The sequence below is a fragment of the Scatophagus argus genome, chromosome 23 (genome assembly GCF_020382885.2).
Source record: "Scatophagus argus isolate fScaArg1 chromosome 23, fScaArg1.pri, whole genome shotgun sequence".
NCBI lineage: Eukaryota > Metazoa > Chordata > Actinopteri > Scatophagidae > Scatophagus > Scatophagus argus.
This window is the reverse complement of record NC_058515.1, coordinates 533-72,621: the sequence shown is the minus strand read 5'-3', so window position 1 is coordinate 72,621 and position 72,089 is coordinate 533. Positions and strand designations below refer to the sequence as shown.

The following is a 72,089-nucleotide window of genomic DNA, read 5'->3' as shown; positions in this document are numbered from 1 at the left end:
GATACAGACATTAGGTTGTTTGATTATTTAATCTTATTCCACTTAATGTTACAGATATGAGATGTAATTGAAAGCTCCAAAAATGTAGTAATTGTACCTTTAAATCTGTTATGTTATGTATAGTGTTTTCAAGGTCTAGAATGAATGTCCTTACTGAACAACATACTTCTATTTTGTCAGCCATATGGGAATATTTTTTAAAATGTTCAACACTACGATCTTAGGTTGCATAATGCATTCTGAAGTCCACTTACTGTAATGAACTCATTTTGTTAGGCTGTGTAACAAAATTCCAGCAAAAAAGAGGAAAAACTTGCGTCCACGCTGGAAATGAGAAAAATCTCAGCCCATCGTTTTTTTTACTGAAGCGATCATGTGAACGATTGTGGCCGTTAAAGACACAACACGTTTGCACCATGTTTTAAACAAAACAACAGAACACAAGAGCAGCGTCACGCATGCAGCTGGCTTAAACACACTTTTCAGTTGCCCGCAAAGCCCACAATGCATTGCGGCTTTCCCACTCCGCTATGTCACACTTTCTAGCCCTACAGCCTTCTAAGCTAGGGGCCTGTTTCATGAAGCAGGTTATGTGGAAACTCTGAGTATGTTAAGCCTGAGTTAAACTCTGAGTTAACCGTATCAATAAGGGAGGTAAATTAAGCTCATTTCAGAAAGCGAGGTAACTCATACTCAGTCTGTTATTGCAGTAACTTAGTCTGTGAACATAACCTGTGAACATAACCTGGTTGTTTTATTCCAGAAACCCCAAGTTTGTCTCTGATTCCTCCCCTTTACAGAGCACATAAACCTGAACTGTTTCCTTATTTATTGAGTCTTTGTCGAATCTGCAAACTTCATGATGTAATGTGCATATATGGGTTTTCCGAGCACATTTGGATAATCTTTCATACTCTCTCAACTTTTTATTTGAGTGTTAGCGTTTTTCGTTACAGTCACTGCAATACATTCACAACCTCATCCGTCCTCTCATCACTCACATCACCCACCGTGGCTGCGCACTCACCAGTGAACAAATACTTTGCGTTGCTCTACGTTTCTTTGCAAATGGGTGTGTTTTATACAACATTGGAGATGCAGAGCACATAAGTAAAGTAACTGTTTGCAGAGCTGTCAGAAAAGTGTGCCTCGCTCTGAAACGGTTTCTCTCAGTTTTGTTGTTTTTCCTGGCCACAAGCCTGTGAGAGCCATCAAATAAGAGTTCCATGGGATTGCGGGTAAATAATTTCAAATGAATAATAACTTTTCTCTTAATAACATATTGCTGTGACCTCTGGGAGCAAAAATTTGAATGACTTTTAGGATTTCCAAATGTGAGTGGCTGCATTGATGGCACTCACATTCCTATCACTGCTCCTTCAGAAAATGAATGTTATGTGAATAGGAAGTCCTTCCACAACATTAATGTGCAGGTACATACATTGACTACTACCTTTCAATGTCAGAGCACAAACATTTCAACTAACCTGTCTCATTTTCTGTACTGTTAAGATCATTTGTGATGCAGCTCACATAATCACAAATGTGAAAGCCAAGTGGCCTGGGTCTGTGCATGACTCCCATGTATATCAAGAGTCTACTCTGAGCAACAGACTGGACTGTGGCAAGGTGCCTGAAACATTGCACTGGTGGCTGTTTGTCACTGTAAAGATCTTTGTCTAGTTTGTCTGTGAAAAATATCAGTACTAAATACATGTGACTTTACTTGCAGGAGAGATTGAAGGCTTCCTTCTGGGTGACAGGGGTTACCCCTGCCAACCGACTCTCATAACCCCTTACTCAGACCCTCAACCAGGTCCCCAGTAGCACTTCAATGTGGCACACTGCAGGACAAGAGCCAGGGCAGAGATGACTATAGGCCTATTGAAAGCCTGTTTCCGGTGCTTACGTCATCTCAGAGTAACCCCCTGACAGAGCCTGTGACATAATTGTGGCATGTGTTATTCTCCATAATATTGTGACTATTAGATGAGAGCAACAGTTGGCTGTTGTTCTGTTGGCTAGGCAGGAGTAAAATGTTAACTTCATCACATTAATTAATGAAACATTACAGAGAACAGAATGTGTGAAAATGCGGGGATGAAAGAGTTGTACAGTATTAAATGATTTAAATACATTTAAATAGTTTGACATGTCAAATGTTACCAAAGTGAGATACAACCAGACATGTTATGTTTCCACCTCACCTAATTGAATCATATTTTTATATTTAATTTTCAACTGCCTTCAAGTCTTTCACCCACTTGGTTGCACCTACATGAACAGAGGGTCAGTACCATTTTTACATGCAATATTTTATGAGTGATTAAACACAAAAAGTACACATTGACTCAAGCAGTGATTTTTTCCCATGCGTTTTCTTTCTTTTGCCGCTGCTGCTGTGTTGCTTTTTTTCCCGAAATATATGCTCATATTCACTGTATGCCTCCATCAAAATTTCCAGCTCCAGAGGTGAAAAATATGTTGAGCGCTTTCTTTCCCCTCCGGCCTCCATGGTGATTCAGGTAATCAGGGCTCCATTGATGATGGCTTTCTTTATAGCCGTGGTCCATGCGCTTGAGTCAGGATACTCAGAGTCAACATACTCAGAGTTGACAAAACTAATGCAAATCATCTTTGTTGAAACAGGAAACCCGGAGTTTTTCATCTCAGGGTTTGTCAACTCAGAGTTAACATTCATACTCAGAGTTTGTTGAACCTGCTTCATGAAACAGGCCCCAGGTGTCTCGGTTCAGCTTTATGAGTCAGTAGTTTGCCCGTCGCCACAATATGGATCGAGTTGATGATACAGTGTGAGGCCACTTTAAAAATTGCTGCATGCAATAAATCAATCAAAAGCTATTGTCTTATACATTGAATTTTCTTCTGCAAACCTCAGTCTGCATTTAATTAAAATAAGTACAATCATAAATACATTTTGTTTCAACATATATGCACATTACATCATTTGCCAATAAAGTGAGATATAGTTATTATATAATTATAATTATATACATATAATTATGTATGGCATAGATGCAAGAAAAAACACTGCTGTGTTTGTCCTGTTAACGTGCAGTGACCAGGACAGGTCCCGTGTGATGTTCACACCGAGGTATTTAAAACTGTCCACCCTCTCCACCTCAGACCCGCTGATGCAGAGTGGACGGATGTCCTTCTGCTGCTTCTTCCTGTAGTCCACAATCAGCTCCTTAGTTTTGCTGATGTTCAAGAATTCATAATAGATTTTAAAATTCTTCTACTTACATATAAGGCCCTAAATGGACTAGCCCCATCATACCTGCAGGATCTAATAGTCCCATATATTCCCAATAGAACATTCAGAGTGCAGGCTTACTTGAAGTTCCCAGAATTCATAAAAGTAGAATGGGAGGACGAGCCTTTAGCTATCAGGCACCCCTGCTGTGGAACCAGTTGACAATCTGGGTTCGACAGGCAGACACCATCTCCACTTTTAAGACTAGACTTAAAACCTCTCTGTTTAGAAAAGTGTATAGTTAGCCTCAAACAAAGTGTGGAGGGCTGGTAGGTGTAGTTACAGTCACTTCTTGACAGACAGCCAAAGGTAGAATAGGTCTGACTAACTGTTAATCCTTTAATCTAATTGACTTCCTGTTGCGGTAAGCGTCCTACATCATTTCCTGTTGTTGTGTGTTAGTGGTGGTACGAGCAGCTCCATCTGCGCTTTAATTAAAGATCGCTTAAGTTGTTCTAATATTAATATAATATAATATTAATAATAGAGTGGGCGACATTGAATCTTATCTAAAACTGCTGACTAAGGATAAGCGTAAATACAGTAAAATAGTAATACATGTCGGCGGTAATGACACTCGACTGCGCCAGTCGGAGGTCACTAAAATTAATGTAGAATCAGTTTGTACATTCGCAAAAACTATGTCGGACTCCGTAGTTTTCTCTGGACCCCTACCCAATCTGACCAGTGATGATATGTATAGCCGCATGTCATCATTCAATCGCTGGTTGACGAGGTGGTGTCCAGCAAACAATGTGGGCTTTGTAGATAATTGGCAGACCTTTTGGGGAAGACCTGGTCTCATTAGGAGAGACGGCATTCATCCCACTTTGGATGGAGCAGCTCTCATATCTAGAAATCTGACTGACTTTCTTATTAAACCAAAACCCTGACAACCCAAAGTTGAGACCAGGAGGCAGAGTTGCAGTCCTACACGCCTCTCTGCGCTTCCATTACAGTTACCCACCCAATATCCCATAGAGACTGTGTCTGTCCCCCGACCACTTAAATTAATTGAACCAAATTCAAAAGGAGTTATACATAAAAATCTAATAAAGATCAACACCAACACCTCCACAGCTACAACAAATAGAAGAATTAAATGTGGACTGTTAAATATTAGATCTCTCTCTCTTTGAGTTTATACTATTTGACTTCATACCACCAAGAAAAAACTCCTAGACTAGGCACCTGTCTGATAGTGCTGTGGCTAAATTTAAAGAAACAGTTCCATTGTCATTAACATCAGTATCATGTCCCCATATCAGTGAACAATACAATAATCCCTCTCAAATCGACCATTTCGTGGACAGTGCTGCAAGTTTACTAAGGACGACTTTAGACTCTGTTGCTCCGCTAAAAAAGAAACTCATAAAGCAAAAGAAACTTGCACCCTGGTATAATACAGAGGTTCGCAAATTAAAGCAAAATGTGCAAAAACTTGAGAGGAAATTGCGTTCCTCCAAACTTATTGAATTTCGCTCAATCTGGCAAGACAGTCTTAGATAATATAGGAAGGCCCTACGGACTGCCAGAGCAGCCTATTACTCAAAATTAATTGAGGATAACAAGCATAATCCCAGGTTTCTCTTCAGCACTGTAGCCAGGCTGACAGAGAGCCATAGTGCTATCAAGCCTTGTATCCCTGTGACCCTTAGCAGCAATGACTTTATAACCTTTTTTAATGACAAGATCTTAAACATTAGAGACAAAATTCAGCACCTACTGACCTCAGCTGATACTGATGTAACATCAAACACTAGTGTCTTAGAACCAACAGTAGAAACAAATAATCATCTTGACTGCTTTTCACCTATTGATCCCCATCAGCTATACTCACTCATATATTCATCCAAGCCAACAACATGCCTCTTAGACCCCATCCCTACCAACCTTCTCAAAGAAGCTTTACCCTTACTTAGCACCTGTCTGTTAGACATGATCAATCTGTCCCTGATAACAGGCTATGTACCCCAGTCCTTTAAAATAGCTGTAGTCAAACCTCTCCTTAAAAAACACACACTTGATCCAGAGGTTTTAAGCAACTATAGACCAATATCTAACCTTCCATTTCTTTCCAAGATCCTTGAAAGAACAGTCGCCAATCAGCTATATGACTTTCTTCAAAATAATAAACTTATTTGAAAATTTTCAATCTGGCTTTAGAGCTCATCATAGCACAGAAACAGCATTGGTCAAAGTCACAAATGACCTCCTCCTGGCATCAGACAAGGGATTTATCTCTGTCCTTGTACTGTTAGACCTTAGTGCTGCATTTGACACCATTGACCACTCTATATTACTGCACAGATTGGAACACCTAATTGGCATCAAAGGAACTGCATTAAGCTGGTTTCAGTCTTATTTATCAGATCGATTTCAATTTGTTCATGTTAATGATACATCGTCCACACTCACAAAGGTTAGTCATGGAGATCCCCAAGGTTCTGTCCTTGGGCCAATATTATTCAGCCTGTATATGCTCCCCATTGGTGATATTATTAGGAAACACCCCATACATTTTCATTGTTATGCGGATGACACACAATTGTACTTATCAATGAAACCAGATGAAACAAATCAGCTAGTCAAGCTTAAGGCATGTCTTATAGACATAAAAACCTGGATGACCAGCAACTTCTTACTTCTAAATTCAGACAAAACTGAAGTTATTGTTCTCAGCTCCGAACACCTTAGAAACAAATTATGCAGTGATATTGCATTGCCAGATGGCTTAGCCGTGGCCTCAAGCTCCACTGTAAGAAATTTAGGAGTTATCTTTGACCAGGACATGTCCTTTAACTCGCACATAGCAAATATTTCAAAGACTGCATTCTTTCACCTCCGCAATATCGCAAAGATTAGGCACATCCTGAGTCAGAAAGATGCAGAAAAATTAGTCCATGCATTCATTACCACTGGACTGGATTACTGTAAGTCCCTTCTATCAGGCTCCCCCAATAAATCCATAAATACTCTCCAGCTAATCCAGAACACTGCAGCACGACTACTGACAAGAACCAGCATGAGAGATCATATTTCTCCTGTTCTGGCTTCTCTACATTGGCTACCTGTAAAATTCAGGATAGATTTTAAAATTCTCCTCCTCACTTATAAAGCCCTGAACGGTCAGGCACCATCCTATCTTAAAGAGTTAATAGTACCCTATTATCCCACCAGAACTTTGTGTTCCCAAAATGCAGGGCTACTTGCGGTTCCTAGAGTCCTCAATAGTAGATTGGGAACTTTATCAAGCTCCTCTACTATGGAACCATCTTCCAGTTTCGGTCCGGGAGGCGGACACCCTCTCTATATTTAAGAGTAGACTAAAAACGTTCCTCTTTGATGAAGCTTATAGTTATAGCTGGCCTAGGCCGGCCCCTAGTTATGCTGCTATAGGCTTAGACTACCGGGGGCCCTCCCATGACGCACTGAGCTCTTTCTTCAACTCCCTCTCCTTCGGCACACATTCATGTCCCATTAATGCATATTACTAACTCAACTTCTTCCCTGGAGTCCCTGTGCTTTCTTGTCCCGCAGATTCCTATCGATCATGACTGGACCTCCTGCTGCGGTCCTGCTGTCGTCCTGCTCAAAACCTACTGCGATTACTACTGTTTAGTCATAATCTGATTTAAATCTGTTACGACTCAGTACAGCTACTACCATTATTGTTACTACTATTGTTATCAAAATCACCATAATACCTTCTGTATACTTCATTATCATTATCATTATCTACATTTCCGATACTTCTGGTATTATTACTGCTGCTATGCATCTCTGCTTGTGTGCTCCTTCTCTCACACCCCACCCCCTCTCCCTCTCTCCCTTGCTCTCTCTCTCGCTCTCCTGCTCTCTCTCTCTCAACCCAACTGGTCAAGGCAGATGGCCGCCCATTTTGAGCTGGGGTCTGCTTCGAGGTTTCTGCCTTCTAAAAGGCAGTTTTTCCTCGCCACTGTCGCCAAGTGCTTGCTCAAGGGGGAATGTTGGGCTCTCTCTATTTACAATTTAATTAAAGAGTTTGGTCTAGACCTGCTCAAATTGGAAAGTGTCATGAGATAACTTTTGTTGTGAATTGGCGCTATATAAATAAACTGAATTGAATTGAATTGAATTGAATTGAATTGAATTAATCTCTATCATAGCTATGCTGCTATAGGCCTATGCTGCCGGGGGACGCAAACATGATCCACCGAGCAGTTCCCCCACCTCCCCAATACCACTACCATCTCTACTCCCCCACCTCCGCTCCTCTTCATCCTCTCCCCTCATCATATCAATATATAATTCATTGTTTTATGTCACTAACTGTGTGTCCAGTTCTCCTCGTAATTTTGTGTCTCTCCCTCCCTTTCTTTCTCTTTCTGTATCTCTCTGCAGGTCTCTCTCCATCCAGATCTACATGTTGAACTGCATCCGGCTCTCTGACAAACCCAATGTCTACTATCAAAATCTGCCTATGTTGTTCTTCTATGTAGTGCTATTATAACTAACTTAAACAACATATCAGCTAAAAAAACAAATACATACAATATATAGTCTTCAGAATTCCATTTATAACAACCTGTCATGTGTGTCCTTGTAATTTATGATGTTTACTGCATGTATGTTTCTCTCTCTCTCTCTTTTATCCTCTCTGTCCTGTCTACCTCTCCCCCCCCATTTTGGATTCCCTCACTCCATATTCCCCTCACCGGTGGTAAGCCTCAGCCACGGGAGAAGTCTTTTTATTTCTAGGTCTTATGCTTTTTATAACCTGACCTTTGCCTCATGACACAGCAGTGAAATAAACTTCTATGTTGCTACGTTGAACCACATCTCTTGCCCTTCTTTGCCTTACAATTATAATGTTATTTCCCTGAAATTCCCAGGGTGAAATTCTCCGGGTGGCGTTGTCGGTTTTCCTTCTAGGTTTCACAAGTATAGATTGCTACAATAAATTGTCATCCCCCTCGTACCACCACATGAGGGTATCTCCTCCTGAGATGAGTTTTGCTACAGTGGTGTCATCCACAAATTTAATGATGGCTTTGTTCGGGTGGGTGGGGGTGTAGAGTAGGGGGCTCAGCACACAACCCTGTGGACAGCTGGTGCTGAGAGATGTGGTCCTACTTTCACCCTCTGGGAACGATCTGGCAGGAAGTTGTAAATCCAGGTGTAGGTGTGAAAACCCCCACATTCTGGACCAGTCTGTTTGGTATGATGGTACTGAAAGCAGAGCTAAAGTCTATGAAGAGCAGCCTGGCATAGCTCCCTTGCTGTTCCACATGAGTGAGTGTGGTGGAGAGAGCTGTGGCAATGCCGTCTACCACTGAATATGGTGCCGAATATCTCAGCCAGTGTAGTTATAATTTCAAATCTTGTGTGTTTGGCTACTAGAGATGCCCCACACCCAGCTTTCTCACAAAGAGACCAGGGCCTTTTGTGTTTTAAATTATCATGTCTAGACCTCTTAAACTTCCTGCCTGCATGCAAAATCCTGCAGGACACTCTGGGTGCGTGTCACACTCCAGCGAGTCGATGCCCATACCGGTAGCAGACGGAAAAGTGTAAGAACGCTCTGAGTAGAGGCACCGACTCCTGTGGCACACAGAAGAAACATACATTACAGGGGCGTTCCTCAGGTAGGTCTCCCCATGTTTGGGGTCTTTCAATCATTCTGACCGCTCCTTCGCAAAGAAAATAAAAACCTTGTCGGCCGGCAGAAGTCTCTATTTCATTCTTCACCAGCAGCAGAGAATTTCCACAACACCAGCAGGTCAGCACAGGCTCTCAGCACCCTCCCAGTCACACTGTCTCGTTCATCACCTTTCCTGGGATTCACTTCCCACAGAGTGCGCCTTACCTCCTGTGCCTGCACTGTGAGGATGTGACTGCTGGGGGCTGGTGGATGTGGCCTTTCTGCAGCTGGTGTTCCAGCTTCAAAGCGGGCAAAGAAGCAGTTTAGCTCCTTGGCTAATGAGGCATCACTGTCAACTGCAGTAAGACCTGTAATTGCTGATGTTTTGGACCTCTTGCCACACTTGCCATATGTTGTTGCTGCTAAAGCGGTCCTCAATCTTAATCTTATATGTCCTCTTGGTCTCCATGATGCCTCTCCTCAAGTTTGCTCTGGCAGCCCTGTACTGCGTTTCATCCCCGAACCTGAAGGCACTTTTCCTCTCTTTTAACAGCACTCCGACCTCATTTGACATCCATGGCTTCTGGTTTGAATACATCCAGATTTGTCTGTCCACTGTGATGGTGTCAACACAGTGTTTGATGCAAGCAAGTTGAGGTGTACACCTTCAGGTCATGGTGTTTGAAAATGTCCCTGCTAAAGGGACCTAGTTAAAGTCGGCTGCTATGATGTGAACTGCTTCTGGGTGGGTGTTCTGTTTAAGGTCCATGGCCTTGTATAAGTGGCTGAGGGCTAAGTTAGCATTAACATCCCGTGGGATATACACAGCAGTCACCATGACAAAAGTAAACTCTCATGGAAGATACAAGGGTCTGATTGGACAATCATATACTCCAGGTGCACCAGTTGTCATTCACGAAGATGCATAACCCCCTTCCCTTGCTCTTAGTGGAGTTGCTGTCTCTGTCAAGTTGGTGGGCTGTGTGGCCTGCTAACTCGTTGGCCGTGTCTAGAATGGATGAGTGGAGCCAGGTCTCCGTGATCAGCAGAAGAATGCAACAGTCCTGTACGAGTCTGTTTTTAGCAATCGGTAGCTTCAGCTCATCTATTTTGCAATGAATCTGACATTTGAGAGGAAGATGCCGGGAAGTGCAAATTTGTGTGGCCATTGTCTCATCCGATCAAGGACGGCAGCATGGCAGCTCGGCAGCTTTTGTGTTCTCTCCTTCCACTGCTTCCTCTTCCTGCCTGCAGGGATGATGATCCATGGAGAGCCCCGTGCTTGACTATATCCTGCGAGATGCCATGTGATTGGATAAAGTCTGTGTTTTTAAGTTGTTCGCTCCATAATTGAATGCTAAGGAGTGTGGATTAATAAATATTTACCATGCTTTATTCTGTTATATGCTTTAGTCTAATTCACAATCTTATAATCTGGTATAAACTGGTTGTTTGTCTCAGTACTGCACACTAGATGCGTCATACATAGCAGGAGAAGGATACCATATCTCAGTCACTCTGACCGACAGGCGACGACACTGATACACCACCCCTCCCCTCTGGTTTGAGTGGAAAGGTGCTGAGACGAACAACCAGTGTTATCTTAAGGCATATGTGTCAAACTCAAGGCCCGCGGGCCACATCCGGCCCGGCGTATAATTATATCCGGCCCGCGAGCTCATTTCATATAGATCTATTATTATTGTGACCAATGGCCCGCCAATATGAAGCGCTGATAACACACGAACTACAGGTCCCATAATGCAGCGCAACTGCCGCCTTACTTTACTATTGGCTACCTGGGAACATTCCTGTGTCAATCAAGTCGAGCTCTGTTGCCTTATACAACCGAGACTGTTGATTTTGTTGGCCTAGCTTGCTCTTTTACAATTACTTTCAGCACAACAACAACGTCTCTACTTGCGCAATTAGCGCACTGCTCCCTCCTGTCGGAAAACGGTCACGACACGCTCATCTGTGCCGCCCCGGGCTCGAAAGAGTGATGTATCGGAGTGGGAAAACCGCAGTGCATTGTGGGCTTTTCAGGCAACTGAAAAGTGTGTTTACGTCTGCTGCTTGCATGATGCTGCTTTTGTGTTCTGTTGTTTTGTTTCAACAAGTTAAAACATGGTGCCGACATGCTGTGTCGTTAACTGCCACAGTCGTTCACATGATCGCTTCGGTAAAATAAACGATCGGGTGAGTTTTTTTCTCATTTCCTACGTGCACGCAAACCCGAGGACCTCGGATCTGTGAGCTAACAAGGAGACACCGAATGGCCTGGGTAGCAGCCGTGAGACGACCAAACATCACTTTCAGTACAATCACCCGACACATGTTGGTGTGTTCACGGCATTTTCAGACTGATGTTGGTGGTGTTTTTCTGAAAATAAAATGAATGGCTGGCTTTCTTCCTCTGCTTATTTCTGTTTATCCGTAACATGTCATTGATATGTCAGGCACAAAATCTCCTGATCTGCTACTTGCTCATATGGTGACAAACACCAGGCCTGCGTTTTACAAAGAAAGTTAATGAAACTATGCCTGATGGTGATAATAAATATTGTAGTTCACTAGCAATATATAAAACTATATTCCAACTACTTTAATTGAGCCATAATAAGTCCTCTGTGAGATCATGCCATTTACTCAAGCAATAATGTCTTGCAAGTCTTTTCAGCTTATTACAAACATTCTTGTGAGAAAGTTTTTTTTTTGTAGCATGTTCGTATTTTTACTTGTTTTGACAGGAGATTTTAATTTATTTTATTTATTTTGGAATGATATTCCTGTCAGTTTTTATTCTGTATGTTTAAAAATGTGTTCAAAGTGTTAACTTTAGATCGGCCCGCGATCTAAGGTGTGCTTTGAGTTTTGGCCCCCTGTGCAACTGAGTTTGACACCCCTGTCTTAAGGTATATATAATGATGTACTTCCTAAAGTGCTTCAGATCCCACTTGGCGTTTGGCTGAAACAGACTTGTACTCTGTGGTGGGATCTCCAAAGATCTTTGTTTCTAAATAAATAACTCTATTTTAAGGCTATTCAACGACTCTGTTTTAACTCTCTCACATCAACCCACTCGGGGAGGCAAGTGTGCTTCGCCACTGGGTCAGTTCTTGGCTCTGAGGAATGGGGGGCAAAAAATAAAAGACCCAGAGACCGCAGCTTTAAATACAAAAGGGCCCGTAATTTACTGAATGTAAAATAAACACATAAAACACAGTACACAAACAAAAAACAGAATACCCTGCAGGTTCAAGAAGGAATTTCAGTCCAATTCAGTCCGAAAATAATAGGTTAATCAGTCCTTTTTCCTGTTCAAAAAGAGATCCCAACACTCCTAACACTGGCAGCGAATCACCATACGCAGAGGATTTCCTCACTGATGCAATGGAGAAGATGAGATGAAGGTCTGGATCTGGCTCGCCATCTTGTTTCCCGCCTGTGAATGTGCGCAGGCCCACATACTGCAGACCAATCTTCGCTCCGACCGAGCTTCCAACCAAGCAATAAAACCTGACCTGTGTAACAGGCCATAAACAAAACAAATCTTTTTAACTCATCAAATTACACAAATAAATGTTTCACAATATCTGTCGTAACATTACTGCTATGGTGCTTTCCCATCTCAAGATGGCGGCGGAGCGGTCCCTTTTCACTAACGGCTCCGTCTCCCACACAAACTACTGAACACATCTTCCATCTAGACAGTATATATACATTTTATAACATTCACAACAATCATAAACCAAAAATATTGACTGGTAAACGGTTTCTGACAAAGGTTTTCATTGTAAACAGCTACGTTGTCAGTGTTAGCTCTTTGCCAGGGCAAAAAAAGATAATGCGACGAAAACGTAATAAAATGAACATAAAACTCACCAAAACTGGTGTGGCTTAGTTTCCATATAATCCCTAATTAACTAACTAATAATTAATAACTAACTAATTAGCTAATTAACTGCCGCATGTTCTCTCCGATTCTCTCCTTTGCTTTTTCCTTCAGGTCTCTGCTGCTACAGCGTCACTGAGGCGCTGCGCCTCGTCCCTTAAAGGGGCGGCAATAAATTTTCTATCAGCACAATTTTACTCTTAATTCAAAATCACGGCCTTGATCGCTGTGAAGACGCTCTGGAAACCCATAATGGATGAAAAACTGCTCCCAAAGGCATTGCACTACAGTAATGTTTTTTGTGGGTATTGCCACAGCATACTTCGTGAAATGATCGGTAATTAATTGTGTTGCGGCAATCCAGTTCCAGAGACAGAAAGTCCATACAGACCAGTTCCATAGGTCTGCTGGTTTGGATACTGACCGTGGGTGCAGCTTTCTCTGGCTGACATTTCTGCTTAACACACCTTGGACAGGTTCTAACCTTGGACTGAACATCTGCAGACATCTTCGGCCAATAAAACCTGGATCTGGCCAGCTCAAGGGTGTGTTCAATGCCGAGATGACCCTTCTCGTCATGAAGACTGATTAGAACAGATGGCCTCAAAACACATGGAAGAACAAATTGGTATTCTGTCCTGTTTTCACAATGTCGTTTCCGGTATAAAAGTGAGTTTCTTAGTTCAAATCTCTCATCTCTCAGCATCAGAAGCAGCTCTGGTGACTTCACCTTCTATTCAGGTGTAGGTTCACCAGACTCAAGCGACTTGATAATGCTGATTGAGGGGTCTGCTCTTTGTAATCTGACTAGATCGGCATCACTAGCCTGGCTAACGGCCCTGTTTCATCGGGCTTTGAGGACAAGTACAGTTGATTGTCATCAGCATAACAACGAAAGTTTATGCCATGTTTCTGAAAAAATATTTCCTAGAGAGCGCATGTATAATGTGAACAGGATCGTCCCAAGCACTGAACCCTGTGGAACACCGAGGTTAACCCTTAAATGTGAAGAGGAAACATCATTACTGACTGAACACTTCAAACAGAGTGTTCCTGTGTAGGTGATCAGTTAACTGATTTGCAACCACTCTTTCAAGTATTTTAGACAAAGATGGGAGGTTGGATATTGGCCTATAATTTGCTAAGATGTCTGGGTCAAGTGAAGATTTTTTAAGCAAAGGTCTGATAACAGCAGTCTTAAACACCTGTGGTACATAACCTGTTGTTAAAGACAAGTTGATCTGATCTAAGAAGGAAACGCCAATCAAGGGAAAGACGTCTTTGAGGAGCTTAGTTGGGATGGGGTCTAAGAGACATGTAGTTGGGTTAGATTTGTTAATGCTGGAGGTCAGTTCAGGGAGGTCTAGGGCAGGAAACTGTCCAGAGATGGAGTAGGACTAAAAGAGGTTTCTGGCAGTATATTGGCTATTCTGGGGAGATCTTTATTGATTTTTTCTCTAATGTTAATGATTTTATTGGTGAAGAAACTCATGAAGTCTTCACTACTAAGAGCTGCAGGAATACAAGGCTCAACAGAGCTGTGACTCTTTGTTAGCCTGGCTACAGTGTTAAAGAGAAAACCTGGGTTGTTCTTGTTTTGCTCTATTAATTATGAATAATAAGCTGTTCTGGCTTTACGAAGGGCCTTTTTATATGTCAATAGACTATCTTTCCAGGCCCTCTGGGATTCAACTGATTTGGAGGAGTGCCACAACTAGTCATAGCGGGTAGGGTTCTGGTTAAGCCACTTTCAGACAGTCCCACGTAGCGTAATTCACAAGGAATAGTTAGATGTTTGGCTTATATTTTCTTTGCACAGTCCTTTAGTTGAGCTGCAGGGACTTTGCTCCCCACCTTTTTCTCTGATCACAACGGGTTACCTTTTGGAGGTGCGATTGTGGTCGGCAGTGTCTGGGCCAGCTTTCGGGCGCCTTAACATTAGCATTCTAGAAGAAAACTCTTTTGTCCAACATTTTCCATTGTTTTTCAATAATGCGCTGGGTTATTAGATCGGTGGCAGGTGGCCAAAAAGAGGATAAAATCCGTTTGTACCCGTTATTGTAAGATGAAGGCAAGGGTTTGGAAACGGGGAGGTGTCTCACCTTCAAGCCCTATTAGAGCTGGAGTATGCTAGGGCAAATCTTGGAGGTACTGTTAATCAGTGGGACTGTGAATCCTTAAAACCCTACACTCTGGGGGAAGACAGGGGCATCCTCTCTCCCCGCTGCTTTACATTCTCTACATGGAGCCTGGGGCTGCACCCGTCAGAGCGGACCCAAGTGCGAGAGGTTTCTTGGTTCCTGGCAGTGGAGGCTTACGACTCAAGCTCTCCCAGTGAGCGGATGACACCGCGCTGCTACTGGATAGCCACACGCGCTTGCTAAGATCGTTGAAGATTTCCCAGGATCTTTGCATTTCACCAAATCCTCAGTTAAGTTTTGTGGGCGGCGGAAAGAGAGGGTGGATGTGCCAGGGGTTTTTTCAATCTGCATAGGTCCTCTGAAGATTCTGGGAGGTCAGCTTTGAGTCTGCGAAGAGTGCGACAGCCAACTGGACTGCGCGTTTAACGCTAGCTCATGATAAACTTGGACTGTGGAAGGCCAGGCGCCTGACTTTTATAGGAAAGGTTCCAGTTCTGAAAGGAGACATTCTGCCGTCACCTTTATATTTTGCATACATATACCCACTGCCAGTCGTGAGAGAATGAGAGTATGAGAGAGCCTCTTCTGCGGCTGGTGTTTGGTTTCATGTGGGGCGGGAGATAGGAGTTTGTGGCACGGACCCACGTGCTAGCTGAGATAGAAACCGCCGGAATCATAATCACGTCGCAAAATATGTGCGTCCGCTGCACGGCACGCCACAAGTGCCTTACCATAACCGTAGTCGCTGGGACCACAGCGGTCTTCGCCGCCACTCAGGAGAGGGCTGCACTACTCTGGTTTCTATTCATAGGGCACAAGTCTTTCACCTTTTACTAAAGACTTCCTTGGAGAGAAGCACCAACGAATTGAAGCAATTTTTGACAGGCTTTGCTGTTTGGCTGAGCCTCCAGCTTCTGTGAATGTCATTTAAGATGCTGCTAACAAGACTTAGGGCTAACAAGACTACTAAGACTTAAGACTTAGACTTTTGGCTCCTCTTTTTGGTGGTATTTCTTTTGCCTTCCGGTGGCATTAAGGTATTACCAGCTTTTTGGAGAAAATTCCCCTACACTCCTTGTGAAAATACTTCAGCTTTTTGTAGTTGCAAGTTTACTCACAAATAGGAGTTCATTGGGGTTTTTTTTCCACTTCTAATCCTGCCGGTTTTTCCATCTTGACCTGGCAAATCGTAACGGAAGGTAAGTGACATTTTAGCTATTTATCTTTCTGTTTTACCTATTTTATTGTCTTACCAGTTTTAATAGACTTGCACATCTCTTTCCACTAGCTAGCTGGTGGCACCTCCACCATGTCGGCCAACCATGCCGGCCTGTAGAGGCACCACAGTGTACGTTTCATTTTTAAAACGAAAGATGGAAAGCTCATGAGGATGTCCAGACTGAACTTCTCTAGGAAGCTAGTCCAGAAAACCCTGAATTTCCAACCTGATGACATAAACTGTATAGTGACACTTCCTTTTAACAAAGGCTTTGATGTAAGTTTTCATTCAGCTATATTGCTCAGAGAGTTCTGGCTGCATTATGAGGACTGCAAACCCCAGCTTTCTGCATTTGAAGTAGAGAAACTGACTGACAATGCCTTGAAAACGGTTATTGTTAGAATGTTCAATGAAACTGTAAGTGCAGAGGACATCTGTTCATGGCTGGGAAGATATTGCACTGTTAAAGGCCAGGCTACCAAGGTGAGAGATGATGGTATCTGGAACTGCGCAGGGAGGGTCCCCATTCAAAAATGGCAGGACCCTCATGGTTACCAGGGCCTGAAGCATCTCCCATCCATGATAGTTTTGGGAAATAACAGGGGCTACATTCATTACCAGGGCCAACCCAAGCTATGCCGAAAATGTGGTGAGCACGGGCACCTAGCAGAAGCATGTCAGCAAATTGTTTAAGATGAAAGATGAAAGTGACATATTTTGTCATTGGAGGGAACTCACTCCAACGAAATTTGTGCTCTGCATTTAACCCACCCAAGTGACATGCACACACACACAGCAAACTGGGGGCAGTGAGCGACCGCGTGCAGCACCCGGGGAGCAGTGGGGGTTAGGTACCTTGCTCAAGGGTACCTCAGCCATGGACACCGGTACGGGGAATCGAACCAGCGATCCACCGGTTACGGGTCCGACACCCTAACCGCTGATCCACAACTGCCCCAAAATCACGGCCTTGATCGCTGTGAAGGCGCTCTGGAAACCCATAATGGATGAAAAACTGCTCCCAAAGCCATTGCGCTACAGTAATGTTTTTTGTGGGTATTGCCACAGCATACTTCGTGAAATGATCGGTAATTAATTGTGTTGCGGCAATCCAGTTCCAGAGACAGAAAGTCCATACAGACCAGTTTCATAGGGAAATGTAGAGAAACTGGGCACACCTATGAGGTGTGTACCAATGGCAGAAGGTGCAACTGTCGTGTAGGCTCAGAGCAGAGACTCAAAGCCACACCACAATAATTTCTAAGTTTTAGCTGTGTCCAATTGTTCAGGACAATCTTCCCTCGAAGTCCAGTAGAATCATCAACAGGAGACAGGATTCTGAGCAGTAAAGACTTTAATGCCAGCAAAAAAGGGAAAAACCGTTCACAAAGCACACTAGGTACACGTGAAGGGTCTCTCTCAAAATGACTGGTGGCTTCACATTATATACCTTAGGGTTTGGACCTTTCCATGCCTATTGTCCATCCCTTTTGCCAACTTTGTTTCTATTACACCAATAGGTTTCTATTTTTGTCCTGGATTGGGTGGTGACTTTTTACACCATTAGGTAGGCCTGCCCTAGGTTTTCTGGGGACTTTCCACTGGCCTTATCTTGCACCTGTTTATTCATGATTTTATTATTATTTTTATGTGCTTCTGTGCACAGTTTACACCATTATATTTTTATGTGCTTCTGTGCACAGTTTACACCATTAGTTCTCCTCTCTGGGCTGCCTTCCAGTTTTGGCCTAAGTTTCGGCTGGCACCAGACACTATTATCTCCAGGCCTCTTTCTGTGCTGTTTTTTTAAAAAATAATTGTTTTATGCAGGATTACAATAAATGCTCTTTTTCAGGTTTACAGCAGTTACCATGAGATTACATTGACAGTGTATGGCTACCATAGACAGTGTTTCACTACCATAAAACAGTTTCACAATTACAGTTTTACCTTCTATAGCTTACAGGCCCTTAACCAGTTGTATCCTTTTAATACAGCTGTATCTTGCTTTTCTTTCAATCTTAATGGAAACATAGCATGACTACTTCATGCTATCATATTGCAGTGCATACTATAACTTTTAGCTCATCATAACTTACATAGAAATTATACCACACAACCTCTGTGGAGAATTAAAATTCTTTTGCCAATAAGTTGAAGGCAAGTGCAAAATCTAATGAAAATGATGGGAATAGACAAAGAACAGAAATGTTTGTTGAGTTAATTGAAGAGGCGGAGCTGGAAAATTCAAATCTCCCGCCAAATCCTGTAAGTGGACAAGAATCAGATGAGGCGGGAGAGGGGGAGGAGTCTGAAAAGTCCACACAAGAAGGGACCAGTGGAGAAACTGGTGAGTTGCAGATGGTGGGCGGAGCTAGCTCCAAAAATGGAAGCAAAGCGAGGAAGCCCTGCCCCCAAATACACAGCATGCAAAGAGGATCTTACCAGAATTGTCCCCTGAGTCTCTTGGAGCCTCAGAGAAGAGGTGAAGAGCTGGTAACTCCTTTGACAGCTCGTCTGTGGAGGAACCCAGAGTCTTTCCCTCAAATTCACCAAATGAGGTCTCATTTCTTTCAATTGCTCTGCAATCAACCCGAAGGACTTAAAGTTCAATATGAGAGTACCACAAAGGCGAACCCCCAGAGTCCGAAAGGGGAATGTAGCTCAGATCCGGCACTCTTCCCCCATGAGAGTGAAGGATGAGTGCCATTCACAGGAAATAAACTAGGTCTGTGTTTTTAACAGTGTAGACCGGCACCCTATCCTTCTAGAATTTTAAGATTATATACCTGTTCATTTTAATCATACTCATGGCGCTCACCTTCTCAACCATCAATGTGAGAAGTGTGAAGTCACGAGTCAGAGCCCAGACTGTCTTAACCTTTCTTAATTCTTTTAAGTCAGACGTGTTTTTAATACAAGAATGTAGGCTGCCCTTCTTAAACCAATACAACCAATGGGAAAAGATGTGGCCAGGAACCTACATATGGAGTGAAAATAAAAATGATGGACTGGCCATTTTAATCAAAAACCCACTTGCCTTGGTAAAGGGAAACACTGTGTGAGAGATGGATGGGCACTTTTAACACGACTTTTATGGGAAAAGATTTTAACGTCTTAAATATTTAACAACAAAGATGACAGTTATGAACTCTTAGAAGAATTGCAGTCCCACATGCTAGACAGGGTACCTTTAGTTGTAGGAGAGGATTTTATTGTATTAAAAATGTAAGGAAAGTAAAGAGTAAAGAGAAAGTAAAAATGATAAGGAAAGAGCAGGGGAAGATTTTAAAATGGATAAAACATCGGTTTTATTGCAGAAACTATGCAGGGATTTTAAACTACTGGACTGTTTTAAAGTCATGCATCCCAGAGAGGAGGGCTTCACCTGGTTCAGTGGTGATGGTGCCAGAGCCTCTCGCATAGACTATATTTTATCACGAGATTGCCCACCAACCGATGCTAGATTGACACCTGTTTTCTTTTCTGATCACATGATACCTGCACCCTTTCACTCTCTTATGGTGTGACAGCTGGGAAGGGTCTGTGGAAACTCAACTGCTCCCTTTTAGAGGATAGAGAGTTAGTTAGTCAATACAGGGAGCAGTACAAAGAGTGGCAGACCATCCAAGACTTTTACGATACACATGCACAGTGGTGAGAAATGGTGAAAGGGAGGACCCAGACTTTCTTTAGACAGGCAGGGAAAAAGAAAAAAGATTTACGTAACTGACGCATGCTGGGACTGCAGAAAAGACTACTTATTTTATTTTAGGTTGCGCCAACAAGGAATGGGTTTTAATGAAGAAATAGAACAAGTCAAGTCAGAAATGTCGGCTTTGGCAGAAAACCAAAGCAAAGGTGTAATCCTGAGGAGTAAAGAAAAATAATAAAAGAAAAATAATTAGAAGAAGGAGAAAAATGCACATACTTTTTTAAGAAAACAATCAGCCAGAGCAAAAGTATTCCATGCCTAAAAACGGACAATGGAATCATAGCAGAAACAACTGAAGAAATAAACCAAACTGTAGAAAACTTTTATAGTAAGTTGTACAAGAGAAAGCCCTTGGATAAAGACACCACAGAAGAACTTTTAAATTTTATTGAACAAACTGTGAAAGACAGTGGGCTTTAATCCCAAGATTTTACCTTTGACAAGTTAAAGAAATGTATTTGTGCTTTTAAAAGAGGGAAGTCACCAGGAGAAGATGAGCTCCCCCTGGAATTTTATTTAATCTTTTGGGATATTTTAGCACCTGACTTGCTTGCTGTTTTTATGGGTTTTGAACATCTCGACCGACTACCTGATAGTTTTATAGTAGGGATAGTGACTCTCCTTTACAAAGACAAAGACAAATCTGACTTAAAGAACTGGAGACCTATCACGCTCTTAAACTTGGACTGTAAACTTTTTAGCAAACTTTTAGCATCCCTTATGTCCCTGTTTTTTTCTGATTCACCCGGATCAGGCCTGTGCCATCCCGGGGAGGAAGATCACGGACAGCTTCGTACTGATCAGAGACACCATCTGTTATGCGAGAGACCAAAACTTGAGACTCATGGTGCTAAATTTAGACTTTGAAAAAGCCTTTGATCGGGTCTCACACCAGTACCTTTTCCAGGTACTGCAAAAAATGTGGTTCCTGGAAAGGTTTATAGTCTGAGTGGGATCGCTGTACGAGGGAACTACCAGCAAATTTGTGATTAACGGGCATCTGACAAAAGCAGTAAATATAAACTGCGGTGTCCGTCAGGGTTGTCCCTTATCTGCCCTCCTCTACGCACTATGCATAGAACCATTGGCACAGATTTTGAGAAGGGACAAACAAATCAATGGGAAGAGTCCCTGGGAATGGAGGAATCAAATCCAAGTTGTTTTTATACATGAATGATCTTAACATTTTATGCTCTGATCTTTTATCCGTTAACAGGACGCTGGACTTGACTGACTGGTTCGGACAGGCCTCTGGGTCAAGACTTAACAGAAACAAGACAAATGCCCTTCTGTACGGCCCGTAGACAGCGACTGAAACAGCGGGACTCCCTGTGACAGTGACTGACACAGACATGAAAATATTGGGAGTAAAATTTGATTGGGAGAGGGGAGGGATAACAACTGGCCGGACCAGGTAGGGAAAGTTAAAAAAGACTTGGGTACTGGACACTCAGACAACTAAACATGGAGGGGAAGATTTTAATAACCAAGGCAGTGATTTTACCTCTGTTTCTATTTGTCAGTTCTGTTTTTATCCCAACAGAGAGAGTGCTTTTAGACGTGGAACGAGCCATCTTCTACTTCCTATGGAGCTCCAAATGGGAACAACTAAAGAGAAAAGAAATGAAAAACACAAAGGAGGAAAAGGAGTCCCGGACCTGTATTTGTTTTTAATAAGCACATACACAGCAATCTACATCTCAGCTGCAACGGCCCCATCCAGAAACCACAAGACAGCAGCGATGGTCCGGTTCTGGATGGGATCCTACCTCCAAACACTGGGACTTTTAACAAGAGATCTCAGGGTGCCTACAGCCTTCAACCTACCACCAGCCTACGCCTCCATTCAGACTTTTTTAACAAATTTTAAACTGGACAAAGAGGATGCAAAAGTTTTAACCAACCACAAATGTCTTATTTCTGTTGTGCAGGAGCGGGAACAAGTGAGCCCAGTGCCCAGGCTCACATTCGGTGAGCCCTCAGATGTTTGGCGCAACGTGAACCATTCTGCTCTCCCAAACAGACTACGGGACCTGTTGTGGATGGTGGCTCACGAGATCCTCCCGGTCAGGTCCGTAATGCACTCCCAGGGCATGCCGACGCACTCAACCTGCCCCCAACCAGGTTGTGGCGCACCTGAGCCGGTGAGGCACCTGCTCTGGGAGTGCAGCTCCGCCATCGAACTGTGGGCACTAGCCTGCTCCCAGAAATTCCTGTACTTGCCAGCAAGGGAGGTCCTCTCTGCCCAACTAGTGCTGTATGGGGTGAGCCAAATGAAGCAAGCACCAACTCAGGACTTCACAAAACAGTGGCTCACCCTAGCCGCCATCAAAGACACCATATGGACCTCCAGAAACTTGCTGGTAAGATGGCGCATGCAGATCCCCCCCGTGGCTGTGATCCAAATGGCCGCAGCAGCTGTGCGAATGGCTGTTGCTGCAGGCGGCAGGCCTGGGACACAGCCACAAAGAAGAAGAAGTAGTCGGACTCGTTGCTGTTGACAATGCGGCCAACCACAGCTGTATCATCCGCAAACTTCACGATCAGGCAGCTAGGATGTTGCGCTGAGCAGTCGTGTGTTAGCAGGGTGAACAGGAGGGGGCTCAGCACACAGCCCTGGGGAGAGCCGGTGCTGAGAGTGATGGAGGAGGAGGAGATGTCATGGATCTTCACGGTCTGCGGCCTGTCCGTCAGGAAGTCCAGGACCCAATTGCAGAGAGTGGAGCTCAGTCCGAGAGTACTGAGCTTGTGGATCAGTGTCTGTGGAATGATTGTATTAAAGGCAGATGTAAAATCCACGAAGAGAAGGCGGACATAGGAGTCCTTATTCTCTAGGTCGGTGAGAGATATAGCATCCTCTGTGGATCGGTTCTTTCTGTATGCGTACTGGTGTGGGTCCACAGTGATGTCGATGCAGTCTTTGATGCGGGCCATGACCAGTCTCTCAAAGCACTTCATGACTATCGGGGTGAGCGCTACTGGCCGATAGTCATTCAGGCTCGTGACTGTGGAGGTCTTGGGAATGGGGATGATTGTGGCGGTCTTCAGACAGGTCGGGACCGTTGCCTGTTGGAGAGAGGTGTTGACGATGTCCGTCAGTTCCTCTGTGAGCTGATGTGCATAGCCTTTCAGCACCCGCCCTGGGATATTATCGGGACCTGAAGCTTTGTGTGAGTTTATCCTCTGGAGGGTCTTCCTCACTTCTGCTGGGGTCATGCTGAGGGGCTCTTCACCAGGTGGGGGGGTAAGTCTGGTGCTGAGGGGGGTGTCCGGTTCCTCCAAGCGGGTGAAGAAGTTGTTGAGAGCGTCAGGCAGAGAAGGGTCCCTGGGGCATTGTGCATCTTTGGTGTTATAGTCTGTGATGCACTTTATGCCTCTCCACATGCTCCATGGATCGTTGGATGCAAAGTGTCCCTGGATCCTCTGGGCGTATGCAGACTTGGCCCTCTTCACTCCTGCAGTCAGCTCTCTTCTCGCCGCCCTGAGTGCCAGTTTGTCACCTGACCTAAACGCAGCATCCCTGGCTTTCAGCAGAGACCGGACCTCTGCGTTCAGCCAGGGTTTCTGGTTTGGGTAGGTGGTTACTGTCCTGGTACTGGTAACATCCTCTGCACACTTGTAGATGTAACTGAGGACCGCAGATGTGTAGTCCTCCAGGTCCACCTCTCCCTCACGGACAGCTGCAGACCCGCGAGTCTGTGCGCTGGAAACAGTCCTGCTGTACAGGGACAGCATCGGTGTGCCACACGGTGATGGTCCTCTGTGTTGGCGTGTGGCGTTTGAGCAGCGGACGGTAGGCAGGAACCAGCATGATGGAGATGTGGTCGGAAAAGCCGAGGTGGGGGTGGGGGACAGCTCTGTATGCATCTCATTTGTTTATATAAACACGGTCCAGCGTGTTATTTCCCCGTGTCGGTATGGTGACATGTTGGTAAAACTTAGGCAGAGTGTCTGTCAGGTTTATGTGGTTGAAATCTCCTGCAACCACGAGCGAGCTGATGTTATTGTGTAGCTCGCGTGGTGCTTCGTTAGCATTAGCACCCGGCGCGATGTAAAGAGCCATAGCAAACACCGCCGTAAACTCCCGCGGCCAATAGTGTGGCCGGCATTTCACCGTCATATACTCTATCGCCTCAGAGCAGTGGCTGTTAACCTTTGTGCAGTTTGTACACCAACCTTTATTAACGTAGACGCATAGTCCGCCCCCGCAAGCTTTCCCCGACAGCTGGTTGCGGTCCACTCGGAAGAGAAGCCGGCCGGCAATCTGGAAGGCTGGGTCCGGCATTTTCTCGTTTAGCCATGTTTCTGTCAGACAAAGCACCGCACAGTTCCACATCTCACGTGAAACCCCCAGCCTCAGTCGAAGTAGGTCCATTTTGTTGTTCAGAGAGCGAACATTGGACAGGAACAGGGACGGGATCGGTGGTCTCCCGACGTTAGCCTTTAGCCTAGCTAACAAGCCGCCCCGTTTGCCCCTCTTCTGCTTCCGTGCACACCGCTTCCTCTTGCCCACCGTCCGGCGTAGCCTGCTATGCCAGTCTGGTGTTCTTAGCAGCTGTAGTCTGCCCAGTGAAGCCCTGAGTTGGTGTGAGGCCGTTGTTGTTGTTGTTGTTGTCGTTGTGGTCATGGTGCTCGAGCTGTCCCTTATTTTTATAAGTTCGGCTCGGCTGTACCTTTTGCGCTTGTTTAGACAAACAAAACAAGTAGAGTTGGCCTTTACACCAACACAAAAACTACAAAAAAGGGGCTTAAACCCGGGAGCGTGAGAAGTCGCTGCACTAATGCACGCCGCCATCTTGCCATGCACGCCATCTTGCCTCTGTGCCTATTCAGCTGAGGGAGCAGGAGCAACACAGAAAGAGCTCGGGGCGGAGGCGGCCTGGCTCTCTGGGTGAGGAAGGTGGGAAGGAGCAGGAGGGAGAGGATCTCCTCTGAGCATGGACAAAGGCCCGAGAGACCATATCTGTTTGGGTGAACAGAATGGTTTCACTTCTTGGTAGGGGCTCACCCCGTTCTTGCACAATATTTTTTTTTTTATTATTATTATTATTTTTCAATGAGCATTGACACATAATTTAATCATAGATTTTATATGCACAATCTGTAAATAACTTTTTAAAATGTAACATACTTTTTAAATTGATGATTTGTGGAAAATTTATAAATTTACTTATAATTGTTTGAGTGTTATTTACTAAGTGCTGACAATATCATTCTTGTCTGTGAGACCAGAGATGGTGCTGGGAAAATTGTGTCAATAAAATTTTACAAAAGAAAAAAAAATCTGTTCTTATCAGTTTAATATCTGATACGTCCTCTATAAGGGGACAGCATATTAAATGGATTTTTAGAAGAAGAAGAAGAAACAACTTTTATTGGCAGTATATATATATTTTTACATACACACATACTGAATTTTACTACTGCATTTATCCCATCCTTAGTTGAACACACACATGCAACACCCGGCAAATTACATGCAGTGAAACACACACAGGAGCAGTGGGCAGCATCAAGCGCCCAGGAACATATTGGGGGGTTAAGTGCCTTGCTCAAGGGCACATCAGCCAGCTAAGGGGGGGGGGGGGGCATTTTATTGCATTAATCACTCCACCACACCCAAATTTTTCTTGCCCGTCCGGTGGGGGAATCGAACCGGTGACCCTCCGATCACAAGCCGCTTCTCTAACCTCTAGGCCACGGCTGAAAAAGGGGCTTGTTCCGTTCGCTGCACGCATCGACCCGGTGTTCAGTTCAATTCAGTTTTATTTAAAGTGCCAATTCATAACACAGTTATCTCAAGACACTTTACAGGTCGAAGAGAATCAGAGAAAAACAGGTCCCAGGGCAAAACCCCACACTGAGTAAGCATAGGGTGACAGTGGAGAGGAAAACTTTCCTTTTAACATGCAGAAACCTCAAGCAGAACCAGACTTAGTGTAGACGGCCTTCTGCTGTGACCGCCTGGGAGGGAGAGGGGGAGAGGAGAGACTGGGAGATGGAGAGAGACAGGAGAGGGGGAGATAGAAAGAAAAAGGAGAGAGAAAGAGAGAGAGGGAGGATAGAGAGAACAGTGCAGAGCGGGTGCAGAAGCAGCAGGATCCAGGCAGGGTCAAGGAGAGGGTTCTGGATCCAGCAGCACTATCAGTGTAGTAGGCAGGGCTATAGAAGACTCAGGATCCAGCAGCAGTACCAGGCTTCAGGAGGGCGCAATAGGAGATTCTGGATCCAGCAACATGCTCCGGAAGTGCTAAGCAAAGATGGAGCACAAGAGCTCCAGGGGAGAGGGCGAGTTAGTACTGTACCTGTGATGGGACATGATGAGTGAGTCCCCCAGCTATGAAAGCTCGGTGTCTAAGGATCTCCCCCACCAATCTAAACCTATAGCAGCATAACTAGAGGTTGGTCTAACTATAGGCTTTGTCAAAAAGGAGGGTTTTAGGGTCTACTCTTAAACATAGAGAGGGTTTCTGTCGTCCGAACTGAGGTTGGTAATTGGTTCCACAGAAGAGAGGCTTCATAACTGGCTCCATATTTACATTTGGAGATTCGTGGTATTACCAGTAAGTCTGAATCTAAGGAACGCAGCACCCTAGAGGGCTGATATGGTTCAAAAAGGGGCTTGCTCCGTTCGCTCCACGCATCGACCTGGTGTTGCAGCGCTGCCGGGAACGGTGCACCTTTCTCCTGCCTTGTCCAAAAGAAAAGACTGATTGCAAAATGACAGATTGGACCTGAGAGCGGATGAAAGTTTAGGGTCATTGTGCTTTATGGACCACAGACGTCTGGAGAATGTTGAGAGATTTTTCGGCTTGTGGAGCCGCACTTTGGAGCCAATAGGTTTGCACAGGTTACCGCAAGGGCCGATTTCGATAGCCTGCAGCTGTTACAAAATGCAGCACCTAGAGTTTTGACAGGAATCAGTAAAAGGGATCATATCTCCCCCATCTTAGCTTCTTTTCACTGGCTTCCAGTAAAATTCAGAATAGACTTTAAAATTCTCCTACTTACATATAAGGCTGTGACAAAGGACACATCGTCACCTGGTTTGCACATATAGCACCACGCACTTTGACTGGGTATGACCACATATGCACTTTAATAACTGCACAGACACTTTAAGAGCAAAGGCACTTTATTGAAGATTTGCACAATACATTTTAACACATTTCTTGTTTACCCATTTATATGGATATATTTATCGTATGTATTGAATATTTATCAGTATATTCATTGTCCTTTTCTCAGGTCTGATATTGACTTGGGTGACATGGGTGGTGTGTGGGCCACACAGCTGTACCTAGAGGAGAGGGACAGTATATACCAGTGTATATTTAATATGTGTTAATTGTTTAGAAATAAGGTAAGCTAAGCTGTATTGGGTTGCTCAAAGAGTGTACTAAGAAGATCAAAAAGTGTTGTGTACTCACCAGTTGTTGTGTCTTCAGGGTGTGCGGGCAAAAGGTTTCCCCAGGCAATGGACACCGATTTTATAGTTCCAGGGGAAAACCAAGTGTGAATTGGTGTGGGGTGATGGATATGTGTGCAGTGGAGTACAACAAATGTAAGGTGATTTAGATGTGTTTGTTTATAGTAATAGTTGGTGTAAATGGATGTGTATGTGTTATGAAAGATGTTTGCATGTGTATAAACAAAAGAAAAATGGTGGGTTACTTATGTTGACTGGCAGTGGATCCCCGTGGATGGAATCTTCCAGGGTCATTAGCTGAGACACACTATATATAGGCGCCATTTTAACAACATGGTGTGTTGCTGTTTGAATGATTCTGTGCTGTTTGCCAAATTGAATGAATAAAAGAACCACATCTGTGACACTCCTTAAACCTGCCGTGGATTGTTCTTTTTCCTGTACCAACCAGCCGTAATTGTGGCCTTTCCAACAAGTGGTGTCAGAAGCTGGGGCCCATGTTACAGCACATGATGCCAAGGCAGGGGAAGAAAAATGGCCAAGAGGAACCAGATGAGGGGCCAAGCGGAGCATGTGCTCCATACACCATGACAGATGCTAAAGCGGAAGACAAGCTGGATGAGCTAGCAGGTCTGGTGAAATTGCTCATGCAGGCACAAGCAGAGAGTGACCAACAAAGAGAGAGAGAGAGTCCTCTCGGCAAGAACAGCGGTGGAAAAGCATGCAGCATCAATTCTCCCAAATACAGCAGCAAGTAACTATGATGAGAGCAGAACAAGGAACAGAGCTGGACTCTATAGATGTTAGGGACCGGTTTCCGGTCTCTCAAGACTGAGCCTGGTGAAACTCCACGAGAGCTGTATGTGCGTCTGAAAGACCTTTTCAGCAAATGGGTTAAGCCAGAGAGATCAACAGTTGAAGAACTATCAGAAACTATTATCCTTGAGCAGTTCCTGAGGATGGTCCATCCAGAGCTGGAGATCTGGATCAGAGAGCACGACCCCAAGACAGCAGAGGAAGCTGAACGTCTGGCAGAGGTCTTCACATCAGCCAGAAAAGGAAGCCGAGCTGCTACCTTTGGATGGGAGAACCGCCAAGCCCAAGCAAGCAAGTCCTCTGGGGGCGAACAGGGGTCTGGTCAGCTACGAGGTAGAGCGTTTTCAAGGGATAAGCAGTTTATTCCCCAGACCACAAGTCATACTAAAAAGCCTCCCTCTCGAGCCTCCAAACAAGATGTCAGGTGTTACCACTGTGATGGTTTAGGTCACACGAAGCTATTTTGTCCAGCTTTGAGCCACACTAAACCATCTCTCCTTTGTTCTGCTCAAAGACCAGCCGCCGTGGGTGCAGTGATGGACGCGGGCCGTACAGCCCCGGTTCTGATCAATGGACAACGGGAGATAGCATTACTCGACTCTGCATGTTTTCAGACAGTAGTCTTGTCCAGTTTGGTTCCCAGGGAAAAATGGAGTGAAGACAGATCACGGATAAGCTGTATTCATGGAGATGAGCATGTTTATCCTACAGCGGAAGTTTATCTGACTGTGGGAGGGCAGACCTTTCTGTTGTCTGTAGCCTTAGCTCCAACATTGCCATATGCCGTGGCTCTAGGCAATGATGTGCCCACATTATATGACCTTATGACCCAGTCGATATGCAAACCTGACAGGAGCAGTAATGAGGGTCAGAGCTCAGTAGCTGATCTCAGTGAGCCGCTGAGTGATCCAGTCACATGGTCTGTAAAACCATGTAACGTTACCACCAGAGCACAAAGTACAGAGGGAGGCCTCAGAGAGTTTCCTTTCTTTGAGGTAGACTGGGAAGTGGGGCCAGTTAAACCTCACAAATCTAAAGCACAAAGAAGGCGGGAGAAGCTAAAGAGTTCACTGGGACAAGGAGCACAAAGCTCTCCTAAACCACCTGAACTGGTTGATTTTCCCCCGGATCTGAGCTCACTGCAAAAACAGGACGCCCCACTAAAGCCGTGGTTTGAAAAGGTAACAGAGGTGGAGGGTGTTCAGCAAAATAACCCGAGCTGTTTAGATGATGCCACCTACATAGTGAAGCAGGGTCTTCTCTACCAGAAAAGGGGAAAAACTGAGACTTTAGCATTGCTGCAACAGTTCAGGCAGAAGGTTATGGAGATGGGTCATTCAATCCCATGGGCGGGTCACATGGCTTTCCAGAAAACTTTGAACAGGATTGGAAACCGGTTTGTTTGGCCAGGGATGTACACCCAAGTTTCTCAGTTCTGTGCTTCCTGTGAAATCTGCCAACTAACCTCTGCTAAAGGTGTGAATCGTGCCCAATTACAGTCTTTGCCCATCATTGACACTCCTTTTGAGAGGATAGGCATGGATATTGTAGGCCCGTTTGAGAAAAGTTCCTCAGGCCGACATTACATTTTGGTTATCTGTGACTATGCCACACGCTACCCTGAATCCTTCCCTCTCAGGTCTTTTAAAGCTAGACAAGTAGCAGAGTGCCTGTTACAACTTTTTTCTAGAGTAGGCATACTTAAGGAGATTTTGACAGACTGTGGGACTAATTTTTTGTCCAAACTCTTGCAGCAGGTTTATCAAGTGTTAGGAGTGAAGGGTATTAAGACCACCCCTTACCACCCCCAGACGGACGGGCTGGTGGAACGCTATAACCACACACTGAAAAATATGCTGCGCAAGTTTGTGTCTCACACAGGTTCTGACTGGGACCGCTGGCTGCCATACCTACTGTTTGCCTACAGAGAGGTCCCACAAGCATCTACGGGCTTCTCTCCTTTTAAACTGTTGTATGGCCGCCAGGTGAGAGGACCGCTGGACCTGCTGAGAGATTACTGGGAGAATTCAAAGTCCGAAGGAGAAAACGTGGTGGCATATGTGGTAAAAATGAGGGAGAGGCTGGAGGAGATGACAGTGCTGGCACATGAACACATGGAGTCGGCTCAACGAAACCAGAAAGTGTGGTATGATCGGAAGGCCAGAGAGCGAGTCTTTCATCCGGGCCAAAAGGTACTGTTGCTGCTGCCAACCAGTGAAAGCAAGTTGTTAACTAAGTAGCATGGACCATATGAAATCAGCAAATGTGTGGGTAAGGTCACATATGAACTTTTTATGCCAGACAAGTTTAAAAAACACCAGACTTTTCATGTTAACCTGCTGAAGGAGTTCCAGGTACGTTCAGAGCCTGTGTGCCAGCAGCTTTTGGTCCGTGCTGTGCGAGGAGGATGCCGTTGACAAGTTCCTCCCAGCCACCACCATGACAGCGCAGGCCCCAGAACTGGACCTGTCACATCTGTTGGTCACCCAGCAGGCAGAGGTGAAACCCTTGCTTGACCCAGAGCTCTTCAGGGAGACACCAGGTTTCACCTCACTGGTGCAACACAGGATTCGGCTGAAGGGAGACACCCCAGTGCGTCAGAAGAGCTACAGGATTCCTGAGCGGTTGATTCCTTTGCTGCAAAAGGAAATTAAGCTGATGCTGGAGCTGGGAATAATAGAGGTTTCCTGCAGTGAGTGGTGCAGTCCCATTGTATTGGTTCCAAAGAAAGATGGCACTCTCAGATTTTGCATCGATTTCAGATACTTGAATGCAGCATCCAACTTTGACCCATACCCGATGCCTCGGATTGATGATCTGGTGGAGAGAGTTGGAAGAGCCCAGTACATCACCACACTGGACCTTAGCAAGGGCTACTGGCAGGTCGCCTTAGCACGAGATGCCAAGGAGATGACAGCTTTCAGAACACCATTTGGTATGTATCAGTTTAAGGTCATGCCATTTGGTCTCCAGGGGGCGCCAGCCACATTTCAAAGATTGATGGACCATGTTCTGAGGGATCTGTCTGACTTTGCAGCTGCATATTTGGATGATGTGGTTATTTTCAGCCAATCATGGGAAGAGCATATGGTTCACCTGCAACAGGTGCTGCAGAAAATAAAGGCAGCTGGCCTCACCATTAACCCTCACAAGTGTACTGTTGCCCAAAGAGAAGTGGGGTACTTGGGTTACATCATTGGATTTGGACAAATTAAACCACAGCTGGGGAAAGTGGAGGCCATTCAGTCTTTTCCTGTTCCCACCGCCAAAAAGAAGCTGAGGGGATTCCTTGGTCTGGTGGGCTGGTATCGTAAGTTTGTACCTCATTTTGCAGATAAAGCTGTTGTATTGAATGATCTAACCAAGGCCTCTGCTCCAAGCAAGGTTCAATGGACTTCTGAGTGTGATAGAGCCTTCCAGGACCTCAAGGAAGCCATCTGCACTCATTCGGTCCTCCACAGTCCTGACTTTGGAAAGCCTTTCATCCTGCAGACAGACGCTTCTGGAGCGGGCCTGGGAGCAGTGTTGCTGCAGGAGGTGGATGGAGACAGGAGACCTGTGGTGTTTCTGAGTCGGAAGTTGCTGGACAGAGAGACAAGGTACTCAGCCGTAGAAAAGGAGTGCTTGGCGATGAAGTGGGCCATCGACACCCTCAGATACTATCTGCTGGGACGGCATTTCTTCTTGGAAACTGATCATCGGGCTCTGCAGGGGCTGCATCGCATGAGGGATGCCAACATGCGCATTGCTGGATGGTACCTGGCCCTGCAGCTATATGACTTCACGGTGCACTACAGAAATGGGAAGTCGAATGTGGTGGCAGACTGTCTGTCTAGAATGACAGAGGAATGAGGTACTGTTCTCTTTGGAGAGAGGGAGGAGGAAATGTGACCTGGTTTGCACATATAGCACCACGCACTTTGACTGGGTATGACCACATAAGCGCTTTAATAACTGCACAGACACTTTAAGAGAAACGGCACAATACATTTTAACACATTGCTTGTTTACCCATTTATATGGATATATTTATCTTATGTATTGAATATTTATCAGTATATTCATTGTCCTTTTCTCAGGTCTGATATTGACTTGGGTGACATGGGTGGTGTGTGGGCCACACAGCTGTACCTAGAGGAGAGGGACAGAGGATTAAATGTGTATATTTAATATGTGTTAATTGTTTAGAAATAAGGTAAGCTAAGCTGTATTGGGTTGCTCAAAGAGTGTAGAAGGAGAAGAAGAAGATCAAAAAGTGTTGTGTACTCACCAGTTGTTGTGTCTTCAGGGTGTGCGGGCAGTCGTGGATCAGCGGTTAGGGTGTCGGACCTGTAACCGGTGGATCGCTGGTTCGATTCCCCGTCCCGGTGTCCATGGCTGAGGTACTCTTGAGCAAGGTACCTAACCCCCACTGCTCCCCGGGCGCTGCACGCGGTCGCCCACTGCCCCGGGTTTGCTGTGTGTGTGTGCACGTCACTTGGGTGGGTTAAATGCAGAGCACGAATTTCGTTGGAGTGAGCTCCCTCCAATGACAAAATATGTCACTTTCACTTTCACTTTCAAAAGGCTTCCCCAGGCAACGGACACCGATTTTATAGTTCCAGGGGAAAACCAAGTGTGAATTGATGTGGGGTGATGGATATGTGTGCAGTGGAGTACAACAAATGTAAGGTGATTTAGATGTGTTTGTTTTTAGTAATAGTTGGTGTAAATGGATGTGTATATGTTATGAAAGATGTTTGCATGTGTATAAACAAAAGAAAAATGGTGGGTTACTTATGTTGACTGGCAGTGGATCCCCGTGGATGGAATCTTCCAGGGTCATTAGCTGAGACACACTATATATAGGCGCCATTTTAACAACATGGTGTGTTGCTGTTTGAATGATTCTGTGCTGTTTGCCAAATTGAATGAATAAAAGAACCACATCTGTGACACTCCTTAAACCTGCCGTGGATTGTTCTTTTTGCTGTACCAACCAGCCGTAATTGTGGCCTTTCCAACAAAGGCCCTAAATGGACTAGCCTACAGGATCTAATAGTTCCATATATTCCCAATAGAACACTCAGATCACAGAATGCAGGCTTACTTGCAGTTCCCAGAATTCATAAAAGTAGAATGGGAGGACGAGCCTTTAGCTATCAGGCACCCCTGCTGTGGAACCAGTTGCCAATCTGGGTTTGACAGGCAGACACCATCTCCGCTTTTAAGACTAGACTTAAAACCTTTCTGTTTAGTAAAGCGTATAGTTAGCCTCAAACAAAGTGTGTAGGGCTGGTAGGCATAGTTACAGTCACTTCTTGACAGACAGCCACAGGTAGAATAGGTCTGACTAACTGTTAATCTTTAATCTCTATCATAGCTACACTGCTATAGGCCTTTCCTGTCGGGGGACATAAACATGGTCCCCCACCTCCTCTCCTCTTCTTCCTCTCCCCTCATCAGATCAACATATAATTCATTATTTTATGTCACTAACTGTGTGTCTCGTGGTTTTGTGTCTCTCCCTCCCCTTCTTTCTCTTTCTGCAGGTCTCTCTCCATCCAGATGTACATGTTGAACTGCATCCGACTCTCTGACAAACCCAATGTCTACTATCAACATCTGCCCATGTTGTTCTTCTATATAGTACTATTATAGCTAACTTAAACAACATATCAGTTAAAAAACAAAGACATACAATATGTAGTCTTCAGAATTCCAATTATAACAACCTGTCATGGTTGTCCTTGTAATTTATGATGTTTGTTGCATGTATGTTTCTCTCTGTCTCTCTTTCATCCTTTCTGTCTGTCACACAGCGGTGAGGTATTGTCTTGTTTTGGTTTTATGTCTCGTCATTTCCTGTTTTTTTTGAAAAGTAACTCTCCTCTCGTTTCAGGTCACTTGCCCTTCCTCATGTGTCTCCAGTCTGATTGTCTTCCCGATTACCTGATTGTGTCCACCTGTTCCCCATTATCCCTTGTGTTCAAATAGTCTGCGTTTCCCTTGTCTTGTGCCAGTGTGTTTCGTCCTTGTGCGTACACTCCAGCCTTATTCTCGCCACAGCCACAGCCACAAATATTGCCATTTATCGCCTTCTGTTTTTGCCTCTCTTGCAGAGTGTCAGGTTTTTGTGCCTCGCTTTTGTTTACCTCCTTAGGAGTGATTTTTAGTTCTCTAGCAATCCCCCTTAGTTTTTTCCTCGGCTTGGCGAGTGATTTTTGGTTTTTCCAGTTTCTTTTCGTTCCTAATTATTCTTTCCTCCTATGGGAGCGTTTTCAGTTGAAGTTAGAATAGAAAGTCCCCTCTGTAATCTTATAGCTCTTTTGTTTTCCCCTCTTGTAGGTTTCATAGCCGCGCTTCTTCTAAGGAAGACTATCTCAGGTAATTTGATAGCCCTTTGTTTTATCATTCTGTGTGAGAATCTCAAGACAGAGAACCTTAACAAAGTCAGCGGTTGTGCCACTATCTCTGCATCTGAGTCCTGCTTGAGCCCGACTGTGACAGCACACACTGACCAGAATGGACTCAGCAGAGACACCGCCTAATCACGCAGAAATGCGGGAACAGGAGGATCGCTTAAGGCTCGCTTAAGTCGCCAGGAGGAGTTCCAGATAGCTATGGCCTCACACGTCAACAATCTAGCAAACCGTGTACAGGATCTCCTCGACCAACTGGCTAAGCCATCGGCTCCTCCTCAAGCTCCTGTCCTTCCCGCAGTCTCCACTCCTGCTCCGGCCTTTCCTGCAGTGGGAACGGGTGCCAGACTGGCTTCTCCCTAGCGATACTCTCTGCAGCTCTCTCCCTGACTTCCAGGATGCCCTACTGAAAATCTTCAACCCCGTCCCCGGGGGTCGCGAAAAGGCTCGAGAGCTGAGTAACGTGAGACAAGGTGCCGAACCAGTTAGCGATTATGCCATCTGCTTCCGTACCCTGGCAGCAGAGAGTGGATGGAACAACACCGCTCTGTACGACGTGTTCGTGAAGGGTCTGGCGTCTCCCATTCAGGAGAAAATGATTCCACTAGACCTGCCCCTTATCTGGACTGGCTCATCGCCATCCGGACCGACAACCGTCTCAGCAACGGAGCGGTTTCACTGAGAGAATGAGCTTCCCTCCCTCACAGTCCGCTGATGGGCGTTTCGACCGCCGACCGCCTTCACGCTCCTATTCCCTCTCCCCCGCTAAGGAAGGAGATGAACCCATGCAGTTAGGACGAGCGAAACTCATGCAGGAGGAGCGGCTACATCGGCAGCAGGAGGGCCGCTGCTTTTACTGCGGAGAGTTGGGTCACCTGATTGCCGCCTGCCAGGCAAAGAAACCCACAGCGGTGAGTCATGTCACGGCCGTCGTTCCTGTTCAACGCATTCTCAGGTCAGGTTAGTACATTTTGACTTGACTTGACTCTGCGCTCTCGTTTATTCAGGAGCAGACGAGAGCTTAATGGATATAGGTCTTGTTAAGAAGATTGGCCTCAAAATTGAATTTCTTGCTAAACCGTTCAGGGCCAGTGCTCTGGATGGGAAGGAACTATTCACAATCACGCATAAGACAGAGACACTGGAACTAATAATCCAGGGGCAAAGAGAACTCATGACTTTTTATGTTTTCAAGTCTCCTTCTCAGGCCCTGGTATTTGGCTATCCCTGGCTGATAAAACACAATCCACATGTAGATTGGAGATCTGGATAGATTCTGAGTTGGGGAATAGATTTTGAGGGACTGTGTTTGGGCCCGCTGACACCTAAGATCACAGAGACTATGATTAATGTTGTTTCTACTGACTGCGCCACAGACCCTGAGTACCCAGACCTAAGATCCGTGCCCACCTGCTACCACCATCTCAAGGAGGTGTTGAGTGAGTCAAAGGTTTTGTCACTACCTCCTCATCGCCCCTACGACTGCTCCATAGACTTGGTTTCATCCGCCCATCCTCATCTCCAGCTGGAGCAGGTTTCTTCTTTGTTGAAAAGAAAGATGGGTCACTAAGGAAATGTATTAACTATAACCCATTGAATGATATAACAATAAAGAACCGGTATCCCCTGCCTCTCATGACCTCTGTGTTTGACCAGATTCAACAGGCAAGCATATTCACTAAACTAGACCTACGTAATGCTTACCATTTGATCAGGGTCAAAGAGGGTGACGAGTGGAAAACAGGCTTCAATACACCCAGTGGTCGCTATGAATACCTGGTCATGCCATTTGGACTAACTAACTCTCCTGCAGTATTTCAGGCCATGATAAACGATGTTCTTCGTGACTTTCTTGACCAGTTCGTTTTCTTCTATTTAGACGACATCTTGATTTATTCAGCGGATCTGGAAACTCACAAGGTTCATGTTATAAAAGTATTAAAGAGACTCCTAGAGCATAAACTGTTTGTCAAAGCGGAAAAAAGTGAGTTTCATGCCGACACCATCTCCTTCCTGGGCTTCATTGTAGTCCCTGGAAAGGTGCAGATGGATCCGGCTAAGATTAGCGCGGTCACTGACTGGCCCACACCCGATAGCCGCAAGAAGGTTCAGCAATTCCTCGGCTTTGCAAACTACTTCCGGCGCTTTATCAGAGGCTTCAGCGCCATAGCCGCTCCGCTTCACGCACTGACATCCCCCAAAGCTCGCTTCCAGTGGACTCCTGAAGCGGAGTTGGCATTCCAGATCCTCAAGCGGCGCTTTACCTCATCCTCACCCTGCCAGACCCGCAACGACAGTTCGTGGTGGAGGTGGATGCCTCCAATGAGGGCATTGGGGCTGCGCTCTCCTAGGGGTCTGAGCATGACGACGACAAGATGCATCCCTGCGCGTTTCTTTCACGGCGGCTGTCCAAAGCAACAGGGCGGTCAAGCTGGCATTGGAGGAGTGGAGGCACTGGTTGGAGGGAGCCAGCCACCCGTTCATCGTCTGGACAGATCATAAGAACTTGGAGTACATCCGCAAAGCCAAGAGGCTTAATTCTCGCCAGGCCAGGTGGGTGCTATTTTTTAACAGATTTAATTTTTCTCTGTCTTACAGGCCGGGGTCCCGAACGCCTTGTCTCAGCTATACGACCCCGAACCTGTTGCCAAGGAACCAGACTCCATCCTTCCGCGGTCCTGTGTGGTCGGATCGGTAACTTGCATCTGAGTTCAATTTTTAGTTTCATGTTAATGTATAGATGCAGGAAGACATCACAGTCTAGTTCCACGGTGTAACTTTCTACTCTTTGCATCTATGTTGTTAAAACTGTTTCAGAAAATAAGATAAGATAATTGATATACAGTGAACCCTCGTTTATCGCGGGGGTTGCGTTCCAAAAATAACCCGCGATAAGTGAAATCCGCGAAGTAGATATCTTTATTTTTACTATTATTTTACAATGCAATATTGTACTATAGAATGACACAAAACATCAAAACTTGTTTTCAGGCCTAAAATGTGTTTAAGAAATACAAATATTAACTTTTTTTTTTAACAAAAACTATGATATAAAACAGGATTTATTCTCGCACACGCGTATTTCACAGTCCGTCCAGCTGTGCCTCTTCGTCCTAACTCCGCTGCGCTGTAGCGTCTTTTTCCACTGAAGGCTGCGCAGGAGTCTTTCCCCGAGAGAAGAACATCATTATGGGTAGTTGTCAATATCAACAATATCAACTTTTTCACTTCTATACAGTAAAGCCCCGAAGCCAATTAGGATTCAGAGCACAATGCACTGTAAAAAAAAAGCGCGGAAAATATAAGCACTGTAAAAAAAAAACGCGAAGCAGCGAAGCCGCGATAAGTGAAGCGCGATATAGCAAGGGTTCACTGTATTGATATTGATATTCAGTGGGGAAATTCACTTGTTGTGGCAGCTCACAAGGACAGAAGAGGAATGCAAAAAGCAAAAACAGTTACAAAAGAATGTAGAGGTAAAATAATTTACAAGGTACAGTAAAAACAGTATAATAAACAGCTATACACAAGTCCTCTTAAGGGAGGAAAGAGGACTAGACCATAGAATTATACAGTATAAAAGTCTAATTGTACAGTCTAAAATAACATGACATAGTAATTGTTCCACCTTCTCTCTTGTGTTAGGCCCAGGAAGTAATGGCTGTGTGGCCAACACAGGTTTGTGCCTTTACCAAATAGGGTGCGGATGCCAGGCAGTGTGCTCCTTGATCTTGGTTTAACTTCGTAATTGTCAGCACTCTGTTAAAATCACACGTTATTCCATCTAAATTCTTATGTCTAAATTTAGTGAAGTTATGGATGTGATATTATGAATTGTTAAAGTTCCTATACTTGGGAAGGATACTTATTTGCTTTTTGCCAAGGTAAATGTAGGATCAAATTTAGGAGAATAAAACAAAAAAGTGGTTTAATCCTCTTGATAAATTTTTGGAATTAAATCAGATAAGCTTATTCAATTGTTATTCTGCATATTCAGATTCAAAAGATTCACCACTCGAATACAACATCATGAATGACTGGAATGCCAATGAAAACAGCAAAATGATCGAAGAGTATGCACACAGTTTTATTACAATCCAACTTTAAGATTAAGATTTCTTTTATTGTCCCAGAATGGGGAAATTCACAATTTACATGTTAGTTCCAGCAAGTAAATTGTCTATGATTATGATAAAATGACACTAGAATTAGACTTGATAGTGGATGTGATGTCTGTTTTAATGATTAATGATGATACTTCAGTACAGTCACTGATCTATGCTCATGTCATGATCCACCTGCTGACCATTTGCACGGTTTACCTCACCTACTTGCATTACTTCCACTCTGTACTACCTCACTTTTGTACTACCTCCAGAACCATATTTATTTTACTTATTTTATTTTTGTTTTGTTTTGTGTGACTGTGTGGTATGGCAGTTGCACAGCACAGGACAGGAAAGAGTTCATATTCAAATGATATACAACCATTATGTGCTTTCTGTGATTGTATACCAGCTTTTTATGTAACTGATTACATCATCACTTCCCTTGACATTGACTGTGTGCCTTCCCATGTGAATTGTGTATGACTAGTGCATGATGCAGTTGAATTATGTATTCCTGTCTTGTCATATGTAGCCATAGTTTTTTTTGTTTTGTTTTATGTACCAATGTATCAATCTCTAAATACCATGTTATGATTCTTTCGAAATTGAGACCCCAAAAGCAGACAGTCGGCAACAAGGTCTATATTAAATGAAAATGTAGGCTTAATGAGGAATAATTCCACAAAACAGAGTCTTTAGATTAATAAACAGAAGTTCAGTCCAGGTCAGTGGGACGGCAGGTGAGCACATGTGGTCTCTATGAATAAAAGGATTCTCCACTGCAGCTGGAGACTGGTAGATCCAAAACAAGGGCTGGGCAAACAAGCTGAACAGACTGGCAGACACAAGCTGGTGAACCTGGACACAAAAGATAAAAAGGTAAGTTTTCCATAGTCATAAGACAGAGATCCAGAGACTAATGGAGCCAATGCTGTACTGCTTGAGCGACCCTGTTTTAATTGTGGTCCTTAATGGTTTAGCACGGTACACGGTCTGCACACGGTGGCTCCAATCTACCTGCAGGTCTTTTATTGATAACTTTAACTTCTTCTTCTTCTGCTTCACTTCTTAGAAGAGAAAGGATTCACCCTAGTAATCAGGGCAGTTGGATACTATCTGCCAATATCCAACATTTAGTCCAGCCCTCCCCACATGTATCACTGTTCACCCATCACTCATTCACCTCAAGACTCCTCTCTCCTTCTGCTGTATCATTGCAAGCCCCGGTCTGTATACCTGTCTCCGATTGCCTGTCCCCCCACACCTGCACTACCAGCTCCCCCTACAGCCAAGAAAGTTGTTTTTATGTCTTAATCTTATTACCTCTAAGAGTCTGGATTTTTCAATCATCAGAATCAGAATCAGAATTCCTTTATTGGAAATTCTTGACTAAAACATGGTTATTTGAAGATGACGGCAGTCCGCTTACTGAGACAACACCCCCACATTTCAAACATTTCCATCAGCCAAGACTTTCAACTCTTTTGAAGACTTTGGTTTTATAATTCACTCCAAAGTCCCTGTTGTTCTTCTTATAATCTGTAGAGCTCCCAAGCTCCCAAGAGTTCACTGAGTTATTGTCCTGTTTTATGTCAAGATATAACAAAATTCTCATTTCAGGTGATTTTGTGACTGATTTCATAGACAGTCATAAAGGTTTCACATGTTTGTTCTGAAGTTTAACAAGTAAAAGCACTACTTGCTCATTTTGGTCTTTTCTCTGTGAGAGAAAGCTGTTTTTGCAAATCTGACTGTGATTCACTTGGAAACATGTGCAACACTGTGTTTTTTGTTTAGAAATGCTCAGTTTATATAAATATCAACTACTTAAAGGTTTCAGTTCACTACACAACAAAACATGCACATTGTCAACTTATACCTGGTAATGTTTATAACTGTTCTAATGTACTTCATACTGTTCACACTGTGTATGATTGTCCCTACCTGCACTTTATGGCTTTGTTCCTCCACTGCTACCTGTGGTTTCTCTCCGCCTGTCTCTGCGTTGGGTAACGTATTGCATATTACGTCACTTCCTGTTCTTGCACTACTCATTCACTTGCTAGCGTTTGGTGTTCGGTGGCATTGGTGTACTTCAGTCGACATATTTTGTGTTAGCTTTTACTGTGGTTGGTTCTTACAAATAAGTACACAAGCACTTTAGGAAAAGTTTATTAACGGCACGATCATCTAGATTCTTTCCTTTCCCGATCCCCATTCTGTCTGTCGTTGAGCTTAGCTTAGTGCTAACATGGCTTCTTTCACTCACTCTCCCTCTGCCTCTCCCTCTCCCGTCTTCTGTAAGGTGTGTGAAATGTTTAGCTATTCCTCTGCCTCCTTTAGTGAGCGTGAGATGTGTAGAAAGTGTAGCTTATTCATAGCCTTGGAGGCGAGGCTAACTGAATTAGAGGCCTGGCTTCGTACTGTAGATCATAGTCCATTAGTCCCGACAGCTAGCCAGCAGCAGTTAGCCTGTGCAGACCGGCCTACTTTAGCTATTTTAGCTGATGTCAGCCGCCCCTTGGCAGCCCCCAAACAGCCGGGAAGTCAGGGAGGTTGGGTGGCGGTTCGAAAGAAGCGTAGTCCAAAACAATGGCCCGTGGTTCACCACCAACCACTTCATGTGTCTAACCGCTTTTCCCACTCAGCGACACACCCGCTGAGAAACCGACCCTGGTTATTGGCGATTCTGTTTTGCGATATGTGAAGCCGACACCAGCGACCATAGTCAAATGCATGCCGGGGGCCAGAGCAGGCGATATAGAGGGCAATTTAAAGCTGCTGGCGAGAGATAAGAGTAAATATAGTAAGATTATAATTCACATCGGCGCTAATGACACTCGGCTACGCCAGTTGGAGGTCACCAAAGTCAATATTGAGTCGGTGTGTAATTTGGCAAAAACCATGTCGGACTCCGTAGTGTTCTCTGGTCCCCTCCCGAATCTGACCAGTGATGACATGTTTAGCCGCATGTCATCGCTCTGTCGCTGGCTGTCACGGTGGTGTCCAGAAAACAACGTGGCCTTTATAGATAACTGGGAGACTTTCTGGGGAAAACCTGGCCTCATTAGCAGAGACGGCATTCATCCCACTTGGGGTGGTGCGGCTCTTATTTCTACCAATATGGCCAAGTTTATTAGACAACCAACCTCCTGACAACCCAGGGTCAAGGCCAGGAAGCAGAGTCGCTTATACACTTTTATACACTTATACACTACACTTCTTATACACTTCTCTGCTGCTTCTGTAGGACTGCCGCCCTCTGTTAAAATTAGAATAAATAAAAATATAAATGCACACAGTAATACTAAGTTTAACAATCCCATAGAAATAGTGTCAGTGCCTCGTCCTCCCATAGTCCAACCAGCACAAACTTTAAGAAGTGTTAATAATAATATCCCCATAAAAATACAAACTAGCAAATATTTAGAGCCAAAAAATAGGACAGTCAGATGTGGATTATTAAATATACGATCCCTCCACTCTAAATCCCTCCTAGTCAGTGATCTAATTATTGATCATCAGTCTGATATATTCTGCCTCACTAAGACTTGGTTACGGGATGAAGAGTATGTTAGTTTAAATGAATCAACTCCATCTGGTTATATTAACTATCATGTTCCTCGAGGCACAGGCCGAGGAGGAGGAGTGGCAGCAATCTACCACTCCAGTCTTCAGATTAACCCCAAAACTAAATCTATCTATAGTTCATTTGAGAGTCTCACTCTCAGCCTGTCTCACCAAAACTGGAAGTCAGAAAAGCCAGTTTTATTAGTTGCTGTGTATCGCCCACCTGCTGCTGCTTTCTCAGAGTTCCTGTCTGAGTTTTCTGACTTCTTATCTAGATTTAGATTTACAGATAAAGTCATTATAGTAGGTGACTTTAACATTCATATGGATGTTGACTCTGACAGTCTTAAGACATCCTTTAGTTCACTCTTAGATTCCATAAGTTTCCTTCAGATAGTGAATGAACCAACACACTGCCACAATCACACACTCGATCTGGTTCTCACCTGCGGCCTAGAAACTAAGAACCTGTTAGTTGTCCCTCAAAACCCCCTCAAAACCCTCTCCTTTTTAACTTGTAATTTTTGAACTAACTCCAACAGACTTTACAGCACACAACAAAAAGGTCTACTATACCAGATGCCTCTCTGAAGATAGTGTGGACAGATTTAGGGATGCAATCCCATCACAGCTCCCCTCAGCACCATGTACCAGTACAACAGAGCATACTGATTTAAACGTTACTCCTGCAGAAATTGATTCTTTTGTTAATAACACTGCAGCCATGTTGCACACAGTTTTAGATATGGTTGCTCCACTGAAAAAAAAGGTTACAACTCATAGGAGGCTAGCTCCTTGGTATAATACGTATAATATAATATACGAACACTTAAACAAACATCAAGACGGATGGAGAGGAAGTGGCACTCCTCCAAATCAGCTGAATCCCAGAGAGACCTGGAAAGACAGTCTATTGGCATACAAAAAGGCCCTTCGTGAAGCCAGAACTGCCTATTATTCAACATTAATAGAGAAAAACAAGAACAACCCATGTTTTCTCTTTAACACTGTAGCCAGGCTGACCAAAGTCACAGCTCTGTTGAGCCTTGTATTCCTGCAGCTCTTAGTAGTGAAGACTTCATGACTTTCTTCACCAATAAAATCAATAACATTAGAGAAAAAATCAATAAAGATCTCCCCAGAATAGCCGATATAGTGCCATCTCTAGAAATCTCTTTTAATCCTACTCTAATCTCTGGACAGGTTCCTGCCCATAGACCTCCCCGAACTGACCTCCAGCATTAACAAAGCTAACCCAACTACATGTCTCTTAGACCCCATCCCAACTAAGCTCCTCAAGGACGTCTTTCCCTTGATTGGCGTTTCCTTCTTAGATCAGATCAACTTATCTTTAACAATAGGTTATGTACCACAGACGTTTAAAACCGCTGTCATTAGACCTTTACTTAAAAAACCTTCACTTGACCCAGACATCTTAGCAAACTATAGGCCGATATCCAACATCCCGTTTTTATCTAAAATGCTTGAAAGAGTGGTTGCAAATCAGTTAATTGATCACCTACACAGGAACAGTCTCTTTGAAATGTTTCAGTCTGGTTTCAGAGCCCATCACAGCACAGAAACAGCGCTGGTTAAAGTCACAAATGACCTCCTCATGGCATCAGACCACAGGCTTGTCTCCATACTCATTTTACTGGATCTCAGTGCTGGTTTCGACACTGTAGATCACAGCATTTTATTACACAGATTAGAACATGAGACTAGGATCACAGGGACTGCGCTATGCTGGTTCAAACCATATTTAACAGATAGATTTCACTTTGTCCACGTTAATAATGTTTCCTCTTCATATATAAGGGTTAGCCTCGGTGTTCCACAAGGTTCAGTGCTTGGGCCAATCCTGTTCACCTTATACATGCTCCCTCTAGGAAATATTATTCAGAAACATGGCATAAACTTTCATTGTTACGCTGATGACACTCAGCTGTACTTATCCTTAAAGCCTGAAGAACAGAGCCGTTAGCCAGACTCCAGGCATGTCTTAAGGACATAAAGGACTGGATGACCTCCAATTTTTTATTATTAAACTCAGACAAAACTGAGATCATTGTTCTAGGCCCCAAACATCTTAGAACTAGAATAGCTGATAATATTGTCTCTCTGGACGGCATTATGTTGGCCCCCAGTACGACTGCGAGGAACCTCTGCGTTATCTTCGATCAGGACGTGTCATTTATCCATCACATTAAACAGACCTCAAAGACCGCCTTCTTTCACCTCCGTAATATTGCTAAGATTAGGAACGTCTTCTCTCAGAGTGATGCTGAAAAACTTGTCCATGCTTTCGTTACTTCTAGGCTGGACTACTGCAACTCACTATTGTCAGGATGTCCAAATTACTCTGTTAATAGCCTGCAGCTGATCCAGAATGCAGCAGCTAGAGTTTTAACAGGAATCAGTAAAAGGGATCATATCTCCCCCATCTTAGCTTCTCTCCACTGGCTTCCGGTAAAATTCAGAATAGACTTTAAAATTCTCCTACTTATATATAAGGCCCTAAATGGACTAGCCCCATCATACCTGCAGGATCTAATAGTCCCATATATTCCCAATAGATCACTCAGATCACAGAGTGCAGGTTTACTTGCAGTTCCCAGAAATCATAAAAGTAGAACGGGAGGACGAGGCTTTAGCTATCAGGTACCCCTGCTGTGGAACCAGTTGCCAATCTGGGTTCGAGAGGAAAACACCACCTCCATTTTTAAGACTAAACTTAAAACCTTTCTGTTTAGTAAAGCATATAGTTAGCCCCAAATAAAGTGTGTAGGGCTGGTAGACATAGTTACACTCACCTCATGATATATAGCCATAGGTAGAATAGGTCTGACTAACTGTTAATCTTTAATCTCTGTCATAGCTATGCTATTATAGGTCTATGCTGCCGGGGGACACAAACATGATCCACCAAGCAGTTCCCCCTCTTCCTTTTCCTCTTCTATCCTCTCCCCTTGTCAGATTAACATACAATTCATTATTTTATGTCACTAACTGTGTGTCCAGTTTATAGTTTTGTGTCTCTCCCTCCCTTTCTCTCTCTCTCTCTATATATATCTTTCTGCAGGTATCTCTCCATCCAGATCTTCAAGTTGAACTGTAGCCGGCTCTAAGACCAACCCAATGTCTACTGTTGACATCTGTCTGTCATTCTTCTGTGCACCGACTGTCGGCGGGGTGGTTCTTCCTGCGGGCCGTACTTGAACTGATAGGATAGTGATTTTCAACAGCACATAAAAAATACATGAATGTTACAGCAGTTTATTATAATTTCAGTCTTGTGAAATGTTAAAATCATACTGAGGTGGTATCAAAAGTGAAACTAAACAGTTGAGATTTTGTTTTACTTGTCTTTTTAGTAATGTCATTCTCATGTTGTTAACTGCTTTCCTGCCTGTACAACATCCATTGCACGTCTGCCTGTCCTGGGTGAGGGATCCCTCCTCTGTTGCTCACCCTGAGGTTTCTTCCATTTTTTCCTGTTAAAGGTTTTTCTGGGAGTTTTTCCTTAGTAGATGTGAGGGTCGAAGGGCAGAGAATGTTGCTGATGTTATGTTAAGCCGTTTGAGACAAACTGCTTGTAAAAATGGGCTATACAAATAAAGTTAACTTGACTTGACATAACTGTCTCAAACATTTCATACCTGGACCATGTTCTCGTCTAAACGCACGACTTGCTCATTTTGGTGCCAGCGCAAGCTGGTTTTGCACATCAAAGTGTAAGTCACATAGAAACATGTGTAACACTGTGGATTGTGTTTTGAAATGCTCAGTTTATATAAATATCAACTACGTAAAGGTTTCATATGTGTTTATCCTGAAGTTTAGCTACTAAATGCACTACTTGTTCATTTTGGCATTTTCGTTGAGAGAGCAAGCTGTTTTTGCAAATCTAACTGTAATTCACATGGAAACGTGTAACACTGTGAATCTTGTTTAGAAATTCTCAGTTTATATAAATACCAACTACTTAAAGGTTTCACATGTGTTCATGCTGAAGTTTAGCAACTAAATGCACGACTTGTTCATTTTGGCACCAGAGCAAGCTGGTTTTGCACATCAAAGTGTAAGTCGCATATGTGGCGGTACGAGGGGGGGATGACGATTTATTGTAGCGACTTATACTCATGAAACCTGGAACAGAAACCTAGACGAAATAGTACATAACCAATTCATAAAAAGAATCCAATACATCCAAAACATAATTACCGGATCCCCATGCTACACACACACACACTCATGCACACACATATACACACACATGTGGCAGGACGCAATCGGTGGTCCGATCAGTTTCAGCTGGGTTGGGATTTTGGCCAATCATTGTGGGAGGAGATTGCTTAAAAGCAGGTAGAGAGCACCTGTCTTCCTTTTTTTGGGCTTGTCAGAGGCTGGGTCGTAGCACTTCCTGGCATTCCCCCAATTCCGTCCTGGCGTGGTGGTAGAGGCCATTGGGGGTGCGCTATGCTCCACTGATTGCTCGCTGCGGGTAGGTGTGTTGTTCTCCGGTGTCCTCCTATTTGACGTTGTACTTGTGGCAACCTGTGCATTTGTTTGCAGGTTGTTTCTGTGCGGCGTCTATTCCTCTCCTCCAAGCTGTGTCGTCCAGGACCGCCTGATTGGTATGTAGGCTAGCGCTTCGGTCCCTCCTTCAGCCACTTCCGAGTTGTTTATACTGTATAATTATGATTGTAGGGGGAAGTATAACCCAGCTGCTGCGCAGTGTCGGCCGATCAGCGAGGGAAACCACTGCTGCTTTGCCGGAGACTGTTTGGCTGCAACCGCGGCTAACGGCTTTGCTTTGCCGGAGATTGTTTGGCTGCAACCGCGGCTAACGGCTTTGCCTCGTACCGGAGATTGTTTGGCTGCAACCGCGGCTAACGGCTTTGCCCCATACCGGAGACCGTTGGCTGTTACAGCGACTAACTGCTCTGCCTCATACCAGAGATTGTCGTTGGTGACAGAGATTGCCCGCTTTCGCATTACGCTGGATACGGCGTGCCGTCAGAGGGATTAACTGCTTGCCTCGCCTTGGGCTCGATTGTTTCGCCCCGGGCGCGCGCCGTTCCAATGCAGCCGGCTTGGCCTCTGGCTGGCTGTTTGGCGCCCCCGTGGTTGGTTGGAGCTTTCTCCCTGTGGTGTAGCCGATATATCCATATGTATATGTCTGCGTGCCCTAAGGTGTGTGTGTGTGTGTATGGCGAAGAGTGAGTAGCGGAAGATTATTCTGTTGCGTGTGTATATATATATATATATAGTTTCTTATTTTTCCTGTTCGTTTGTTTTGTTTTCTTGGTTAGTGGTTGCTTGTTTTTCTTTTTATGACCTGTTGATTTTTTGTGGTTTTCCCCATTCAGGTGCTGAACCTACGGTGGTGGATGGTCCTGATGGCGGTGTCCCTTTTGTGTTGTTTGCACGCCGGGTGGATTTTGTTGTCCCAGTTTTGGTTTGCTTCACGTGTGGTGTTCCAGGGGTTCTCTTTTTTTTTTATTATTGTTTGGATCAAGCCCAAGAGGTTCAGCCCTGATTGGTTAAATAAACTTATTATTTTTACGAGCTACGGTCTCTGCCTCAGCTGTGGACGAACCTGAAATTCACCTATTCTTGGGGAGTTAGAGTTCCCTGGGTGAAATTCCCAGGGTGGCGTTGTCTGGCAACTGGTATCGATTTCCATAGCCCTTTTTCTCTAGCACGCGGAGATCTCGCCCTCGTGCCGCCACACACACACACACCCAATCCGAACTGAGCCACCATCGCTGAAACGGGCCGCTAAGGGACGAGGCCAGGGGCCAGAAAATATAGGCCCGAACAATAACGTAACGAAAACAGTCTCAGTAGCGGCGAAGCAGAGACGACAAGCAGAGCGGAAAGCAGCAAGCTAGAAGACCGCAGGGACAGCAGCTAGAATCCATGCAGCACGGCAACAGATCATTCCCATACAAAGCAGCCACCGCACACCAAGGGTAAGCGACGCAGCAGTGTTCCTACACTTAGCGTCCAGGGTTCCAACACAGGTCCCGATCGGCAGGCGTCCTCCTGGTGAGGGACAAACCGAGACGGCTCTGCACGATCTGGCGTCACCCGGAGCCACCCGGAGCTGCCAATGCAGGTGCAATTTGGTCTCCTATCACCACTTGCCCAGCTGGTGGGGGATGGATTTCCCTCACCAAGGCTAACAAATCCGATTATTTGTCTGGTGTTACTAGCTGGTCGGGGGGAGTAGGAGGAGGAGCTGAAATACTGGCCGGAGAAACCATCCCAACAACGGCCTTAAGCAGCATTTGGTGCACCCGCTTGACCGCTTGGATCCCACTTATCCTGAATCTTTCAACGACCTCTCCGGCCACACTGTTGCAACTGCACCATCTGGCCCTCCACCAGGGGCTTGGACCAAACAGTCTGATCATAATTCCTTTTTCGGTGCTCTGCTATGACCTTTAACCTGTCTCGAACACCTTCAAAAGCCAGATGCAACAGAGTCTGGTGCTCTTGCACCCAGTCATTTATTGTCCCACCAACAGGATCCTGTACTCTCCCCAACAAGAAATCAAGTGGGAGCCTTGCCTCACGACCAATGTCAGCTGGCAGATACCGAGGCAAAGCCTTAACAACAGCCTGACGGGCTTCAGGCCCCTCGAGCTTGTAAAGCTTGCTTCAAGGATGGTGGAAGTGATGTTCCGGAGGCTATTAGGTCAAGGTCCACTGCTACCGGTGGATGCAAGCGAGACAAAGCATCTGCATTTGCATTACCCGTACCTGGATGGTAGCAGACCTCAAAATCAAAAACTGCAAGCTGGGCTGCCCAGCGCTGCTCCAGAGCACCGAGTTTGGCTGATAACAAGTGGCTAAGAGGGTTATTGTCTGTGAAGACAATACACTTGTGGCCAAGCAAATACTCACAGAATTTTTCCGTCATAGCCCACTTTAAGGCCAGAAACCCCAGCTTCATGAAGCTGTGGTTTACTGGATTACACTCTGTCGGCCTCAAATCCCTACTTGCAAACTGGGCACACTGGTGAGCTTAGACTTCAGGGCGTCACTTTTCAGAAACGCGCCATTCAGTCCGCTTAGACCTTGATCCCCCAAGCTCAGCCACAAGACGGTGTAGAGGGGCAGCCAATTTGGCAAAACCCTCCACAAAGTGGCGATAGTAGCTGGCGAACCCAAGAAAGGAGCACAGCTCCAAGATGGTAGTGGGGGGCTGCCAGTTGGCTACCACCTCTACTTTGCCTGGATCAGTAGCAACCCCACTGGCCGAGATAATGTGCCCTAAATAACTCACCTCTTGTTGGAAAAATGAGCACTTTGACAGCTTAGCCTTTGCAACTGCTGCAGCACCACCTCCAGATGTTGTTGTACTGTAGATGAAAAAACCACAATGTCGTCTGGATATAAAAGCAAAGACTGGCATTGCTGGTCTCCAAAGATCCGTTGCATGAGCCGCTGGAAGGTGCTAGGTGCATTACACAGCCTGAAGGGCATGCGATTCCATTCAAACAACCCGAACGGAGTGCAAAAAGCTGGGTTGGTCTGCCCCCGCAACCGGAACTTGGTTGTACCCACTGGCTAAGTCCATAGTAGAAAACCAGCGGGCTCCGGTCAGCGCATCCAAGGATTCCTCAATCCCAGGAAGAGGAAAAGCATCCTTTCCGGTCCTGCTGTTCAGTTGTCGGTTGTCTACACATAAGCGCAGGCTACCATCCTTTTTCTTAACGAGCACAATTGGGGAGGCAAAGGGACTGCTGCTTTCCCTTATGACCTGCGCACCCAGCAACTGGTTAATGTGCTCTTTGACCATCTCATATTCCGATGGTGGTATGCGCCTATAGTGCTGACGGATGGGGGTGTCGTCCACAAGAGGGATTTCATGGGACAGCAAGTTAGTGCTACCCAAATCACCGTCGTGAGAAGAAAAGACAGAACCATATTTCTGCAGGAGGCATTGTGCATCCTCCTGCTCTTTGGTGGACAAAACTGACAAATCTACCGCATCTACCTGGTCAGGCAGCGTAGGTGCCCACAAGCTGGGAGGCCATGGTGGCTGTATGAGATGGAACCTCCTCAACACCGGGAGGTAAGCTCACCACATGAACCTCACTCAAGGCACCTACCACTGTTCGAAGATAGAGCAGCATATCCGAGGAACCAACATTCACAATGGGGATACCTGCCGTACCGATCTCAACTCAAACCAGTGCTGGGGAGGCCAGCAGTCCAGCAGGGAACCCCTGATCTGAGGGCTCAAAGAGCACAGTAGTACCAGAATACTGTGCAGAACATGTAGCTATAACCACCTGCATGGTGCCGCCAGGGATGCGGCAAGCTTTCTTGCCTCACACCTTGACCTCACCAGTAACATCAGAAGAAAGATCTTTAGGGGCCTGATGGCACCTCTGCAAAGCTTGCACCACTGACCTTGGAGCTTCAATGACAGGAGGTAGATTGAACAGGGCAAGGCCATGTTGCCAAACATCTCCGCAGAATGTTCATCCCCAAAACACCAAGTGCGTGAAGGGATTCATCAGCTGGAGGGTCCTTGACCACCAGTACCCCGCACCCTGGCAATGACCTGCCACAAAGCTCAACTTCAAGCTCCAGATAACCAAGGTAGGGGATGGGCAACCCATTGGCCGCTCGAAGCCGCAGCCAATGGAAGGACCGAAGCCTCCCTTGCCCCAAACCTCAAAGTTCTGCCAGTTCTGCAGTTCGGCGGGCGCTAGTTTTCCGGATGCAGAGCTGAATCATGTTGCATGCCCGGCCGAGAGGACGCGGGCGCCGAAGGTCGCAGACTAGGACGAACACGAGCCCCTTCACACTCCCTAGCAAAATGGCCATGTTGCTGACACCGCCTACAGATTACTGGACCATAGTAAGGAGGACAGTTACGCTGCTGACTAGTCTGCAGCTGTACAAGAGTTTCAGTAAGTCTGTTAAGCTGCTCCTGTTGGAGCTTTAACATCTCCTTTACCTCCAATCTCCTTCACCTCCAGTAGCTTACCGGCCTGAGATCGATTAGCCACTGGAGGGGCACTCTGAACACCATACTGTAAACCTAGCACTGAGGGAACCGAATGGCTCTGGCCCCGCGCATGCCCCGGCAACCCCTCCCGCTTCCACCTAATTGCCTCTGCCCTTACCTCGAGCTGCGCAGAAGCTGCTTCAGCTCCCGGTGAAGCGAACCTTCCAAAACGTTGATCGCACAGGAGGACGTCGGCATTTAGCATGTCACTCGAAGCCTGTTGTCTCACAGAGGTTATCAGGCTCATCAGTGCAAGGGAGAACTCCTGAAGAGTCTCCCCCTCTTGCTGGCGTCGTGAGAAAAAAGGCTTCCTGTAAGGCAACGTAGGAGTCTGAACAACCATACAGCTCACGCAGAACAGCAATAATTTTAGCTAGGTCACTTTGCTCTGCGCTAGAACGATACTTTATCTTCTCCCATGGCTCTCCCTCCAAGTGGTCAAAAAGAAAAAATGCCTGATCGGATGAGAACAGGTGGCGGGCGCTCATACATGCCTGAACCTCCTCTATCCATTCTTCTAGCCCTAGGCCTGACTTACCCTGAAAGACTGGACACTTCCTGTCTCGGGGTACTAAGACCAGCCTTTCTGTTACAGGAGCGGTGGAAGGTGCTGGAAGAGGCTCAGTGGGAATGGGGGCCCCAGTAACACACGAAAACTACAAAGAACACACGTCTCTGCCTTCACTCAGTAAATCCTGCCGACAACGCCAAGTTGTGGCGGTACGAGGGGGGGATAACGATTTATTGTAGCGACTTATACTCATGAAACCTGGAAGGAAAACCAACAATGCCACCCAGGAAATTTCACCCTGGGAAGTTTAGGGAAACAACATTGTAATTATAAGGCACGCAGGTAAGCATTACAGAGAAGGGCAAGAGACGTGGTTCATTATAGCAGTATAGCAGAAGTTTATTTCACTTCAGTGTAATGAGGCAAAAATCAGGTTATAAAAGCATAAGACCCAGAAATAAAAAGACTACTCCCGTGACTGATGCTTACCAACGGTGAGGGGAATATGAAGTGAAGGAATCCAAAATAACGGGAGCACCCCATTCATACATGGCACACACAGCAAAAAGGTGAAATACTAAAGAAATCAAATCCTGGGGGTCACAGCACACGAAAGGGGAAACCACCACCGGGGACACCACCACCACCGTTGGTTCGCTGCAGCTATAGGGAGAGGGAGAACACCATTAGGCAACCTAATAATTGCCACCACTAAGCCATGAGAATATATATGAGCACAACAATAAAAAAATGAATGTTAACAGCCCAGGATGGGTGTTTAACAGGCATTATAGGACAAAAATCACTGAATCAGTACATCCCAGCAACTTAACATGCAAACAAGAGAAGAAGAAAAAAAAAAAGGAAAAATCTGTGGCCAGAGTTATTAAATCAACAATTTAACCAAGTGGTTTAATTAACACAACACACAAAATAGTACATAACCAATTCATAAAAAGAATCCAATACATCCAAAACATAATTACCGGACCCCCATGCTACACACACACACACCCATGCACACACACACACACACAATCCGAACTGAGCCACCACCGCTGAAACGGGCCGCTAAGGGACGAGGCCGGGGGCCGGAAAACCATAGCCCGAACAGTAACATAAAGAAAACAGTCTCAGTAGCGGCGAAGCAGAGACAACAAGCAGAGCGGAAAGCAGCAAGCTAGAAGACCGCAGGCACAGCAGCTAGAATCCATGCCGCACGGCAACAGATCATTCCCATACAAAGCAGCCACCGCACACCAAGGGTAAGCGAAGCAGCAGTGTTCCTACACTTATCTTAGCGTCCAGGGTTCCAACACAGGTCCCGATTGGCAGGCGTCCTCCTGGTGAGGGATGAACCGAGACGGCTCTGCATGATCCGCCGTCACCCGGAGCCTTCGTGGTGCGCGATATATTCAGGGTCCACTATAAAAAACAAGCAAGTAATCTGTTTAACACCTAAGCTAATGAAGCTACAATGGGAACTAAATGTAAACACTACGGTGTCTGTACCTTTTCTTTTTAGAGCGTACAAGAGACAAAAATGATCGCCATCGTTCCCTGAACCACAATGGCCGGCTACTGTTTAATAGGGAGGCTAATAAAAGCTAAAGAAACAACCTGCAAAATGCCGCAGTATGCCTACCTGCTTGGAGAACGACGGAGGAAGTGGAAGGCCGGGAAGGAGGGAGGGCTCTCAAGCCAGGAAGCAAGAGGGTAAGCGGGAGACGCAGCCTCCTTTTATCCCTCGCCCTTCACGCTGATAGGCTAATGAGCCAGGTCAGGTGCAGAGCAGCAAGCTTGCATGTTTGTTCTGAAGTTTAGCAACTAAACGCACGGCTTATTCATTTTGGCGCGAGAGCAAGATGTTTTTGCAAATCTGACTGTCACTCATGGAAACGTGTAACACTGTGATTCTTGTTTAGAAATGCTCAGTTTATATAAATATCAACTACTTAAAGGTTTCACATGTGTTTATCCTGATGTTTAGCAACTAAATGCACTACTTGTTCATTCTGGCCTCCTTTCAGCCAGAGCAAGCTGTTTTTGCAAATCTGAGTGTATTTCATTTGGAAACATGTTTATATAAATATCAACTACTTAAAGGTTTCACATGTGTGTATGCTGAAGTTTAGCAACTCAGCGCAGTACTTCTTCATTTTGGTCATTTCTCTGTGAGAGAAAGCTGTTTGTGCAAATCTGACTGTGATTCACTTGGGCACATGTATAACACTGTGATTCTTGTTTGGAAATGTTCATGTGACCTGTCGTCTCTTTCCCTGCCACTATATGGCATTGTGCCAAAGGACGGAGCGCCCTGATTGAGGGGCGGTGCAATGCGTCTCTATATATAGATGTGCGATGCACTTGCCTCTTCCTCTTCCTCTTCCTTCCTGTGGCCACCGTGATTGTGTGACATGGTCGTTGTGGGCGTATGATCCTCTTCGCTCAGGTAATGTATTCTGCTACTCTTTCGTTGCTGGTGTATGCACAGCGCGGTGGTTTTGGTGACGCAATCTTTGCTTTGTAGAACGCGACTGGCTGCCGGGCCGTGGGGATGTGTCGCCGGTTCTGGCTCTACTCACGTTTGTCTCTATTATTGTTTCGGCTTTGTTGTTATTTTGGCCTTATGTGGAGTTTGTTCCTCTTTTTTTTCTGTGTTGGTTTTTTTTCTTTTATTGTATTGATGAGTTTATTATATTGTTTTTTTCTTTTTTTGAAATGTTTGTTTAGTTCACGCCAGTTATACTAACCTTTGCGCTTGTTTTATTAATCATTGTTTCTTTTGTTGTCAGGTGTCCTGGGCTCCCTGTGGCAGTTAATCCCTGGTGGTGGTGTGCTCTTCACGACCCCCCCCTTTTTATTGGTTTTGTGTGTGCGTGTGTGTGTAGTTTCACGGGTGATTCTTTTGAGGACCCCCCTCCTCCTTGTCTTGTGGTTGTCCTGCCGCACGGTAGCCCCGGCCAGCTTCACTTGCCCCTTGGTTTGTCTTATTGTGTGTTTAATTGGTGTGACTGTTTTTGAATTGTATTTTGTTTATTTCATTTGTTATTGAATTGTTTTTGTTGTGGAACCGTTTCGCCCCGTGGTACTGAATCTGTGTGGCCTTGGTCTAAATAATCAACACAGTCGAACTCAGATTTCCTGGGGTGCAATTCCCCAGGTGGCGTTGTCGCAACCACGATTTTTAATGCTCCATAGTGTACACCTCGCCACATTCAGTTTATATAAATATCAATTACTTAAAGGTTTGACGTGTTTATCCTGAATTTTAGCATTTAAATGCACAACTTATTCATTTTGTCCTTTTCTGTGCAAGAGAAAGCTGGTTTTGCAAAGCGCTGACATGATTCCATTTCGATGACAGTCAGATTTGCAAGAATAGCTTTCTCTCTCTGAGATGAGGCCAAAATGAAAAAGCTGTCTAGACAAGTAAGACAGTGTCGAACATGTTTCCATTGCAATGACAGTCAAGAGCTTTCTCCCTCTGAGATGAGGCCGATATGGAGAATTGGTGTGTACACTTGCTAAACTTCAGAATAAACACACGGGAAACTTTAGGTTATTTGCATAACCCCGGTTCTCTGATTAATATGAGTGAGATGTCTCACTATGGGATGCACGCCTCGCTGCAGACCTCAGAAGCATCAATCTCATTACGCCAATCCTGATTGGCTGGTGAAACGTGTCCGTCCGCCCCAGGTAGTACCATCTACCTTAAATAGTTCATGCGGATGGCAACACGTTATTCAAGATAAGCACCTCTTCTCACTCGCCCAAGCAAGAAGGGTTGCCTGGTGAGACATCTCACTCATATTAATCAGAGAACCGGGGTTATGCAAATAACCTAAAGTTCTGTTTCATAATATTTCGCTCGATGTCTCACTATGGGATATGGGGGGCTCACACTCCAGCGGCCCCTCACAGACCGACCCTCGTGAATGCCGCCCCAACCCGTCAGGCTGGCGTCCGTAGTGACCACCTTCCTGGACAGGACGGAACCCATAGGCACGCCGCGGGTCAGAAAGGACGGAGCTCGCCAGTGGCGCAGCGTCCTGGCGCACTCCGGTGTGACCAGCACTCTCTGTGCGCCATGACGCACGGGATCTAGCCCGCATGAGGCCACCCAAAGCTGGAATTCCCTCATGTGGAGCCTGTCAGGATTCGGCTTACACAGGACTCAGGCGCAGAGATTGTGAGAAAATAATGAGTTTTATTTCTCGAAGCAAGACCCCAATCCAACCTCTCACAGAGCTACAGGAAAAGCAAGAGGCTATGAAACTTAATCTTGGACACGAGGATCTAACTAGGCTAGAGTACAACTATCTAGTAAAACAGAAAATCACTCCAGCAGGAGGAAAATCAAACAAACTAGGAAGGGAAAACAAAAAACTTCAAAGAACAAAAAATCACTCTAAGAGAGGATAACTAGAGAAATACTACTAAGAACTAAAAGTCACTCTTTATAGAGGAAATCTATCTGAACTAACAAACAGAATTAGAACTGAAAATCACTCCGATAGAGGAGGAAAAACCAAAGAACATAAACAAACAATTCAATAAGGCTAAACCTGAACTATGAAATTTACAACAAAAATACTCTCTGTTTCAGAGGCTAGAATGTAACGAGACACGAGGAACATATACATACGAAGGCTGTGGCATAGAAGAGAGCTGGTGTGAACATGTAGAACGAAACACACTGGCACAAGACAAGGGAAACGCAGACTATTTGAACACATGAGGATAATGGGGACCAGGTGGAAACAATCAGGTGGTTGGGAAGACAATCAGACTGGAGACAGGAGGAAGGGCAAGTGACCTGAAACGAGAGGAGAGTTACTTTTCAAAATAAAACAGGAAGAGACGGGACATAAACCCAAGACAAGACCTCATCGCGGTGTGACAGTACCCCCCCCCCCAGGGCCGACTCCCGACGGCCCGGGCTGACCAGGATGGTCATGATGAAAGTCAGTGATGAGTGTCTTGTCAATAATGTGGCGGGAGGGAACCCATAGCCGATCTTCCGGACCGTAGCCCTCCCAATCAACCAAATACTGCGTACCGCGGCCTCGTTTTCGACTAGCCAGCAACCGCTTAACCCGGTACACTGGCCCACCATCCACGATCTCCGGAGGGGGAGGTTGAGGGGCCGCAGGTACCAAAGGGCTCTCCCGGACGGGTTTGACCTGGCTGACGTGGAACGTGGGATGAATCCGCAGGGACCGAGGTAGGCGAAGACGAATAGCCGCAGGGTTGACAACGTGGGCTACGGGAAACGGACCCACGAACCGCGGAGCCAGCTTCTTTGACGATACATTCAGGTTGAGGTCTCGGGCAGAGAGCCAAACCTTCTGGCCTGGCTGGTAGACAGGAGCGGGTCTCCTCCTGCGGTCGGCCGCCTTCTTGACCCGATCCCCCTGACGGATCAGGACTTGCCTGGCGGCTGCCCAGATTCGCCGGCACCGGCGCAGCAGAGCAAAAGCAGATGGAACCGACACCTCAGATTCGTTGTCTGGGAACAGAGGAGGGTCATAACCAAAAACACATTTAAAGGGAGTTAAACCCGTGGCTGAGGTGGGAAGGGAATTATGCGCATACTCAACCCAGACCAGGTGTTTGTTCCATGTTGAGGGATTCTGGGACACAAGGCAGCGGAGGCCGGTTTCAAGCTGCTGGTTAAGGCGCTCAGTCTGACCGTTGGCTTCCGGGTGATATCCAGATGTCAGACTTGCATTAGCTCCGATGAGCCGGCAAAACTCTTTCCAGAAGCAGGACACGAACTGGGGCCCCCGGTCAGATACGATGTCCCTAGGAAACCCGTGGATCCTAAAAACATGGTTCATCATAACCTCGGCTGTCTCCTTTGCAGACGGTAGCTTGGGTAGGGCAATAAATCTGACCATCTTGGAGAACCTGTCCACAACTGTGAGCACCGAGGTGTTACCCTGAGAGATCTGAGTTGATCCTGTAACAAAGTCTAATGAAATTTCTGACCATGGTCTAGATGGGATGGGCAGAGGTTGTAGGAGTCCCATGCGCGGTCCAGTAGACGTCTTGTTGCGTGCGCAGACTGAGCAAGCACCAACATACTCCCGGACCTCCGCCACCATAGACGGCCACCAGAACCTCCGGGAGATGACGAACAGCGTCCGTCGTACCCCCGGGTGACAAGAGAGCAGAGAGGTGTGAGCCCAATGTATCACCCGTGAACGTAAGTCGGCTGGGACAAACAGCTTATTATTAGGACATCCACTGGGTGGGGGAGCTACACCGTTGGCCTGCTCTACCTCCTTCTCTATTTGCCAAGTGACTGATCCAACCACACAGGACCGTGGAAGGATGGTGTCAGGATCCTTGGCAACAGGTTCGGGGTCATACAGCCGAGATAAGGCGTCTGGCTTGATGTTCCGGGACCCCGGCCTGTAAGAGAGAGTAAAGTTAAAACGGTTAAAGAAAAGCGCCCACCTGGCCTGGCGAGAATTTAGTCTCTTGGCTCCCCGTATGTACTCTAAATTCTTGTGATCTGTCCAGACAATGAATGGATGACTGGCTCCCTCCAGCCAGTGCCGCCACTCCTCCAAAGCCTGCTTGACCGCCAGTAGCTCTTTGTTGCCCACGTCGTAATTTCGCTCTGCCTTGGAGAGCCTCCTAGACAGAAAGGCGCAGGGGTGCATCTTTTCATCATGCTCTGACCTCTGGGAGAGTACAGCCCCGATGCCCTCATTGGAAGCGTCCACCTCCACCACGAACTGTCGCTGCGGATCGGGCATAGCAAGAATGGGTGCCGAGGTGAAGCGGTGTTTGAGGTTCTGAAACGCTGACTCGGCTTCTGGAGACCACTGGAATCGAACCTTAGAAGACGTTAGAGCATGCAGCGGAGCGGCTATAGCGCTGAAACCTCGGATAAACCGCCTGTAGAAGTTAGCAAACCCAAGAAACTGCTGAACCTTCTTGCGGCTATCGGGTGTGGGCCAGTCAGCGACCGCGCTAATCTTTGCCGGATCCATCTGCACCTTGCCAGGGGCTACAATGAAGCCCAGGAAGGAGATGGTGTTGGCATGGAACTCACTCTTCTCTGCCTTGACATACAGCTTGTGCTCTAAAAGTCTCTGTAATACTTTTGTTACATGAACCTGGTGCGTTTCTAGATCTTTAGAATAGATCAAGATGTCGTCAAGATACACATAGACAAACTGGTCCAGAAAGTCGCGAAGCACATCATTTATCATAGCCTGAAACACGGCGGGAGCGTTAGTTAGACCAAAAGGCATGACAAGGTACTCATAATGTCCACTAGGTGTGTTGAAGCCAGTTTTCCACTCGTCCCCCTCTCTAATTCTGACTAAATGGTAAGCATTACGAAGGTCTAGCTTTGTGAAAATGTTTGCCTGTTGAATCTGGTCAAAAACAGAGCTCATGAGAGGTAGAGGGTACCGGTTCTTTATTGTGATCTCATTAAGAGGGCTATAATCTATACACGGCCTCAGGGACCCATCCTTCTTCTCCACAAAGAAAAAAACCTGCTCCTGCTGGCGAAGATGAAGGGCGGATAAGCCCTGCCTTTAGAGAGGTCTGGATGTACTCCTTCATCGCCTCCTTTTCAGGACCGGAAACGGAGTACAGGCGTCCTTTGGGGATGGTAAACCCAGGAATCAGGTCAATAGCGCAATCATATGGACGATGAGGTGGGAGTGACATGGCCTTGGTTTTACTAAATACCTCCTTGAGCTGGTGGTAGCAGGTCGGCACGGCGCTTAGGTCTGGGTAATCAGGGTCTGAGACAGAATTAGTAGAGACAGCATTAATCTTGGTTTCAGTGCTCTTAGGAATCAGGGAACCCAAACAGAGAACCCCACAATCTTTTCCCCAACCCAAAATCTGTCCTGATCTCCAGTCAATATGTGGGTTATGTTTAATTAGCCAAGGATAACCCAACACCAGCGCTTGAGATGGTGACTTGAACACATAAAAGCTCATGAGTTCTTTATGCCCAAGAATATTGAGTTCCAGAGACTCGGTCTTGTGAGTGATCATGAACAGTTCTTTTCCATCCAGGGCACTGGCCCTGAATGGGTTAGCTAAAGGTTCGGTTTGGAGGCCGATCTTCTGAACTAAACCCATGTCCATTAAGCTCTCGTCAGCTCCTGAATCAACAAGAGCATGAAGTTCAGAGTCAAAATCCCGATGTACTAACCTGACTGGCGTGAGGCTACGCTGCACGCCGGTGTCCGAAACTTGACTCACCGCCTTGGGTTTCTTAGCCCGGCAGGCAGCAACGAGATGGCCCAACTCTCCACAGTAAAAGCAGCGACCCTCCTGCTGCCGACGCCGCCGCTCCTCCGGCGTGAGACTAGCTCTTCCCAGCTGCATGGGTTCTTCCCCTCCCGTAATGTGGGAGTGGGAGGGGGATGGCGAAGGAGGTCGGAGATCAGAAAACCCGGCTGTGGTTTGAGAGCGAGGGAAACTTATTCTGTCCGTCGTCCCGCTCGGCCGCAGAGTATTTAGCTCCCGGAGGCGATTGTCGGTTCGGATGGCAAGGGCAATGAGTGAATCCAAATCCGCCGGCAGGTCCAGGGGTACCAACATCTCCTGAATGGACGGCGCCAGCCCCTTCAGGAACACATCGTAAAGGGCAGTGGAATTCCACCCACTTTCCGCTGCCAGAGTGCGGAAGTGAATGGCATAATCGCCGACTGATTTTGTACCTTGTCTTAAGCCAGTCAGCTCTCGAGCCTTTTCACGATCCCCAGAGACGGGGTCGAAGATCCTCAGTAGAGCATCCTGGAAGTCTGGGAGAGAACTGCAGAGAGGAGAATCCCGAGCCCACTCTGCCGTGGCCCAGGCCCGGGCACGCCCCGACAGGTGAGAGATCATAAACGCTATCTTGGAGCGGTCTGTGGGAAAAGCGTGTGGAGAGTGTTCATAATGAATGGAGCAGTCAATTAAAAATGGCTTACATTTCTTTGCCTCTCCCGAGTACCGCTCGGGGGAGGCCAGTCTGATGCCAGTTCCCAGCACGGGAGCTGAAGGTGCTGGAGAGGGGGCTGCGGGAAGCACAGGAGCTTGTGTGGCAGTCGGAGGTTTAGTCAACTGGCCGAGGAGTTCGTTAACTCGGCTAGACAGGATACTGATATGCGATGCCAAGGCTGACTGGAATTCCTCCTGGCGGTTAAGGCGAGCTTCCTGTTCCCGCAGAGCCACAGCCACCTGCGGCATCTCCGTGGGGGTCTGAGGTGTCTCTGCTGAGTCCATCCTTGGCCAGTGTGTACTGTCAGGATTCGGCTTACACAGGACTCAGGCGCAGAGATTGTGAGAAAATAATGAGTTTTATTTCTCGAAGCAAGACCCCAATCCAACCTCTCACAGAGCTACAGGAAAAGCAAGAGGCTATGAAACTTAATCTTGGACACGAGGATCTAACTAGGCTAGAGTACAACTATCTAGTAAAACAGAAAATCACTCCAGCAGGAGGAAAATCAAACAAACTAGGAAGGGAAAACAAAAAACTTCAAAGAACAAAAAATCACTCTAAGAGAGGATAACTAGAGAAATACTACTAAGAACTAAAAGTCACTCTTTATAGAGGAAATCTATCTGAACTAACAAACAGAATTAGAACTGAAAATCACTCCGATAGAGGAGGAAAAACCAAAGAACATAAACAAACAATTCAATAAGGCTAAACCTGAACTATGAAATTTACAACAAAAATACTCTCTGTTTCAGAGGCTAGAATGTAACGAGACACGAGGAACATATACATACGAAGGCTGTGGCATAGAAGAGAGCTGGTGTGAACATGTAGAACGAAACACACTGGCACAAGACAAGGGAAACGCAGACTATTTGAACACATGAGGATAATGGGGACCAGGTGGAAACAATCAGGTGGTTGGGAAGACAATCAGACTGGAGACAGGAGGAAGGGCAAGTGACCTGAAACGAGAGGAGAGTTACTTTTCAAAATAAAACAGGAAGAGACGGGACATAAACCCAAGACAAGACCTCACCGCGGTGTGACAGAGCCGACCCAGATGGACTACGTGAATGGCAGACGCCATCAGCCCGAGTAACCGAAGACATAATCTGAACTGAACAGATTTGCCTGGATGAAAGAGCGCTAGACATGCCCTGAAAACTTTCACTCGGTCCGCCGAGAGGCGCGCTGTGAAAGTCACCGAGTCCAGAGATAAACCCAGAAAAATTATGCTCTGTGTCGGAGACAACATGCTCTTTTCCGAGTTTATAACAAAACCCAGATCGGACAGGTGTCGTATGAGAATACGCGTGTGCGTCCTGGCCTCCTGCTCCGACTGAGCTAGCAGCAGCCAGTCGTCCAGGTATGTGGCCAAGCGGATGCCCTGCCGTCTCAGCGGGGCTATCGCCGCTTCCGTGCACCGCACAAACACCCTGGGACTCAAAGGCAGACCGAAAGGGAGCACGCGGTACTTGTAACAGATCCCCTGGAAAGCAAACCTCAGATACTTTCTGTGGGGAGGATAAATCGGGATGTGGAAATACACGTCTTTGAGATCGACAGAAGTGAACCAATCGCTCTGACGCACAAGACGCAACAGGGATGCGTGCGTTAGCATCCTGAACTTGTATTTCCTGAGATGTCTGTTCAGAGCACGTAGATCCAGGATAGGGCGAATACCGCTCCCCCCCCTCCCGTTTGGGGACCAGAAAATACCTGGAGTAAAAACCGCTCTGACACTGTGCGGGAGGTACGACACAAATTGCTCCTTTGTTCAACAGTGAGACGATTTCCTCCTGTAAAACGCGAGTTGACTCTCCCTGAGCCTGCTGACTCTCCCTGAGCCTGCCAACAAGTCCAACAACAGGACGTCTTCCTCCTGCGGGGGGTCCGCTAGGTCGAGCTGGGAGCCCAAGCTGACGCTAGCCTCAGATGCCGCCGCCGCGACCTCCCTCTCCTTTCCGCCCTTGAAGGCGGCGCCGTCGGAAGGGAGATAGGGGTCATGTCCAGAGAAGCTAGCCTGGCGGGCTATCCGTCTGCGGAGACTGTTAGTCGTGAACACCGCACAGTGTTGACACGAGCCGGGGACGTCGATAGCCAGCCGGGCATGTTCCAGCCCTAGGCAGCTCGAGCAGACCTGGTGTGGGTCCCTGCTCGATATCTTATTTCCACAGCGACAGGGACGGTCTCCGTGTCCTCTGGTGTGAGGGGTTCTAGCCTCCATTCCTCACGAGCTGGTGTGCAGGCAGGGAGTAGAGGCGGGTAGCTGGTGTGCTACTCTGAAGAAAAAACCGAGGGAATAGATGGTGTGCTAGCGCTCGGAAACTTGAACAGCCGTGGTGGGGCGTCCAGGACAGTGCTAACCAGACCGTGGTGGGGCGAGGAAGGCACAGAAGAGCGATCTGGTGTGACCGCCGAAGCAAATAAAGTGGAAAGCTAGGTAGCGCCCGGCGACAGAGGCTAAATAAGATCCGTCTGTGGACAGTTAAGCTAGCTAGCCCAGGACACGAGATATGCTCCGAGTGAGAAGAGGTGTTTGAATAACGTGTTGCCGTCCGCATGAACTATTTAAGGTAGATGGTACTACCTGGGGCAGACGGACACGTTTCACCAGCCAATCAGGATTGGCGTAATGAGATTGATGCTTCTGAGGTCTGCAGCGAGGCGTGCATCCCATAGTGAGACATCGAGCGAAATATTATGAAAGAGAACCATTCAGTACTTGATCACATGAACGGAGCATTTCTAAACATGTAAGACAATGACAGTGGGATTTCCAAAATAGCTTTCTCTCCCTGAGATAACGGCAGAATTAACAACTTGCTAAACTTCGGAATTAACACATGCGGAAACCAATACGTGGTGAGATATATATATAATTTGAGTATTTCTAAACAAGTAAGACAGCGTTGACATGATTCCATTCCAATGACAGTCAGATTTGCAAGAATAGCTTTCTCCCTCTGAGATGAGGCCAAAATGAACAAGCGGTGTGTGCACTTGCTAAACTTTGGAATAAACACGTCTGACCATTAAATGCTTCATAATTCCTTATTTCTGCATATGTCTGAAGAAGGGAGTAGTCTGTAGCCATATGTAGACTTGAACTAAAGTCATATTTGCAAGAATTGCTTTCTCTCGCTGAGATAAGGCCAAAATGAAAAAGTGGTGTTTTGAGATGCATGATTTAAGGTGATGCACTCTTGTGCTAACCCCCCTCCCCTTCCACGTGTCCACGGGGGTGCCGCCGACCCCCGAGAGGAGCGCGTCCACGGGGGTCCCGCGGACCCCGAGGGGAGCGCGTCTGCGGGGGGTCCCGTGCGAAGCGTGAGGGATAAATACATGTCAAAGCATTAAGTACTTCATATTTTCTCAATTCTGCATATGTCTGAAGAAGAAAGTAATTTGTAAACATGTTTCCATTTGAATTACATGATTGGTTGCATGATTGGGAGGTATTCTTGGACCCATCTTCTCCAAAACAGATCTGCTATATATTGTACCTGTCTCCATCTTTTTCTGGAGTATATGTCCTCCTTTTTGAATAGTCCAGGTGGCATGACAGGGTTAGTGTTTAATAAAAGCAGATCTAATAGTTTTGGTCAGATCTAATAGTTTTTACAGAGCCTCTACGGCACAGGAAACGACTAATGGCATTGATGCAGGCATTGATTAGTGTCCAAACTACTCGCCACTTCAATATGGACTGCACGGCTCATCAAACAAATAAAAATGACTCCCTACCTTTTCACAGTTGTTCGGCCTCGTTTTATTTCAAAAGGGCCAAAATAATCCATTCCAACTGAAGTGAAAAGTGGCAAATCTGGAGTCACACGATCCTGGGGAAGATCAGCCATTTTTGCTCTCCTACTTTAGATTGCATTCTTCTGCAAAAAACACAGTTTCTGATTATTTTGCATGCTGTGGAATTAGCAGAGGGCATCCAAAACTTTTGTCCTAATTTGGAGAGCATGTAGTTCCTTTCAGAATGACCAGTCTTTGTATGTATGTGTCTTAGAATGATATTTGATATGTGGGATTTTTTTGTGCGAAATCATAGGATTCTTATACTCACTGGCATCGCTGATTGGTTGATTCTTCCGCCAACTCTCAACAACCCCTTTCTCTAGGATTGGATCCATCTTAAGGAGGGGGCTGTCTTTTGGGCAGGGCTTTCCTCTTTCTAGGAGAGCTACATCCAGAGCAAAATAACAAAAACTATCCAAAACTTTTAATTTGGCATCAGACGCAGCTATGTCGGTTTCTAATTCCATTCTTTCCAATTTGGCTTGTAGCTTGTTTTTCTCCATTACCACATTACCTGTCTCTGTTTCAATGCAGACATTTGTGTTTGTAATACAGTTTTTTCTGCTGCTATCTTTAAACGAACTGAAGATATTGATGAGGCTGCTGATTGTTTTGATTGTCTTGAACATTTAGATTTTGATTTTTCAGATACATTGTAGACACTATCTTGAGGTGCTACAAACATCTGAGGGTCTGATGTGGAAGTTTTCCATGAATCTACTTCCTGCAGGAATTTCTCAAATATTTCCATTTTTGGTCAAGCTCCATTTGAATTACAGTCACACTGCAAAAAACAGCTTTCTCTCGCTGAGATAAGACCAATATGAACAAGTAGTGTGTGCAGCTGCTAAACTTCAGAATAAACACGTCAAAGCATTAAGGACTTCATATTTTCTCAATTCTGCATATGTCTGAAGAAGAAAGCAGTCTTCTTTAGAAGTGACCTGCAGTCACATTGCAAAAACAGCTGTCTATCGTTGAGATAAGGCCAAAATGAACAAGTAGTGTGTGTAGCTGCTAAACTTCAGAGTAAACACATCAAACCATTAAGAACTTGATATTTTCTCAATTCTGCATACGTCTGATGAAGAAAGTACTTCGCAAACATGTTTAGAAGTGAACTGCAGCCAGATTTACAAAAACAGCGTTCTCACGCTGAGATAAGGCCAAAATGAACAAGTAGTGTGTGTAGCTGCTAAACTTCACAATAAACACATCAAAGCATTAACTACGTCATATTTTCTCAATCCTGCATATGTCTGATGAAGAAAGCAGTCTGTAACCATGTTTAGAAGTGAACTGCAGCCAGATTTACAAAAACAGCGTTCTCTCTCTGAGATAAGGCCAAAATGAACATCAAAGCACATCACATCAAAGCATTAAGAACTTGCTATTTTCTCAATTCTGCATATGTCTGATGAAGAAAGCAGTCTGTAACCATGTTTAGAAGTGAACTGCAGCCAGATTTACAAAAACAGCGTTCTCTCGCTGAGATAAGGCCAAAATGAACAAGTAGTGTGTGTAGCTGCTAAACTTCACAATAAACACATCAAAGCATTAACTACGTCATATTTTCTCAATTCTGCATATGTCTGATGAAGAAAGCAGTCTGTAAACTTGACCCCATGGGGGTCGGCGGGACCGCAACGCGGACACGCGGAAGGGGGGGGTTAATGCAACAGTTACTTGTTTCACAAGCGCGTCACCTTAAATCATGCATCTTAACACACCGCTTTTTCAATTTGATCTTATCTCAGCGAGAGAAAGCTATTCTTGCAAATATGACTGTAGCTCAAGTTTAAATATGATTACAGACTGCTCTCGTCTTCAGACATATGCAGAATTGAGGAAATATAAAGTATTTAACTGACGTGTTTATTCTGAAGCAAGCGCGCACACCGCTTGTTAATTGCCGTCATCTCAGGGAGAGAAAGCTGTCCTCGCAAATCCGACCGTCATTGCAATGGAAACACGTTCCACACTGTCTTACTTGTTCGGAAATGCTCCGTAGTGATGGAGTACCGAATGGCTTGACAGGTGTTTATTCTGAAGTTTAGCAAGCGCACACAGCGCTTGTTCATTTTGACCTCAGCTCAGGGGGAGAAAGCTATCCTCGCAAATCCGACCGTCATTGCAATGGAATCATGTCAACACTCTTTTATTTGTACGTGCTCGGATTATATACACACCTCGCCACTTAGTGGTGCGGCATGTGTTTATTCCGAGCACGTACGCACACTGCTTTTTTCGTTTTGGCCTATTCTCAGCAAGAGAAAGCTATCCTTGCAAATCTGACTGTCTTTGAAATGGAAACATGTTTAACAGCTGTAGCCCAGGGACCCCCCCAACGCGCTTCCCTCGGGGGTTGGCGGGACACCCCCTCGACACACTCCCCTCGGGAGTCGGCAGGACCCCAACGCGGAAGCGGTCCCCTCGGGGGTCGGCGGGACCCCCCGACGTTCTTCGGGGCCAGGCTGAGAGCAGTAGATGAGGGGTGTGCGAAACACCAAAAAAAACCCAGAGAAGACACGCTGGGCCGCGCAAACACAGCCGGTAGGGATTTTAAACCCTCCCCTTTTTTTTGGGAGGGGACAGCACAAAAGTTAATGCTTTGACATGTGTTTATTGTGAAGTTTAGCAGCTACACTCAATACTTGTTCATTTTGGCCTTATCTCAGCGAGAGAACGCTGTTTTTGTAAATCTGACTGCAGTTCACTTCTAAACAAGTTTACAGACTGCTTTCTTCATCAGACATATGCAGGATTGAGAAAATAGCAAGTTCTTAATGGTTTGATGTGTTTATTGTGAAGTTTAGCAGCTACACACACTACTTGTTCATTTTGACCTTATCTCAGCGAGAGAACGCTGTTTTTGTAAATCTGACTGCAGTTCACTTCGAAACAAGTTTACAGACTGCTTTCTTCATCAGACATATGCAGGATTGAGAAAATAGCAAGTTCTTAATGGTTTGATGTGTTTATTGTGAAGTTTAGCAGCTACACACACTACTTGTTCATTTTGGCCTTATCTCAGCGAGAGAACGCTGTTTTTGTAAATCTGACTATAATTCAGTTGAAACATGGTTACAGACTGCTTTCTTCATCAGACATATGCAGAATTGAGAAAATATGACGTAGTTAATGCTTTGATGTGTTTATTGTGAAGTTTAGCAGCTACACACACTACTTGTTCATTTTGGCCTTATCTCAGCGAGAGAACGCTGTTTTTGTAAATCTGGCTGCAGTTCACTTCTAAACATGGTTACAGACTGCTTTCTTCATCAGACATATGCAGGATTGAGAAAATAGCAAGTTCTTAATGGTTTGATGTGTTTATTGTGAAGTTTAGCAGCTACACACACTACTTGTTCATTTTGGCCTTATCTCAGCGAGAGAACGCTGTTTTTGTAAATCTGGCTGCAGTTCACTTCTAAACATGGTTACAGACTGCTTTCTTCATCAGACATATGCAGGATTGAGAAAATAGCAAGTTCTTAATGGTTTGATGTGTTTATTGTGAAGTTTAGCAGCTACACACACTACTTGTTCATTTTGGCCTTATCTCAGCGAGAGAACGCTGTTTTTGTAAATCTGACTATAATTCAGTTGGAAACATGGTTACAGACTGCTTTCTTCATCAGACATATGCAGAATTGAGAAAATATGACGTTCTTAATGGTTTGATGTGTTTATTGTGAAGTTTAGCAGCTACACACACTACTTGTTCATTTTGGCCTTATCTCAGCGAGAGAACGCTGTTTTTGTAAATCTGGCTGCAGTTCACTTCTAAACATGGTTACAGACTGCTTTCTTCATCAGACATATGCAGGATTGAGAAAATAGCAAGTTCTTAATGCTTTGATGTGTTATTGTGAAGTTTAGCAGCTACACACACTACTTGTTCATTTTGGCCTTATCTCAGCGAGAGAACGCTGTTTTTGTAAATCTGGCTGCAGTTCACTTCTAAACATGGTTACAGACTGCTTTCTTCATCAGACATATGCAGGATTGAGAAAATAGCAAGTTCTTAATGGTTTGATGTGTTTATTGTGAAGTTTAGCAGCTACACACACTACTTGTTCATTTTGGCCTTATCTCAGCGAGAGAACGCTGTTTTTGTAAATCTGGCTGCAGTTCACTTCTAAACATGGTTACAGACTGCTTTCTTCATCAGACATATGCAGAATTGAGAAAATATGACGTAGTTAATGCTTTGATGTGTTTATTGTGAAGTTTAGCAGCTACACACACTACTTGTTCATTTTGGCCTTATCTCAGCGAGAGAACGCTGTTTTTGTAAATCTGGCTGCAGTTCACTTCTAAACATGGTTACAGACTGCTTTCTTCATCAGACATATGCAGGATTGAGAAAATAGCAAGTTCTTAATGGTTTGATGTGTTTATTGTGAAGTTTAGCAGCTACACACACTACTTGTTCATTTTGGCCTTATCTCAGCGAGAGAACGCTGTTTTTGTAAATCTGGCTGCAGTTCACTTCTAAACATGGTTACAGACTGCTTTCTTCATCAGACATATGCAGGATTGAGAAAATATGACGTAGTTAATGCTTTGATGTGTTTATTGTGAAGTTTAGCAGCTACACACACTACTTGTTCATTTTGGCCTTATCTCAGCGAGAGAACGCTGTTTTTGAAAATCTGTCTGCAGTTCACTTTTAAACATGGTTTCAGACTGCTTTCTTCATCAGACATATGCAGGATTGAGAAAATAGCAAATTCTTAATGGTTTGATGTGTTTATTGTGAAGTTTAGCAGCTACACACACTACTTGTTCATTTTGGCCTTATCTCAGCGAGAGAACGCTGTTTTTGTAAATCTGACTATAATTCAGTTGGAAACATGGTTACAGACTGCTTTCTTCATCAGACATATGCAGAATTGAGAAAATAGCAAGTTCTTAATGCTTTGATGTGATGTGCTTTGATGTTCATTTTGGCCTTATCTCAGCGAGAGAACGCTGTTTTTGTAAATCTGGCTGCAGTTCACTTCTAAACATGGTTACAGACTGCTTTCTTCATCAGACATATACAGGATTGAGAAAATAGCGAGTTCTTAATGGTTTGATGTGTTTATTGTGAAGTTTAGCAGCTACACACACTACTTGTTCATTTTGGCCTTATCTCAGCGAGAGAACGCTGTTTTTGTAAATCTGACTATAATTCAGTTGGAAACATGGTTACAGACTGCTTTCTTCATCAGACATATGCAGAATTGAGAAAATAGCAAGTTCTTAATGCTTTGATGTGATGTGCTTTGATGTTCATTTTGGCCTTATCTCAGCGAGAGAACACTGTTTTTGTAAATCTGGCTGCAGTTCACTTCTAAACATGGTTACAGACTGCTTTCTTCATCAGACATATGCAGGATTGAGAAAATAGCAAGTTCTTAATGGTTTGATGTGTTTATTGTGAAGCTTAGCAGCCACACACACTACTTGTTGATTTTGGCCTTGTCTCAGCGAGAGAACGCTGTTTTTGTAAATCTGACTATAATTCAGTTGGAAACATGGTTACAGACTGCTTTCTTCATCAGACATATGCAGAATTGAGAAAATAGCAAGTTCTTAATGCTTTGATGTGATGTGCTTTGATGTTCATTTTGGCCTTATCTCAGCGAGAGAACACTGTTTTTGTAAATCTGGCTGCAGTTCACTTCTAAACATGGTTACAGACTGCTTTCTTAATCAGACATATGCAGGATTGAGAAAATAGCAAGTTCTTAATGCTTTGATGTGTTTATTGTGAAGTTTAGCAGCCACACACACTACTTGTTGATTTTGGCCTTGTCTCAGCGAGAGAACGCTGTTTTTGTAAATCTGACTATAATTCAGTTGGAAACATGGTTACAGACTGCTTTCTTCATCAGACATATGCAGAATTGAGAAAATATGACGTAGTTAATGGTTTGATGTGTTTATTGTGAAGTTTAGCAGCTACACACACTACTTGTTCATTTTGGTCTTATCTCAGCGAGAGAACGCTGTTTTTGTAAATCTGGCTGCAGTTCACTTCTAAACATGGTTACAGACTGCTTTCTTCATCAGACATATGCAGGATTGAGAAAATAGCAAGTTCTTAATGGTTTGATGTGTTTATTGTGAAGTTTAGCAGCTACACACACTACTTGTTCATTTTGGCCTTATCTCAGCGAGAGAACGCTGTTTTTGTAAATCTGACTATAATTCAGTTGGAAACATGGTTACAGACTGCTTTCTTCATCAGACATATGCAGGATTGAGAAAATAGCAAGTTCTTAATGGTTTGATGTGTTTATTGTGAAGTTTAGCAGCTACACACACTACTTGTTCATTTTGGCCTTATCTCAGCGAGAGAACGCTGTTTTTGTAAATCTGGCTGCAGTTCACTTCTAAACATGGTTACAGACTGCTTTCTTCATCAGACATATGCAGGATTGAGAAAATAGCAAGTTCTTAATGGTTTGATGTGTTTATTGTGAAGTTTAGCAGCTACACACACTACTTGTTCATTTTGGCCTTATCTCAGCGAGAGAACGCTGTTTTTGTAAATCTGGCTGCAGTTCACTTCTAAACATGGTTACAGACTGCTTTCTTCATCAGACATATGCAGAATTGAGAAAATATGACGTAGTTAATGCTTTGATGTGTTTATTGTGAAGTTTAGCAGCTACACACACTACTTGTTCATTTTGGCCTTATCTCAGCGAGAGAACGCTGTTTTTGTAAATCTGACTATAATTCAGTTCTAAACATGGTTACAGACTGCTTTCTTCATCAGACATATGCAGGATTGAGAAAATATGACGTTCTTAATGCTTTGATGTGTTTATTGTGAAGTTTAGCAGCTACACACACTACTTGTTCATTTTGGCCTTATCTCAGCGAGAGAACGCTGTTTTTGTAAATCTGACTATAATTCATGGTTACAGACTGCTTTCTTCATCAGACATATGCAGAATTGAGAAAATATGACGTAGTTAATGCTTTGATGTGTTTATTGTGAAGTTTAGCAGCTACACACACTACTTGTTCATTTTGGCCTTATCTCAGCGAGAGAACGCTGTTTTTGTAAATCTGGCTGCAGTTCACTTCTAAACATGGTTACAGACTGCTTTCTTCATCAGACATATGCAGGATTGAGAAAATAGCAAGTTCTTAATGGTTTGATGTGTTTATTGTGAAGTTTAGCAGCTACACACACTACTTGTTCATTTTGGCCTTATCTCAGCGAGAGAACGCTGTTTTTGTAAATCTGGCTGCAGTTCACTTCTAAACATGGTTACAGACTGCTTTCTTCATCAGACATATGCAGGATTGAGAAAATAGCAAGTTCTTAATGGTTTGATGTGTTTATTGTGAAGTTTAGCAGCTACACACACTACTTGTTCATTTTGGCCTTATCTCAGCGAGAGAACGCTGTTTTTGTAAATCTGACTATAATTCAGTTCTAAACATGGTTACAGACTGCTTTCTTCATCAGACATATGCAGAATTGAGACAATATGACGTAGTTAATGGTTTGATGTGTTTATTGTGAAGTTTAGCAGCTACACACACTACTTGTT

The 72,089-nt window shown here is 45.1% G+C and overlaps 1 protein-coding gene, 1 long non-coding RNA gene and 1 other non-coding gene across 3 annotated transcripts; all 3 read left to right on the top strand.

Moving 5' to 3' along the window:
• The first annotated feature begins 15,725 nt into the window (after nt 1–15,725).
• LOC124055108 lies at nt 15,726–15,838 on the top strand. The gene has a single exon (XR_006842569.1). It is a non-coding gene; the product is annotated as a U5 spliceosomal RNA (small nuclear RNA).
• Nucleotides 15,839–18,965: 3,127 nt separating this feature from the next.
• Nucleotides 18,966–22,376, top strand: LOC124055027 (transposon TX1 uncharacterized 149 kDa protein). The gene is given in 10 exon segments (XM_046381621.1): nt 18,966–18,992; nt 19,425–19,650; nt 19,653–19,915; nt 19,917–20,045; nt 20,048–20,604; nt 20,606–20,992; nt 20,994–21,262; nt 21,265–21,297; nt 21,300–21,485; nt 21,488–22,376. Coding segments are annotated over 10 exon segments (2,961 nt in total). The 3' UTR covers nt 22,372–22,376.
• A 24,217-nt stretch (nt 22,377–46,593) lies between these two features.
• LOC124055009 lies at nt 46,594–47,098 on the top strand. Its single transcript, XR_006842521.1, has 3 exons — nt 46,594–46,699; nt 46,771–46,832; nt 46,906–47,098. It is a non-coding gene; the product is annotated as an uncharacterized LOC124055009 (long non-coding RNA).
• Nucleotides 47,099–72,089: the final 24,991 nt, after the last annotated feature.